Here is a 72,089-nt window from a genome sequence, read left to right on the forward strand (position 1 = left end):
GACCAGCCCGGACCATCATGGGCCTCGGGACAGTCGGTTCCCCTTGCACAGGCACAGCCCAACACTGACCCTCCACCCTCTGGTAACACCAGCACAGCACCCACCCAGCGGCCCAAACCTCCGTACCCAGGACAGGTCAATCAGCTGTGTGTCCACCACTACAGGGAACCCAGGATAACCCACCACCCCAACAACAACAGGGACCTGGGGGCAGTGGTAGTGGGCAAACGGTCCAGGGGACGGAGGCACAGGAACACAGGGGAACTGGGAGGGCTGGTGTGCGACAGGGGGCGGACAGGCCAAGGGAACCCACTCTCCACGAGGCCCTATCCTCCATCATGGGAGCATACCACCACTCCCAGGAGATGATGGCGACGGTCCTGGTCAAGTTTCAGGACACCCAGCACCTGCAGGAGGAACAGTATTTGGGCTTCAGGGAGGAGCTCAGGACCATCAGCTCCGCCTTGGGCACCATCGTAGGGGTGCTGAAGGACATACAGCAGACTTTGAGGGACACCGTGGCACTCCAAGGGGCCCCTGACACTAGCATGGACGATGAACTGCCCACCACCTCCGCCGGCGCTAGAGGACAGGACGCCCCGCCACAGGACCACCACACCAGCACCCCACCCCCTGCAGACAGACAACCACCACGCAAGCGGTCCCTGAGATCCAGGAACAGGACAGAGCAAGATGGCAAGACCCCCGCCAGAAAATGACACCACCCTGATTGTCCCCCCACCGTCCCACTTTGTTACCCTGTCCATACTTTAACTGCCCCAGCTCCACTTCCTATGCCCAGATGGGCAGTGCACCTGGGAGATTAATAGACTGGACTCTGCCATGGACATTCCTCCACCATCACCCATCACCATTTTACAACCCCCCTCCATTTTTGAGCACTTAAATAAACACCCTTGAACCACAAAACATTCTGGAGTCAGTCTATGATTTAGTAAAATGTATGATCAATGACAATGTCAAAATGCTTTTTCTATTGTTAAGGCAACATACCAATGTCACACATCACAAGTCCTTGAAGGATGCATGCAGATGACACACGTTGTTAACCACACCTGTGAAACCGTAATGGAAAGGAACAACTCAGTTACCAAATAATCCCATTCAATTACACACTGGATAGAGTAAGACGTGTGACAGTGAATGTCATGTTAAAAAAGAAAATGTTCTCACCTGTGTGCCACTGGAAATATTGTTGTATGACTGACTCCCTGTCTTCTTCCTCAGCTTCCTCCTCATCACTGTCCACAGGCTCCACAGCTGGCACAACACCGTCATCTGGACCATCCTCCTGCAGAAAAGGCACCTGGCGTCGCAAAGCAAGATTGTGAAGCATCGAGCAGGCGATGATGGTCTGGCACACCTTCTTTGGTGAGTAGAATAGGGAACCACCTGTCATATGGAGGCACCTGAACCTGGCCTTCAGGAGGCCGAAGGTGCATTCGATCACCCTCCTAGCCCGCCCATGGGCCTCATTGTAGCGTTCCTCTGCCCTGGTCCTGGGATTCTTCACTGGGGTCAATAGCCAGGAAAGGTTGGGGTAACCAGAGTCCCCTAATAGCCACACACGGTGCCTCTGGAGTTGACCCATCACATCAGGGATGCTGCTATTCCGCAGGATGTAGGCGTCATGCACTGAGCTAGGGAACATTGCATTTACCTGCAAGATGTACTGGTCTGCCAAACAGACCATCTGTACATTCATGGAATGATAACTCTTCCGGTTCCTGTACACCTGTTCACTCCTGTGGGGGGGGACCAAAGCCACATGGGTCCCATCAATAGCACCTATGACGTTGGGGATATGTCCAAGGGCATAGAAGTCACCTTTCACTGTAGCCAAATCTTCCACCTCAGGGAATATGATGTATCTCCTTAAGTGTTTCAGCAGGGCAGACAACACTCTGGACAGCACGTTGGAAAACATAGGCTGGGACATCCCTGATGCCATGGCCACAGTTGTTTGAAAAGACCCACTTGCAAGGAAATGGAGCTCTGACAGCACCTGCACGTCAGGGGGGATTCCAGTGGGATGGCGGATTGGTGACATCAGGTCTGGATCCAACTGGGTACATAGTTCCTGGATAGTGGCACGGTCAAACCTGTAGGTCACAATTAAATGTCGCTCCTCCATTGTCAACAGGTCCACCAGCGGTCGGTACACCGGAGGATTCCGCCATCTTCTCAATTGTCCCAGCTGACGGCGTCTAGGAAGGACAACAGCGAGGATCGAGTCAACTTTTTTCCAGGTATGTACCCACACTTACACAGAACACGACACCAAACACAAAACCCTTCCTGTATGTGTGTTGAGTGTAGGCCTAGCTATGTGTGACGCAGAAGTAAATGGAGCCATGTGGGCCCCTGAAATGGCGGCTGCCTGACCTCTAAACTGGGACAATGGGATTGTGGGATAACTGCGTTGGCGTTGCACACCGTCGCGGTAGGCGGTCGTAGACCGCGGCGCAATGCTGCATTGGTTTCCATTGGACCCTATGGGTCCCAGGAGCCAATAAGGAAGTGCGCCGGCGGTGATGATACGCACCGCCGCGGACGTCACCGCTGCAAACTTCACCGCCATTTTCTATCTGTTCAATCACTAGATACCTGATCTTCTACAGGAGAGGACCTACACTGCAAGTGCTGCTGTGACCTCGGTCTGGAAGCGACGATGGCTGCTGCGTCTGGGGAAAGTGCCCCTGCCTTCACTGCTCAGGAGTTGGAGAAACTGGTAGACGGGGTCCTCCCCCAGTACACGCTACTCTACGGTCCTCCAGACCAACAGGTAAGTACACTGGGAGCACGTTGTATGGGCTAGGCCTGGGTGGAGACGGCTGGGTGGAAGAGGGAAGGGTGCAGAGTTCAGGGAACATTAATGCATGTGAATGAATGTGCCACATGGCTAGGGTAGGGAGGGGGGCCACGCACATTGACGGTGCGGTTGTTAATGACTTCTCTTCTTCCCTTGTGCATGTCATGTAGGTCAGCGCCCACCAGAAGAAGGACATCTGGCGTGCCATCGCCAAGGTCGTCCGGACCCTGGGGGTCCACCAGAGACGGGGCACCCACTGCCGTAAACGATGGGAGGACATTCGCCGCTGGAGCAAGAAGACGGCGGAGGCTCAGCTGGGGATGGCCTCCCAACGTGGGAGGGGTGCCCGTCGCCCCATGACCCCCCTGATGTTCCGGATCCTGGCGGTGGCCTACCCTGAGTTGGATGGGCGCTTGAGGGCATCACAGCAGACACAAGGGGGTGAGTACAAAATCATTCTGCGGACTTGGCGCGCAGTGGAGGGGTCTGGGTGGGGGAGAAGTCCTGTGGGTGTACCTAGGCCAGGCAGACATAGGTAGACTAGGCCCCTCCGTAATGCAGGCCATGTGGCTCCCTACCCCGCCGCAGTAGAGTGCCAAGTACAGGTATAGATGCCCCTGTGGCATCCATGTGTCAGGAGACCACCGCCGAAGTCAGTGCCCAGGAGAACGTCATGCCACACACCAATGCCCAGTCCAGAGAACGTCATGCCACACACCAATGCCCAGTCCAGAACCGGCATGGCAAAGCACCGCTGAACAGTCCAGACACCGCCATGGCAAAGCACCACTGAACAGTCGAGACACCGCCATGGCAAAGCACCGCTGAAGAGTCCAGACACCGCCATGGCAAAGCACCGCTGAACAGTCCAGAACCGTCATGGCAAAGCACCGCTGAACAGTCCAGACAGCGCCATGGCAAAGCACCGCTGAACAGTCCAGACACCGCCATGGCAAAGCACCGCTGAACAGTCCAGAACCGCCATGGCAAAGCACTGCTGAACAGTCCAGAACCGCCATGGCAAAGCACTGCTGAAGAGTCCATACACCGCCATGGCAAAGCACCGCTGAACAGTCCAGACAGCGCCATGGCAAAGCACCGCTGAAGAGTCCAGACACCGCCATGGCAAAGCACCGCTGAACAGTCCAGAACCGCCATGGCAAAGCACCGCTGAACAGTCCAGAACCGCCATGGCAAAGCACCGCTGAAGAGTCCAGACACCGCCATGGCAAAGCACCACTGAAGAGTCCAGACACCGCCATGGCAAAGCACTGCTGAAGAGTCCAGACACCGCCATGGCAAAGCACTGCTGAAGAGTCCAGACACCGCCATGGCAAAGCACCGCTGAACAGTCCAGACACCGCCATGGAATAGCACCACTGAAGAGTCCAGACACCGCCATGGCAAAGCACAGCTGAAGAGTCCAGACACCGCCATGGCAAAGCACCGCTGAACAGTCCAGACCCGCCATGGCAAAGCACAGCTGAACAGGGCATGCACCGGGGAAGTATGAAATGTCCGCCACATCAAGCATCGTTATCCCATGTGCGGGTGGGCCAGGGATGGTACAGGAACTTCCACGGGGAGACTAATCCAGTCTGGGCACCAGTCCCCCTCCTGAACCAGTGGAGGCTGTCATCTACTTTGGAAACTGTGGCTTTGCACTCCCCAGGATGGAACAGTGGGCAAGCCACCCACTGTAGAGACTTGAGAGACTGTGGCTTTGCACTCCCCAGGATGGAACAGTGGGCAAGCCACCCACTGTAGAGACTTGAGAGACTGTGGCTTTGCACTCCCCAGGATGGAACAGTGGGCAAGCCACCCACTGTAGAGACTTGAGAGACTGTGGCTTTGCACTCCCCAGGATGGAACAGTGGGCAAGCCACCCACTGTAGAGACTTGAGAGACTGTGGCTTTGCACTCCCCAGGATGGAACAGTGGGCAAGCCACCCACTGTAGAGACTTGAGAGACTGTGGCTTAGCACTCCCCAGGATGGAACAGTGGGCAAGCCACCCACTGTAGAGACTTGAGAGACTGTGGCTTTGCACTCCCCAGGATGGAACAGTGGGCATGGAGCCCCGTCGTGGATCTGGCTTTGCACTCCTCCGGCTGAGGTGCCCCCCTTCCCTTCACCCTGAGGTGCCTGTAGTATTTCTATCTGATGCCCCAGCAGTGTTCTCTCTGTGTGTGGACAGGTATCTTTTGTGGGCCTCGCCCATGCATTTTTGGACTAGTGGTGCACGGACATTTATATGTGCATATCTGCACTACTTCTCTAAATGTATATATTTTTATATGGTTAGCTAATATATCTGTATATTTTTGAGACATGTATATTGATACATTACAAGGTTTGGACTGATTGTGTTTTGTCTTTGCTTTCTTCCGGGGGGGTTGTGGGTTGTTGATGTTATCTTTGTAAGTGCTTTGGTGTGTGTGTTGTAATATGCGAGGGTGGGGTGGGGGTGGGGGTGTTTCGTGTGTGGCCCCCTAACTTTTGCCTCCCCCCTCCCCTATGTCATAGGTGCAGTACTCATCGTTGTCGTCGCCGGCGCAGGCGTTGGTCTTCGTAGATGAGTAGGAATACAAGGGCCGGTAGGATTTGGAGTTCAGGCTCCATGGAGTCCTCCTTCCTCGTGGGAAAGTTCAGGTGAGCGTTTTCCCATTGCAGAAACTGTTTCCGCCGTGTTTTTATCCACCGAGAATCCGCCCCGGAAAAGGTGGCGGATAGGCGAGTTGTGATACTATGGGCGGTACATTGTCTTCCGCCTGTCTGTTGGCGGTGACCACCGCGCTGCTTGTCTGTACCGCTGTGGCGGTCAGAGTGTTAAAGTGGCTGTCTATGTTGCCGGTTTCCGCCACGGTCATAATTCCACATTTTTTACTGCCAGACTGTTTGCAGTCTTACCGTCGCTTTAACACCGTCCGCCAGGGTTGTAATGACCCCCTTAGTCATTAAAATTTACCTGGATAATGGGAGTCCTGTTCGTGAGGAAGAGATAAATTGCATATCATTGGCATAGGAGAGGATGTCGACATCCTGAAAGTGGATGATCCTGGCTAGAGGGATTATGCATGCATTCAAGAGGGTTTAAGGAAAATCCCTGTAGCATTCTGTTGATGAGGTCAGGGGCTTCCAAGGTATACAGTGCCAGGCTGATTGACTGGGTCCTTCCGGTCAGGAGTGCGTGTTCTTGAATTCCAATGACGTGTATGCATTGAATGAGGATGGTGTAGGAGCATCCTGGGAGGTGAGAGCTACCATTTCTCCTTTGTCCAGAGTCAGGCAGATATTTTCTATGGCAGTGGTGTTGTTGTGTAGTTTGGGGAGGTGTCTGTTGATGATTTTCTCCATGACCTTGGCCAGGAATGGTAACAGGGAAATCGGCCTACAGTTTGCGAGCGTTTAAGGGTCCATAGAGGTTTTCTACAGGAATGGGAGGACAGTTGTGTATTTCCAAGCACCTGGGAAAGTTGAAGAAGAAGTGGAGGCAATCAGAATGGGTGTGAGCATAGTGCTAATGGGCTGCAGACTTCTGGAGTTGGTGTGGTGGGGCAGGGGTCCAATGGGGCCCTGCATGGATGGACTTCATAGTGGTGGTAGTTTGTTCTAGGGTGCTGATGGGCCATGTGGTTAGCATTGGTTCTTTGGATAAGATCAGAAAGCATTTGGTGACATCTGATGGGTCTGAATGCAGGATGAAGTTGCTGTAAATGGCGGTGATTTTGTTGCTGAAGAATTGAGAGACATTGTTGCAGAGGTCATACAATAGGGTGGTCGAATTGGAAGAGGGTGATGGTGAAGTGAAATCTTTCACAAGGGCAAAGATTTATTTGCTTCTGTTGGTTCTGTTATCTATGTGGTATGCCAGAGCAGCAGATTTGGTGGTCCGAATTATTTGGTGGTAGCATCTTAGGGTAGATTTGAACATGCTCCTGTCTGCATTGCCCTGGCTCATTCTTCATTTGTGCTCCAGTTGTTTGCTGTGGTGTTTCATTAGTTCGAGTTCCTCAGTGTACCAACTGGCCTGACGTCTGAATCTTTTATCTTTTTATATTAATGTGTGTGAGGGGATGAGTGAGTTGGCCCAGGAAGTAATCCAATTGTTGAAATTATTGTTGGCTTTTAGGAGGTTGATGCTGTATTTGGTTGGTGGGTGTTGACAGTGATGTTCCAATGCTTATCAGTAATGCTGTTCCAGTTTTAGCAGGCTGGTCTGGTGGTGGCTCATGTGCGTTGGACTTGAACTTGACAAGGGTGTGGTCTGTCCAGGGGACTTGTGAGATTCCACCTCCAGGCTTGTACAGTTTATTTTGACTGGCAATATTTTAGCTGGGGAAGGGGGGTAGGTTCTGGTGATGTCAGGTGCCAATGCAGGGTTGAGCCACGTTTCCATGAGGAAAAGCAGGTCAGGGGCATTGTTTTGCAGCTGGTCCTAGATCTCTGTGGTGTGTCTGGTGAAAGAGCCATTGTTGAGAAGTATGCATGCAAGTGTATTGTGTGGGCAGTTGCAGAACTGTATGAGTATGAAAGAGTGGGGTATTTGGTGCTGTTAGTGTGGTGAGTGTTGGGTGGGGGTAAGTGCATGAAAACTTGCAGGAAGCACAGGAGAATGTTCCCTCAGTGTTATGTGGTGCAGTGAGACAGCAGAGTGTAGAGCAGTGGCCGGGGGTGAAGGAGCAGTGGGTTGCAGCATGATAGTGTGTAGAGAACCAGGGTTCTAAGTGCTGGGTGCAGTCCAGTTGTGAACGAGAACAGACAGGCTTGTCTTTGGCACTCTAGAGGTATGGCCGCAGCACATCCACACTGTGGCAACCATTAAGTAGGTCCTTAGAGGGAGATGAGTGATGTCACTTCCTATGCAGAGGGGTGATTGCAAATCCGGTGATGTCATTTCCTGTGTATATGGAAGATCAGAATGACTCTTGATTGTCTTCTTCTGTTAAAGACAGTTGTAGCTGGAAACCAGTGATGTCACTATGGGTGCTTATGGATGATGAGAAAATCAGTGACTTCACTTCCAGTGCAGATGGATGATGAGAAGTCCAGTGGTCACTTCTTGTGCAGACGGATGATTGGAACTCCAACATTGTCACTTCATGAGACAATTCATAAACCCTTGCAGGCAGATGGTTTATGAGATGCCAATTGTGTCCCACTGAAACCTGATGTAATGGTCAGAAATGTTTTCTTGGATGTGATGTGAATCATGAAAAGAAGAAGGAGGTAATTGATGGAGACCTTACTGAGTTTGAAAGTCAATGTGCATTACAAGTCAGTGTAATCCTATGTGTTCTCCTTAGTCTGACCCTTCTCTTTGTATGTAATCTTTTTCTCATGTTGAGGTGTTGCCTGAGCAGCTATGTTAGGTGGAACTTCTTGATCTAAAACGGTGATCTCCTTTACACCATATGCATCTCTATAGGCCATGGTGTGTACAAATACCCATGTGTTGAAATGGTGAGTGGAGATAATGATGGCATCACTTGTGTCCATATTGTTTGCAGGTGTGGTTCCTCGGATGTTTTCAATTCTAGTAGCCTATTATGCAATAATCATGCTGCTTTGGAAGTCTTCATTTAGCTGGCACATACACCCTTGGATTGTGCTCTTCCTTGCTTGCAATGTTCCTTTGTTTTGTATTATTCTATATATGTTTGCTTTGTTCTGAATAAAAGATACATTTTGACCCATTTCTCTCTGTAGGGTTTTCATTTTTGTTTCTTTCAAACTTTCATATTGGTTGTTTGCTTTATGGTGTATCTGTACGTTAGATGTGCCTTTGGAAACATTTAGATTGTTTAAGCATCTTAAAGTGCTTCAGTGATCAGGGTAATTTTGTTCTCTTAAATCTGTGACCACTACCTTAAGTGAGTGCGGTCATGAAGATGTTTAGAATTATAGAATCTGGTTTCATATTGGCCTGCTTGCTTAATGTGTAGATTATTTTTCTTTGCAAGAATACTGACTCCATTAATGTAATTTTTTTTAATGTTGCTTAGGTTCACTTTTAGGTTCCTATGATATCACAATTGTATTTAACATACAATCACATGGCCTAAGTCTACACAGAAAGCTTTCTGTAAAGCGATACTCAATATCATGTCAATGTTATTTTAAGCAACCATCTTTCTTTGCTGATAGAGGGTCAATGTTTCAATGCAGGTCAATGCAGTTCCATTCACAAAGGATTTCTCTTATGTCTTTTACTACACCTTAACCTCACGTTTAAACATCAATTTCTATGAGACACCTTTCTACCCCTGTACATTTTATGTAATAGATTCCATTCTCCAGAGCACATTTAACACATTTTAGTATGCACATGGGTGCACCAAAGTGTAAATAATATCATAGATACCTGTATTATTATTATTTTAAGACACACAGAGCATTATTGTTTTGAAGTGTTTAAAGCTTGTGTATGTAGGTGTTCGGCAGGTGCCTCATTCACAAACACACGTTTTAGTTGAGACATTTAAGTAGCTAACGGATAGAACCACTGAAATGCCAGTGCAAGATGAGTACATTTTCAGCAAGTTCTTGCTTATTACATCTACAGATTGTAGGGTGTTAGACACAAATGCCTAACATACGCATTTTATTTCAATTTGGATACTTAGGGCCTGATTACGAGTTTGGCGGTCAGAATGCCAGATCGCCATGTTGGCGGTCCTAAAAAGACTGCTGCTCCGGCGATCCCAAGACTGCCGTATTATGAGTTATACAGGCAGAACCGCCATTCACCAAGCAAACAAGGCAGACCTCCAGCAGTGAAGCGGCTTCCAACTAGGCTGTCCAACCTCCAGCAGTGTCAGATCGGCAACCAACCACTGAGCCTATTACAAGCACACAGTCGCCGTAGCAGTCTCTTCGCTGTGGTCAGCCAATGACAGTCGAAAGCTACGGTTCGCGTTCACCAAAGTAACAGACAAGTGCACATTGGATGAATTCAAGAACAACACAACTGACACACATTGTCCAAGTGACCTGCAAATCACACTATAAAACATACCCTTCCACAGACCAAAATCATTTGTATTTCCACTGCAAGACAGACCACACAACTTGTAGTCTATTTTTTGCAATAAAATAGCTTTTTTTCCACCATCATATTTCACCCTCACACACACCACACCATATATTTTTCGCCAAATTCACTTGTCTTGTTTAGTTAGTCACTGTCACTCCCTTTATTTTTCAATCATGACACGGTCCAAAAATCCACGTTTTTCAGAGGATGAGTTGAGGGTCATGGTGGATGAGATCATTTAAGTAGAGCCACAATTGTTTGGAGCCCAAGTCCAGCACAAACCTCTCAGAAGAAAAATGGAAATGTAGATAGTTGACAGAGTGAATGCTGTAGGCTCCACCCTGCACACAAAAGAGGACATCAGGAAGAGGTGGAATGACTTTAGGGGCAAGGTGAGTTCCCTGGTCCCCAGGCACCAGCTGCAGGCCAAGAAGACTGGAGGTGGCCCTCCCATTGCCCCAATAATACTCTTTCCCTGGGAGGCTAAGGCCTTGGCCATCCAGCATCCTGAGGGCTTGGCAGGAATACCTGGGGGAGCGGAGTCTGGAAAGTCGCAACACAAAAACTGTCACAAAACTGCAATGTCATGCATGCTCACAGCTCAGCTTTTGCCACTGCCTTGCTCATGTACTTCACCAACATTCAATACCCAGAATATCTGAGTATTAACACTGTTAATCTGTACTGTTGGACCCAACATCACAGTTACCAAGGCCCATCACATGCCATATGTCAAAATGGTGCCTGTAGGTCTTACAATATCAACAAATCATCCCAGGTATGTCTCAACATGTACATGTATATCCCAACTTAAATGGAGCCTGCATTCAGATATGTAAGACCCACAATCTATCTTGAGTGTGTAGTAGAGAGTGTTACCTGACTGTAACTCCCAGGAGGCCATGTTTCTCCAACTCCAGCCACCAGCACAGTGGTTGCATGCCAAAAAAATCCTGGTCCTCAACTCTCAGTTGTAATGTACCCTCCTGGGAGGTTATCATTTGTATAGTGTGTGTGGTAGAGGGAGAGGCATGATTGCAACTCCCAGGAGGCACTGTTTCACTAACTCCACACCAGCCCGATGTTCACTTGTCCAAATACTCCTGCTCCTCAACTCTCAATTGTAATGCACTCTCCTGGGAGGAGACCATGTGTACATATGTAGTGTGTGTAGTAGAGGGGGTGACCTGATGACCTAGCTGCAACTCTCTAACTCCAAACACCAGCCCAGATTTTACTTGTCCAAATACTCCTGTATGTAACCTTTCAATTGGAAGTGTTCTCACCTGGGGGATACCATTTGTACAACTCCCAAGAGGCCTTGTGTCTATAAATCTAAACACCAGCCCAGTGTTCACTTATCCAAATACTCCTGTTTGTAATTTCTCAATTAAAGCATACTCACCTGGGAGGATATCATTTGTATAATGTGTGTAGTAGAGGGAGTGACATGACTACGACTCCCAGGAGGCCCTGTTTATGCAATTCCAAACACCAGCCCAGTGTACACATGTCCAAATACTACTGTTTGTAATCTCTCACTTGGGATGCTCTCAACTGGGAGGATACCATTTGTATATTTTGTGTGGTAGAGGGAGTGACATGACTGCAACTCCCAGGAGGCACTATTTCACTATTTCACTAACTAAAACACCTGTCCAGTGTTTACTTGTCCAAATACTCCTGTTTGCAATCTCTCAATTGAACTGCTTCTCCCCTTCCCCGCCAAAGTCACTGAGAAGATAGTGAACGCCCAACTGTCTCACTTCTTAGAGGAAAACAACACACTTGACGCCTCCCAGTCTGGATTCCGCAAGAACCACAGCACTGAAACTGCCCTCATAGCCTGCACAGATTACATCAGAACCAGAGTGGAAAAGGGCAAGGCCGTCGCTCTCATCCTCCTGGACCTCTCCATAGTGTTCAACACTGTATGCCACCAAACCCTCCGCGCACGCTTTTTTGACGCAGGAATCCAACACAAGGTCCTGGACTGGTTCACCTCCTTCCTCGCCGAAAGAACCTAAAGAGTTCACCTCCCTCCCTTCCGGTCTCCAGACACCAAGATCATCTGAGGGGTCCCCCAAGGATCCTTCCTCAGCCCCACCCTCTTCAACATATACATGGCCCCCTCGCCAACATCCTCCGCCCCCACGGAATCACCATCATGTCTTACACAGACGACACCCAGCTCATCATCTCCCTCACCAGAAACACTTCCAACGCCAAGACAAACCTGCACACCGGACTCTTCGACATCGCCAAATGGATGACAGCAAGCCACCTCAAACTTAACTCCAACAAAACAGAAATCATCATATTCGGCCCCAACAAGACAGCACGGGATGACTCCTGGTGGCCCACTGCCCTCAGACCACCCCCAATACCCATCACCCATGCACGCAACCTCGGCATCGTCTTAGACTCATCTCTCTCCATGGCACAGCAAATCAACACCATATCGTCCTCCTGCTTCAACACCTTTCGCATGCTACGGAAGACTTTCAAATGGATTCCCTTAGAAACAAGAAAAACGGTCACCCATGCCCTCATCAGCAGCAGACTGAACTACGGCAATGCCCTCTATGCTGGTACCACAGCCAAGCTTCAGAAAAACTCCAGCACATCCAGAACGCAGCCGCACGTCTCATCCTCAACCTCCCCCACCACAAACACATCTCCGCTCACCTCAGGTCCCTACACTGGCTGCCCATCAGCAAAAGAATCATCTTCAAAGTCCTTATCCACGCTTATAAATCCCTCCACAACACTGGATTAGCCTACCTTAACGAACGAGTAAACTTCCACACACCTACTCGACTTCTCCGCTCCACTGACCTCACCCTCGCCACAGTCCCCTGCATCCAACACACCATCTCCGGCGGCAGATCCTTCTCCCACCTCGCCGCCAAGTCCTGGAACTCCCTCCCCACCAACCTATGCAAGACCCAGGACCTCCTACCTTTCAGAAAGCACCTCAAGACATGGCTTTTTGAGCAGTAAACGGCAACCCCCCTCCTCCTCAGCTCCTTGAGACCCTAACAGGTGAGTAGTGTGCTTTATACATTTATTGATTGATTGATTGATTGATTGGGAGGAAACTATGGTGATCATTACAACCCTGGCGGTCGGTGTTAAAGCGGCCAACAGGCCGGCGGTTAAAAAAATTGAATCACGACCGTGGCGGAAACCGACAACATAGACAGCCACTTTAACACTCCGACCGCCAAGGTCGGTGCAAACAAAGACTGCGGCGGTAACTGCCAACAGACAGGCGGAAGACAAGGTTCCGCCCACTGTATTACAACAGTCCAATCCGCCACCTTTTCCGGGGCGGATTCACTGCGAACAAAAACACGGCGGAAACGGGACTTGGAAGGGAAAACGCTCACCTCTACACACCCCACGAGGAACCAGGACGCCATGGAACCCAAGCTCCAGATACTCCCAGCCTTTATCTTCCTGCTTCTCTACCAGGAACAACAAAGACGGCGGCAAAGACCACAGTGAGTACTGCACCTACGATGCAGGGGAGTGGGCAGGGAAAAAAGAGTGGCACACACATGCAACACGCAACACTCCCACCCCCACCCTCACCCACTACTACACACACACAAGTACATGTTGATACATTACATTAACAACCCCCAACCCCCCCTGGAAGAATGCAAGGACAAAAGGAAGTGAGTTTGTAATCAATTCAAATACAGTAATCAAAAATATATACATATATATATATTTACACTAGAAACAAATATATACACCAAGAACACAAGTCCAAGGTTTTTCACAATCATAGTCCGTGGACCACTGGGTCCAAAATGCATGGGGGAGGCCCACACTCAATACCCGATCAAAACGGAGAGAACTCTGCTGGGCATCAGATAGAAATACAACAGGCACCTCAGGGGGAAGGGAAGGGGGGCACCTCAGCCGGATGAGTGCACAACGCCAGATCCACGAGGGGGCTCCATGCCCACTGCTGTATCCTGGGGAGTGCAAAAACACAGTCTCTCAAGTCTCTCCAGTGGGTGGGTTGCCCACTGCTGTATCCTGGGGAGTGCAAAGCCACAATCTCTCGTCTCTCCAGTGGGTGGGTTGCCCACTGCTGTATCCTGGGGAGTGCAAAGCCACAGTCTCTCAAGTCTCTCCAGTGGGTGGGTTGCCCATTGCTGTATCCTGGGGAGTGCAAAGCCACAGTCTCTCAAGTCTCTCCAGTGGGTGGTTTGCCCACTGCTTTATCCTGGGGAGTGCAAAGCCACAGTCTCTCAAGTCTCTCCAGTGGGTGGTTTGCCCACTGCATTATCCTGGGGAGTGCAAAGCCACAGTCTCTGAAGTCTCTCCAGTGGGTGGTTTGCCCTCTGCTGTATCCTGGGAGTGCAAAGCCACAGTCTCTCAAGTGGATGTCAATCTCCACTGGTTCTGGAGGGGGCCTTGTGCCCAGAGTGCTTCATCCTGCCAAGGACTGAGGTAGAGGATGTGATACTCCACTGGTTCGAGAGGGGGCTTTGCACCCAGAGTGCTTCATCCTGCCAAGGACAGAGGTAGTGGATGTAAATCTCCACTGGTTCTGGAGGGGGCTTTGTACCCAGAGTGCTTCATGCTGCCAAGGACAGAGGTAGTGGATGTAAATCTCCACTGGTTTTGGAGGGGGCTTTGTGTCCAGAGTGCTTCATCCTGCTTGTGGCGGCCTTAGTAGCGTCGGAAGCTGTGGCGCTCACTGGCATGCGGTGCTTGTTGCGGTGGTGTCCTATTCAGGCTGGTGGCGGCGGTGTCCTGTTCAGCGGTGCTGGTGGCGGCGGTGTCCTTGGCAGCAGTACTTGTTGCGGTGGTGTCCTGTTCAGCAGTGCTGGTTACGGCGGTGTCCTTGGCAGCGGTGCTTGTTGCAGCGGTGTCCTGTTCAGCGGTGCTGGTGGCGGTGGTGCCCTGTTCAGCAGTGCTGGTGGCGGTCTTGTCCGCCGTGCAGGTTTTCGCAGACTTGCTTGTTTTACTGTGCCTCTTCACCACCTTGGATGGTGGCGCAGCTGTCTTCACACTCCCAACTGTACCCCTGGGAGAGGCTTTGGTGGAAGATGTTTTGCCTCTCTCCCACCGGGCACTGGCCAACTTTTTGTGCTTTTGAGGTGGGGGACTGTCCGTGGTCTGGCTCCTTGGCACACTGGCTGCCCTGCTGCCTGGCGCACTCCAGAAGTCGGTTACTACTGGCACCACTGTTCCCGCAGATGTTGTGACTGAGGTGCTGGGTTGGGACCTGGAAAGGCGGGCTCTAGGAGACTGAAGGGGTGGGGGAGGTGAGGGGAATAGGTCAAGGTTGGACAGGAAAAGTTTTTTTGACACACTGGGACGGGTAGATGGAGGGGGTTTGGGAGTGGAGGAAGAGGTAGTGGTTGTAGGAGGTGCACGTTTGGTGACTTTGGGTGAAGGTGCATGGGTTGTGAGGTGGATGGCTGTTGGGTGGGCGTGTGGCTGCGTTTGTGTACCTTGGGAGGTGGGCTCACAGACACACTGGGAGAGGACACAGGGGATGTGTGAATGGTAGTGGGGGTGGTGAGTGCACGTGAGCGGGGTGTGGTGGTGGGTGTGGTGGTGATGGAGGTAGTGGCTGACGATGTAGTGCATGCAGGTGTGAGTGGAGACGAGACTGGGAGGGAGGAGGGAGACGAAGAGGAGGGGGACACAGTGGAGGCAGTGGCTGTTGGTATGTCTGCATGTGTATGATGCTTGCGTGAGTGCCTGTGGGATGTGTGGTGCTTCTGTTTGCCTGAGCTTCCCTTGTGTGTTGACGTGTGTGCATGCTGGTCTGATGGTGTGCTTGGGATAGGCTGAGGTGCAGGGGTTTGGGTCTGGGTGGAGGAAGTTGGAGGGGGGAGGCTAGAGACAGGGACAATGGCTGCCATCAGTGCTGAGGCCAGAGTCTGAAAAGCTTGCTGTTGGGCTGCCTGACCAGAATGAATGCCCTCCAGGTATGCATTGGTCTGTTGCAACTGCCTCTCTACACCCTGGATGGCATTCAAAATGGTAGACTGCCCAACAGTGAGGGACCTGAGGAGGTCAATGGCTTCCTCACTGAGGGCAGCAGGGGTGACTGGGGCAGGGGGCTGAGGTCCCTGGGGCGAAGGAGATGCCCACCCTCCTGGGTGAGTGGCCACAGGGCACACGCTAAGGGGCTGCTGGGAAGGCGGTGCTGGTAGGGGGTGGCGGCTGTACCTGTAGATGCGGGGGGCACTGAGGTCCCACCACCGCAAGGGAGCTCCCATCAGAGGAGGAGTCGGTGTCGCTGGTCTCAGCTCCTGTCCCCGCCGTGGAGCTCCCCTCGCCCTCTGTCCCACTGGTGGCTTCTGACTCCATTGTGTCGCCATCCAGGGCCATGTGGGATGCAGCTCCCTCCTGCTCCGGTGGCACTGCTCCTCCGCCTGATGATGCTAATGCACACAAGAACAGGGAGACCACAAAAAGGGGGGAAAAGACAGAAGAAAGACATGTTGAGTGCATCCAAAACCGCTACCGTTGGTGGACACTTCAGACACAGAAGCCCCCTGCACTACGCCGTGCACTTAGAGTTCCCTAATTAATCACAGGGACATGGGTTACAAGGCCTATGCCCGATTGCTGCACACATGGAAGTCTGATTAGGTGTAGTTGGCTCTGAACACAGGTAGGGTGGGGTGCCACAGGGCCTGCCTAAAGAAGGGACCTTGCCTACTAAACTCGCCCTGGCCTAGGGGAACCCACAGCCCACCTCCCCCACCCAGACACCTACAATGCGCGCTGAATCAGCAGAATGAGAGTGTACTCACCCCCTTGTGGCTGCTGTGATGCCCTCAAGCGCCCATCCAACTCCGGATAAACCACTGCCAGGATCCGGGACATCAGTGGGGTCATGGTGCGACGGGCACCCCTCCCACGTTGGGAGGCCATGCCCAGCTGGGCCTCCGCCGTCTTCTTGCTCCAGCGGCGAATGTCCTCCCATCTTTTCCAGCAGTGGGTGCTCCGTCTGTGGTGGACCCCCAGCGTCCGGACTTCCTTGGCGATGGCACGCCAAATATCCTTCTTCTGGTGGGCGCTGACCTACAGGAATAGTACAGGGGAAAAGGAGAAGATATAACCATCCACACTGTCACAGTCATTGGCCTGCATCCCTACCCTTACCATGACGCACATGCACTCACCGTCGTATCATGCACGCCTCATTCTCCACCTGTATCTTTCATCAACACCACTCCAAACAGGCATTGCCCATACAGCATGCTCACAGTGTACTCAACTGTTTGTCTGGAGGACTGTAGAGTAACGTGTACTGGGGGAGGACCCCATCCACTAGTTTGTCCAACTCCTCCGTGCTGAAGGCAGGGGCCCTTTCCCCTGACACACGAGCCATTGTCTCTTCCAGACTGAGGTCACAGCAGCACTTGCAGTGTAGGTCCTCTCCTGTCGAAGATCAGGTATCAAGTGATTGAACAGAGAGAAAATGGCGGTGACGTCCCTGGCGGTGTGTACGGTCACCGCCGGCATACATCGTCATTGGCTCCTGAGACCCACAGGGTCCAATGTTAACCAATGCAGGATTGCACCGCGGTCTTCGCCCGCCTACCGTGACGGTGTACAATGCCAGCGCAGTTACCTCATATCCCCTTGTCCCACATTACAGGTCAGGCAGCCGCCAGTTCAGGGGGCCACATGGCATTAATTTTGACTGCGTCACACATATCTAGTCCTTGCTTAAACACTAATACAGCCATATGTCGATTTTCAAGCATTTTTCGATAAAGTTGTGTTTACCTACCTCAGTGTTGGTTGACTCTCTGCTCGCTGTTCTCCTCCATAGAGCACGTCTGCTGGGGCAGGTGAGGAGATGGCGGCATCCTCCGGTAATTATCACCTACAGACTTGATCGTACCACAATCCTGGAACTGTGTGCCCAGTTGGAGCCAGACCTGATGTCTGCTATCCGCCATCCCACAGGAACCCCCCCTCTAGTGCAGGTGCTGTCAGTACTCCATTTCCTAGCAAGTGGGTCTTTTCAAACAACAGTGGCCATAGCATCAGGGATGTCCCAGCCTATGTTCTCCAACGTGTTGTCCAGAGTGTTGTCTGCCCTGCTGAAACACATGCGGAGCTACATCGTTTTCCCTCAGCTGGAGGATTTGTCTACAGTGAAAGGTGACTTCTATGCCCTGGGACATATCCCCAACATCATAGGTGCCGTTGATGGGACACATGTGGCCTTGATACCCCATGTAGGAGTGCTCAGGTGTACAGAAACCGGAAGAGTTACCATTCTATGAATGTGCAGATGGTGTGTTTGGCTGACCAGTACATCTCCCATGTAAATGCCAAATTTCCTGGCTCAGTGCATGACGCTTACATTCTGCGGAATAGCAGCATCCCTTATGTGATGGGGCAACTCCAGAGGCACCATGAGTGGCTATTAGGTGAGGACATGGACCAAATACAGTGTGACTAGGATGTCCCTAAGAGTTAGAGTGTGTCTAACAGTTGTCCCTCGCCATTTGCAGGTGACTCTGGTTACTCCAACCTGTTCATGGCTACTGACCCCAGTGAGGAATCCCAGGACAAGTGCAGAGGAACGCTACAATGAGGCCCATGGGCGGACTAGGATGATTATAGAGAGGACCTTCGGCCTCCTGAAGGCCAGGTTCCAGTGCCTCCATATGACAGGTGGTCCCTATTCTACTCACCAAAGAAGGTGTGCCAGATCGTCGTGGCCTGCTGTATGCTTCACAACTTGGCTTTGCGACGACAGGTGCCTTTTCTGCAGGAGGATGGTCCAGATGGAGGTGTTGTGGCAGCTGTGGAGCCTGTGGACCCTCCTGTCCGGTGACGTTGTGTAGGGGTCCTGCAGGGGTGTAAAGGCATGATTATTGCATCTGTGTGTGCCATGGTGTGCAATGGGTGGGTGACCCTGTACCCCAGTGCTTCCATTCTTGTGTGGGACCTTCTGTGATAATGGTTTAGGGGGATGTATGGGTATGTGCAGTGGCCATGCTTTGGTGATGGGTGTCCATGCTTTGGTGTTAGATGCAGGGCTTGGTTTTGGGATGTGTGGTTTGTGATAGTGGGACATGTGTGAGGAGTTGGAGTGATGGGGGTGAGGGCGAGGGTGGGGGTATGTGATAGCATGCAGGTAGGGTGGGGGATAAAGTAGTTAAAGGTTTGACTTACCAGAGTCCATTCCTCCAGATACTCCTGCGAGGCCCTCAGGATGCAGTATAGCCAAGACCTGCTCCTCCCATGTTGTGAGCTCTGGGGGAGGAGGTGGGGGGCTGCCGCCATTCCTCTGAACCGCAATCTGGTGTCTTGAGACCACGGAGCACACCTTTCCCCGTAGGTCGTTCCACCTCTTCCTGATGTCATCCCTAGTTCCTGGGTGCTGTCCCACTGCGTTGATCCTGTCCACGATTTTGCGCCATAGCTCCATCTTCCTAGCTATGGTGGTGTGCTGCACCTGTGATCCGAATTGCTGTGGCTCTACCCCGATGATTTCCTCCACCATGACCCTGAACTCCTCCTCAGAAAACCTGAGGTGTCTTTGCGGTGCCATGGGGTGGTGTGGGTGATGTGTGGGGTGGTTTGTGTTGTGATGTGTGGGGTGTTATTTAGAGGTGTGTTGTGTGAGGTGCGTGGATGTTGTGTGAGTGATGGTGTTGAGTGCCTGTGGATGCTATTGTTCTTTCTGGTGGTGTTTCTCTCTGGTCTTCTGTCGCAATTGTTGTCGTACGAGTTTTGGGTGATGTGGGTATGTATTTTATAGTGTATTGGGTGTGTGGGAGTGGTGTGTGTATGTGTATCAGGTGTGTGTATTTCGATTTGTCCAATGTGGTAGTGTTTTGTAAAAGTGTGTGTATTTTGAGTGCGGCCGTGAGTACTGCCAATGGAATACCGCGTTTGAAAGACCGCCGCGTGGATTCGTGGGTCGTGACAGTGTGGGCGTATTCCTGTTGGCGTGACGGTGGAGGTTTTGTTTTGGTGTGGCGGACTTGTGTGGGTGTCTAGATTTTGGCGGATTCCGAGCTGTGGGTCATAATGGCTGTGGCGGAATTCCGCGGCCGCGGCGGTGTGTTGGCGGTCTTCTGCACAGCGGTAAGCGGCTTTTACCGCCAATGTTGTAATGACCCCCTATGTGTATAGTGTGTGTAGTAGAGAGAGTGGCATGACTGCAACTCCCAGGAGGCCCCGTTTCTGTAGCTCCAACCACCTTGTTGGCCAAATACACCTATTTGTAATCTCTTTAATGCTCTTCTTTCACCTGGAAGATTACCATTTGTGAAGTGTTGAGAAGTAGTGGGGGTGACCTGACTGCAAAGCCCAATTGGTCCTGTTTCTCTAACTCCAACCTCAAGCCCAGTGTTCACTTGCCCAAATACCCCTGTCTGTCAACTTTCAATTTAAGTATACTCACCTAGGAGTGATCAAGATACAGATCATGCTTATCTCAGAGATATGTCAGTCTTTCTAGCTCCATCTTGACTAGCTTACCCAAAATGGAACTATTGAGGACCGCAATGACACCTTAGCCAGTGAGTACAACAAGTATTCCTAAGCGCTCAAAATGCATCACCAGATTGGTATCGGCAGCAGGCACATTGACTCAGGGCTGTGCACATGATGACTCCAGTCACATATACCACAAATTCCTGGGTTTTCCTGTCTCTAACTCAACTAGGCCTCCAAAAGGTCAAAGCATATCTTGCCTCTCTACTGTGTTGCCTGCACTGGTGGTAAAATGTAATTTTCAGGCCATCTTCCAAAGCGCAACTGATCTGCACATCTCATCAGCTGCTTGAGTCAAATTGGGTTTGCATGCTTTTCACATGTCATGTCAAATCACCCTTTACCATGGTTACTTGGCACAATTGGATTACCTACACCTTAACTTTGTCCAAGGTCTCTGCTTACTGTAATACAAAACCTTCGGAGGTAGATTTCACAAACCGACCAGTAACAATGTATGTATTTCAGCAACAGGTGAACGACTACGACTTCTACGACTGGGCAGACAGTGGACACGGAACATACTACCATTACCCCATTCGATGAAGCCCTCAGTGACAATGACACTTCTAGATTTCTGGACATGGAGAACGGTTGTGGCCCATCTGGGAAATCTGGTCAGGTGGCAACTTAGAGTCTCACTGTGGCCACAACGTCAACTCCCAGCCCTCATCCATCAACATAATAGGAAAGCATTCGCCCCCCCAACCTGTGCCCCTAGCACAGTGGCCACCATCTTGTGCCCCCAAGTCCTGGATCCTGAGTTGCAGTGCAACACTTCAGACAATGAGGGTCCAGGAACAAGTTGGAGAGGGCACCCTGTGTCAAGGACACAGGCCCTAGTGGGTAGGGTGTGTGGGAGGGATGCTGTGGGCAGCGGGGTGCAGCCACTGCGGCTGCTTTTGGCAAGGACACCATCAGCTGCGTCTTGGGGGTCTATCAGGAGTCCCAAGGTGTGACCGCCCAGGTCTTGGCCGAACTCTTGGAAATCAGGCAGCTACACAGTGACATGCATAAGGTTATGCGTGAACAGATGGAAGCCCACAATTCCAACATGGCCTTTCAAACAGGGGTTTTGAGGGACATATATACAACCTTGAGCAGGGCTTTTCCTTTGGCTCATCAACAGCAAGCCAATCAACATCGGTGCCAGCCACAGGAAGTGAGGCTCTGCCAGAGGAAGAACCAGCCAACGACACCCTTGCCTCTGTAGCAGCTGATCACCCCCCCCCAAGAGGGAATGTTGAGCAAAGAATCCAGGAGGTGTAGATGTCAAGACACCCACCAATGCCAGCAAGTGACCTCTTCCTTAATGTCCTCCTTTGTTTGCCACATATTCACTCTGTGGACTCATCCTGAACCACATTCCATTTCCAATGATAGGATTGTTTCAGACTTTGAACTTCCAGTGGTGTGGAATCTATTCCAATGAGTGTTTTCACCATGACTGATCCCTTCACATATTTGTTTTGCTTGATTCATGACACATATATTTTCCGTTATTTATAGCTTCACACTAAAATCACCCATCAATGATTCATTGTCTGCTGATTTTGGTTTCATATTGAGCCATGTAGATATGTCAGACGATGTGAACCATTCAATGATGTGAGGTACTTGTTCAAGATGAGGAATGTTGCATGTACACAGTTTCCAGCTCAGGATTACAACCATCCCACGCAAACACATACAAACAAGTGTTTGGTCAAACTGAAAAATGTATTACAGTGTTCAGCACATAGGTTGTCAATATATCTGAACTATTGGAAACATAAAAGATTGTTTTACACTGAGTAAATGAACATATTTACAGGAACAGACCTCCCGACCATGGAAGGAAGGTATTTGCAGACATTGTCCTGTAGAATAGGCAAACATTGAAGTAGTTGATGGCATCTGCTTGAGTATTATCACATGCCACACCAAAGTAATCACACATCACATTATTCACGATTCAGAAAGATGGCAGTACAACCATTACTGATCATGGGGCCATTATAATCCAAAGCTCATGCATCAGGTGGTATGACACAAACATATGTCAGTGTTTTGGCACAGGCCTAAAATAATGAAACACATCTATAGGTATACACTGGTCATACAAAAACAGTGTTTAGCCAATGTGAAGGGAAAATGACTTAGTCATAAGCTGTGACTACATATTTTATGTCCACATGATGACACACATGATGCCTCAGGCCCATCACTGGGCACAAACCAAGTCCAATGGGCACTTCTGAACTTTCATCCAAACATTGTGAAAGCCGTCCTGGCATAGGTCTCATACACCCAAACGATATGACCTACATTACCTGAAACAATCCATGTCCACTTCGTATGTCAGATCAGCATCACATACCTGCCAATGCCACAACTCTGAAATGCCCACATGAAGATGTCATGGTGAAGGTACCTGTACAAAGATTAAAATAAGGAGTAAAGACTTGAAGCCATGCATATGACACAAGTCACATAACAAGCATCTGGAAAAAAAGCACATTGCTATAATTCTGACACAAAAAAGCAACATCAATAAGGTCGGGATGTGTCAAAAGCTATCTTAATAATCAGCCTTTTGTACAGTCACAGTAATGACATCACAAGACATATTTACACTCATGAGAAGTAGCTGTGAATGAGATCTTCTCGCAAGTCAGCTCCTTCCTCTTCACCACTGCAATCTTCAGTTGGCATTTAGGGATTCTCACCCAGTGGCACTGCTGGCTCCCACTCCTCTGGGATGTGCAGGATATTCCTCCGCAGGGCGATGTTGTGGAGCATGCAGCATGCCACTGTGATCTGACACACTTTCCTGGGTGAGGAGAGGAGGACTCCACCAGTCCTGTGCAGATTCCAAAATCTGGTCTTTAGGAGCCCAAAAGCCCGCTCCACTGCCCGCCGTGTTCTCCCATGGGCCTCATTAAAGCAGACTTCCCCTGACATCAATAACCAAGAATGGTTTGGATATGCTGAGGCTCCTGTTAAGGAATGAAACATAAGTACAACAATGAGTCACTAACATTATGATTGTAGCACCTGACATTGCACACACACAATCAGGACACACGTGACTTACCAACTAGTCATGACCCCTCTGGTTGCAGTTGTGATATCAACTGGGATTTGGTGCTGTTCCTCATTGTACAGGAATCATGGGCTGATCCAGAAAAACGGGCACACACATTTGAGATGTAGAGATCAGCCAGACAACTTGCACATTGATGGAATGTAAGTTTTTTTCTGTTGCAATGGACTTGGTCAGTGGCCTGCGGTGGTCTGTGGTGCGCTAAGCCAACATGTGTGCCATCAATGACCCCTATCACATATGGCAGGTGGGAAAAACTATAGAAGCCATTCTTCACATTGGCTAAATCCTCACGTCAAGGGAACCTGGCATAGCTGTCAATGTGCTTCAACAATGCTGATAGGGAATCTCTCAATAGCATACTGAACATAGGTTGGGACAAACCAGCAGATAGGGTCAATGTATGTTGGAAGAACCTTGTGGGATGGAAGTGCAATGCTGACATGACTTGTACAATGGGTGGTATGCAGCATGGTTTACTGCGAGCTGGAATCAAATCTGACTCCAACTGATGGCATAAATCCACTATCTTTGCCTATTCAGATGGTATAGCTGGATGATGTGGCCCTCCTCCATGGTCTGAAGGTCTGACAATGGACCGTGGACAGAAAGTTGTCACATCCCCATCTCCCAGGTTACCTATGTGTGAAAAGACATGATTTGGAACATTAACTACTGTGTCCACAGCAACATAGATGATGCATGCCAACAAAATCATGTGACAAAACATTTCTGACTGGATAGACATGACACCCAGTACACATCACAGCTGGCAACTACACAAGGGTCAACTGCGACCCCCATGGTTGTGAACATGTGTCCACAACATGCATTCGTGCAACACTCAACTATCTGCTACACAATTGCCCCTAGAAATGTAACTGTATTTTACAACCACCAAAAATATTGTTGGCTGTGGTGGACAGTGCAATGCCATCATATGCCAACCGTGCCCTGCAACACCTTACACTGGTGGTTGTGTAATAGGACCTACAGAACAAGACAGAATAAGGAAGTTTGTGATGATCCTACACATTTGATGTAGGTGTGATGCATTTTACAGGGCCATATAGAGTATTTCAAACCACCAAAATGGCGGATGTCTAACCTACATTAGGAACCGCCCACGGCTGCCGGCGAAATTCGTCTGCGCAGTAGGCGGTTCCAACCCAAGCTGACACAGCCATAAGCTAATGTTGTTGTCTGTGGTGGTCGCAGCCCAATGGCTGTGTCCATAAGTGGTAATAACGGCCTACATGGTGTACATGTCCGCCGTGTTGTGTAAAATCAGTTACTTGACTCCTGACACTGCTTGCAGCAAAACCTCCACTACTTCAGCGGTTGTGTGCTGCCTCTGGGAGCAATCATGCCGCATCCAGCAGGTGAAAGGGCCCCCACCTTCTCTCCAGAAAGCTGGAGAGGCTTGTGAGCAAGGTCCTTCTCCTGTACAGACAGCTCTAAGGCTTACCAGATAAGCAGGTAAGTACCTAATGTGCACAAATGACTCCGTTCAACATCATCCTTTTCATATTACAGGCTACAATGTGCCCCTGTGTGCCAGTTAGACTTCTTGTGTGCCTGTTGTTGAATTTTGTGTGGCATCAATGGGATGTACCCGGTGCCGGTATTGATGGCCAGTACTATATGTTGTGTTTAGTCACATTTCATTGCGTGACAATTTTTAGGGGTCCTAGATCCTCCTTGTGTTGGATGCACATAACTAGGCAAGGGGACTTTTCTGCCATATAATTACATTATTTTTTAGACAACATGTATATGTATGACACAAGCAGTGTATGCATCTTGTATGTGTCATTTGAGGATCTTGTAAGCAATATGTATAGTGTCACAAATCTTTCCCCCCACATCTAACCTTGCCAAACTGTTGTCTGGAAGGCATATCATGACTCACTCTGCATTCAAGTTGCCACACAAGCCACATTGATGATGGCCACATGATGTACTGTCATGCATGGAAGTGATTTAAATGTGAGTGTCATGTAGGTTCTGTATGCTGAGCCTGCGGAGACCAGGGCCTGTCAAATGTATCTCCCAGTATGGGACCTAGTCCAGGCTGTGGAAGAGTCACTGTGGCTATGCAACTGTGGCACTACGCCCACTCCCTGTGGTCCTGCAGATCCTATCAGGTGGCCATCTGTAGTGACAAAAACTTGCCCTTAATGCCTTAGTCCTTTGACTACATTAGGAATGGGTACTGAGGTAAATCTCAGAACTAATCCAAATGTGTGACTTTTACTCATTACAGGTCTCTTACTCCCATAACTGTCCTGTATAGGCTTATTACACAAATGCCAGACCCACAGTGCGGACACTGTGTAGATTCCTGGGAGGCCATGACATGTGACTTAGTAGCTTGGCTACATAGCAGAAATTGTACAATACATACCTTTGAATGTTGGATGCAATCTCTGACAGTCAGAAACATGTGTCCAAAGGAGTGTACTGTGCTATAGGTACATACCACAGAAACCCACCATGAAGTGGCACGAGTCTGCATTAGTAGGCCACATGTCCACACATACACAGGGAAGACACTTTCTGTACCCACCATGCCAGCCCTTTCATTGTCCCTCAAGTGTATGGGTAAAGTCTGTGCTATGGTAATTTCCTGTAGGGACTGTATGTAGTGAGTCAATCTTGCAGAGTGTAGGTGTATTGGCCCAGTCAATCCTAAGGAGTTTACCCTTCAGAACTACATTGGTATATAGTGTTTCATTGTGGCTCACATCATAGTACATGTTGCTGGAGCATGGGCTACCTCATGTTGGTAGGCTTGCTTAGTCATTGTATGGAATGAGCAGGGTAGTGGGTTAGTCTACAGATGAATCCAAACGTTTGTAGTAATGTCCCTGTACTTATTGGCATGTGTGCTTTACACTTGTGCTGTGTTGACAAGTTTACAATTTTGTGCTTGGTGTTTATGACATGTGTGTGATGCAACAACTTGTGTTTGTAATCGTTTGGTTTGTCTCTTGCATCCATAGAGGTCAACACCCATCAGCAGAAGGAGATTTGGAGAGCCATCGCACAGAAGCTCCAAAGTCGGAGCCCACTGACGCAAGAGGTGGGAGGACCTGAGACGCTGGGCCTGGAAGATCGTGACAGCCCAGCTGGGGCTCTCCTCCCAACATGGCCGGGGCGCACATCAGACCATATCCCCCCTAATGTCCTGCATTCTGGCAGTAGCATACCCGGAACTTGATGGGAATTTGAGGGGAACACAGCAGCCACAAGGAGGTGAGTACAGAGCATATTCCTACCTATCACATAAGCAAGTTGATGTGTTAAGTTCTGACATCTCCCCCTGATGATTGGGGATGGGTTATGTGTGACACACTAGACGAGTAACTGTTTGTATAGATATGTAATGTGGTGCACATGGATGTGCCTAGCCTATTAACCCAGTGACCTTGGACACAACTGATTACTATCCACAAAACATTTGGGGCCAGATGTACCAAAGGATTTTACCCATTCTGTGTTTATGGGAAAAAGCTTTCGTACATATGGCCCTTGCTCCCCAGGGACAACACATGGCTCTGTACAATGATCAATCAAGTAATGTTTGTTGTTGTAGTGGGTCTAATTTCTACGCTACAGACCACTACTCCTCAGTGTTCCAGGCCAAAGAAAAGCACGTCATGGATCACTGTCCTCAGCAATGTGCATCGTCAAGTGTAGTAGATTGGCATATGCCCCCAGAGGCTAAGGGCCATATTTATACTTTTTGACGCACCACTGCGCCAACACAGTTGTGCGTCAAAAATTTTACCGCCGGCTAACGCCATTCCAAAGCGCCATGCGGGCGCCTTATTTATGGAATGACGTTAGCCGGCGCAGCTGACTGGTGTGCGTCAAAAAAAATGACCCACATCAGGCAGCGCCGGCGTAGGGGAAAATGGAGCTTGGGCATCAAAAAATGGGGCAAGTCAGGTCTGAGGCAAAATATTGGCCTCAACCCAATTTGCGCCATTTTTTTTTACTCCCAACCCCCATTGAAATTACTCCTGTCTTAGCACAGACAGGAGTCATGCCCCCTTGCCCAATGGCCATGCCCAGGGGACTTATGTCCCCTGGGCATGGTCATTGGGCATAGTGGCATGTAGGGGGGCACAAATCAGGCCCCCCTATGCCAAAAAAAAAAAGAAAAAAACTACTTACCTGAACTTACCTTAAGTTCCCTGGGATGGGTCCCTCCATCCTTGGGTGTCCTCCTGGGGTGGGCAAGGGTGGCAGGGGGTGTCCCTGGGGGCATGGGAGGGCACCTCTGGGCTCCTTCCGAGCCCACAGGTTCCTTAACGCCTGCCCTGACCAGGCGTTAAAAAATTACGCAAAAGCAGCTGGACGTCATTTTTTTTGACCCGCCCACTCCCGTGCGTCTTTTTTGCACGGGAGTTTAAATAAGGCGCACATGCCTTGGAGTCATTTTTTAGACGGGAACGCCTACCTTGCATATCATTAACGCAAGGTAGGTGTCCACGCTAAAAATGTAAAATGACGCAAACTCCAAGATCTTTGGTGCTAGACGGGTCTAACGTCAAAGTATAAATACGGAGTTAGCTTTGCGTCGGATTTGCGTAAAAAAAAACGACGCAATTCCGGCGCAAACAGAGTATAAATATGCCCCTAATTGTCTTCAGTGTGTGATGACTGCTGGTGCCTCACTACTGTCTGTCATGTGAAGGTGGTCATCATACATGTGACAGAGCATACATTGTTCTTTGGGTGCAACTACAGATCAAAACTTTCCCTTGGTAAGTGGGGAATGTTTATTGACATGATTTCTGTGCCATCACTGTTGCCAACATTCCTTTTGCAAACATGCTTCCCTTTCTCTTTAGACAAGATGTGTACACTGCTGTTTCTTGCATGGTCTACCTGTGCTCATGGGATGATTTCTGTATTCCTTCACACATACGTGCATGCCAACCTGTATTTGGATTTGAACATATGCAATGGGGCTACATTTTATGTGGTGCCACAGACAGGAGTGTTTCACCATCAATTGTTGCCTCACACATACCCTCACCCATCATTGCATGTCAGTTGGCGTGTTTAGCAGCAGTAGCAATGAGGGAGATGACAGGTAGGACTAGAGTTTTTACACACAATGTGCATTTTCATGCTATTGATGTGGCATCATGTGGAAATGTGAACTGCACATGTGTAATGGGGAAGGTTCTTTACCTGACTGTTGGCATGCATCATGGAGTGACTTGCAGTTATGTTGGAATCATATGCGGTTGGGCTTAACCATTCATCCACGGACATCTGGGTTTGCAGGACCATAATGGAGAAAGTGATGTAGCTTCCCATTGGGCAACATGTCCAGGGCCTTCTACAAATACTTGCAAACCTCTAGGCCTCTCCAACATACAAAGGACTAATGGCTTCTACTGATGCAAACAGAGTATGTCATTGTAGGAGGTACCAGACGGTAGTGGTGATTTCCCTGGAGCTTGCTGATTCATTGTTTTGTGGATGTTAGAGACTTTTCTCCCTGTCAATTTGCAAATTTTTTCAACAGTGTACATTTTCATGCCAAATGTGTAGTATATCTGAGCAAGATTAGTGCTACCTCCTTGACTCCGTTAGGACAAATTACACATGGTGAAGTGTGCATTGTTGACATATTTCCATAGTGACATGAGTATTTTAATTTCACATTCTTCAGACCACTGTACTGCTCTCTGCAACATGGCAGGAATTTGGGGCATCATTTCTTATTGTTGTGTTATTGTGTATGTGGCAAGTAGATGTATGCATGGCCTTGTGTGGGATCTGTGGGAATGAAGTTGGCATTGGCCTCCCATTGTATGACAACAGGTGACTGAGGTATGCTCCATGAAGCAAAGCATTGGAGGTGATGTGGTCTCCTCCTTGTTCAATGGTTACTGTGTTACACACTTTCACCCAAGCAAATGTAGTTGTCTGAGATACTGATTTTCATGTGGGCAACTGTTGACAGTTCAAGTGGTATGCATGCATATGGTATGGTACATGTAGAAGCCACTTATATGTAGTTTGTTGCTGGGACCTACTTGCCTTCATGGCAATGTTTGCTAATCACAGCTGTTGTTCAAGTGTGATCAGGAACATGTAGTGATCCTTTTCCTCTTTGTGTTTGCAGCATCAGCCCAGGCAAGTAAAGAAGACAGGGCACAACCAGGTGGGGAAGCATCTGGCCATGGTACCTCCAGTCATGACACCACCGACTCAGAGGGATCAAGTGGCACAGAGGGTGAGTGCCATGGAGAAGGCAGGATCAACCTCGTCATCATTGGATTCTATCTCCAGTGGCAAATCTCTTGTAGTGGCGGACCCATCAGGACCTGCTCCGGTACCATCCTTGTCCTCACGCTCCCAGTTCAATCACCACCTCCCTGTTTCTCTCCACCCAGCTGGCCGTGCCTGGTCACCTAAGAGGGTGGGCATCTCCTTTGTCCCAGGCACCTCAGCCCCAGCCCCTGAAACCCCTGCTCCCCTGAGTGAGGAGGCTATTGACCTCCTGACCTCCAGGTGTTAGGCAGCCAACTTCAGCAGACCAATGCATTCCTGGAAGCCATTTATAGTGACATGCCTGGCCTACAGAGATCCTTTCATGTTCTGGTCACCCCACTGATGGCAGCCACCCATCCCCCACATTACTCCCCCCTCCACCTCCCTTTCCCAATCCTTATTCCCGATTCCCTACCTGTCCCAAGCACACAGACACATCCACAGGCACCCACCTCAACACACACAAGCAGTACACATTGACACAAACACCACAAGACACACCAGCACCCAGGCACTCAACATTCACCCACAGACACCACATCAGCCACCACTTCAACAGACACCCCCACCACTCCGACCAACCTACACACCACATCCAGCACACCCACAGACATCACCACAACACCCAGTGACACATCCACCACATCCTCGATACACCCAGACAGAATCTCACAACCCACAGGCCTGCACACCTCAGACACCATACCTCAGACACTAGCACAACACTCACAGACAAATACACCACATCAACCATGCCGCAAACACCACCCCAACACATGCAGACACATCCACCACGTCCATCATATCCACACACACCACCCCAACACACACAGACACATCCACCACTTCCACATCACCCTGCACCTCTACCTCCCAGCCCCCCAAGACACACAAACACCTACACTCACACATGCAACAGACACCACCCAAACAGAAGCATACCTCACACGCACACACACAAGGCATCTACACCCACACACAAGACAACCACTCCCTCAAACTCCAAATCCCCAAACCCTTCTGATGACCCTAACTGTTTTCCCAAACAGAGTTTCCATTTCAAACTTGCCCTTTCTCCTGTTCCCTCAATCCCACCTTCTGAACCTGAGGCCCCCACCCACATCCCAACCCATCCCTTCCATTTCCAAGTCCTCCCTTGTCACACCCGTCCCCCTGCAAGCACCCACACCCCTCACCCCCAAAAAGAAGCCCACCCCTCCAAAGACAAAAACCTCCCCCCAAACCCACCCATCCCAAATCTGACCCCACCCCATCCAAGGATGATCCCCGAGGTACCTGTCTGCCCACTTGATGCCCCTTCCTGTAGAGGTTCCCTGGCAATGACTGGAGTCAAGTTTGGGCAGAGAAATGTGCATGGACCTATATGGACTGGCCAATGGCCTTTGCTCTTAAGCATTTGGATCCAATAAACCGAAGTTGTTTTTTTTTTTGGGTTCACATTTGTCCTGCAATTACCTTTCTTTTGTTCCTGTGTAATTTGTGTTATATGCCTACAGTTCTGTGTGTTTTACCCTGATTGTTGATCTATTTGCTGTTGTTTGCAAAATCTGATATTGTGGTAGATGTTCACAATATGGATATTTGTTTGTTAATGCAATTGGGGTGTCATTGCTTTGTGTTATGTTTGGTATGGTAAGTTTTTCATCTTGTGATGTCCAATGTCAGCATGTATGGGGTTAGATTTTTCCCTCTTATATGTATTGTAGATTTGTCTCATGTGTGAAAGCTTTAGTTTTGTGTATCCACACATGGAGGATGTTCAATTGTGCTAGCTTCCTTTGTTTTTGACTGAGCATGTGTCCATTTTGATTTGTGTATGTTGCAGCTACTTCATCTAGATGTATGACCATGCTGTTCCTGTTAAATGTGCTTTCTTCACTTGCATGTTCACATTATGCAAATAGGCATGTCACTTGGCTCTACTATTGTTTGTCCCTGAGATACATAAAGGGCCAGTTCCTGGGCAAATGTTGCTTTAGGGGCATGTGAAAAGTGAACTGTGTCCCAAAGCAGTATCCTTCCATGATTGCTCCTGATGATGTCATTCCTATTGTGCAGGTATTGTTTACATTGTGTGCTTTGGATATTTGCCTCTCAAACTATTGTGCATCCCATTGACCTTCCACTGTGTTGCAATGTGGGTGATGTGTGGGTCCATTCCAGGGATGTTTCGAGGAAGGGGTATTTGTGTTCCATGTCACATCCATATGTATGTGTCTTCAATCTGACAATAGTCCAAGGCATGTGTGAAATGTGAGGGTGTCAGTTAAACTGGTAGATGTGATGTTTCTGTGATGTTGCTGTTGTGTGACACAATGCTCTGTATACTTCACTGTCCCTATGCCTGATATGGGCAAACATGTGTAATTGTGGAGTGTGGCAGTGCAGTGTCAGTGACCTGCCCAAAGGAGGTGTTAGCTGTAAATGTGTCATTTGTTGTGAATGCCTCCGACCTGGGACACAATGACATGTATACTTGGTGCCTGTACCATAAACTCCATATCATGTGAAAGACGGCGCAACAATCTGTTGGTAGGTGTGTGTATATACCGTTGGTTGCATCCACGGCGGCGTGGATTTTGGGCTCTATTGATGGGCAGAGGCAGGACATGTGTGATGGGCTCCATATCAGAGCAGGACATGTTACACTGCCTGCAGGTGAATAGTTAGCTTTATGCTCTACATTTCCACCAGCTAGGACGTGGTGGTTGGACCCCCACGGTCACGTTGGTAGTGTGCAACATCATAATGTGTCTGGCAGAAACACTGGCTCTGCCAGCTTGTTTGTCCTGTCTTGCCACTGAGGTGGTCTGCGCTGACTGGCAGTGCTGACAGGACCACGGCATCATAGTACAGTGTTCCGACCACCAAGCCGATGGTGGTAGGCCGCCACTATGGCAGAGCACGGACCGCCAAACTGGTAATCAGGTCCTTGGATTTGTGGAAATTTTAAAAACTTCATTCTTTGGTGTTTCTGTGGTTAATCCAAATATTAGGAATTTGACTTAACTAAACTTTTTGATGTAGCCCCACAGAGTTATACCTTTTTTGATATTCAGCACTCTTGTCAATTGTTTATCAAGTCCACCTCACACACCTACTATTAGTGCACCAAATGGCTGGTGTGTTTAAACTGGGCATCAAAAATCCTGAAATGCCACCAAATAGTGGACCTGGAATCTGAATAATGTCTCTAGTAGGAAAAGCATTATCACGTGACAAAAAACAGGAGGAAAAATCATCAAGGTACCTGAAGTCAAAATATATCCTGTTAAAGGTTTCCCTCGTTTACGAACATCTACAATATTTGTAGATTTCAGTGCGCACACCTTTGGGCATATGTGAATCCCAGGAATCTCGACTTAAATCTTTTGATTGCTCTCGTGAATTCACACTAAGTAGCAGGCAAGTTATTTTCACTTTGTATGCCTGATTGCAAAAATGTAGTAAAAATGTGGGTCGCTGTAAAGTCCCTTGCTGCCAGGATGCTTGAAGAAAACAATGGCACATTTTTTAAACTACATTTAGCAGTTGCAACAGTATAGAGGTTTGTGAGGGTGATCTTGTTCAGCCCCTGAAATAATCCCATTTGGTCCTCATTTGAAAAGTGCGACTGTTCTTTACAAAAATTTCCATTTACTGGAAAAAAAGATTCACGGTTTTCTGCTCATGATTAAAACAGTATTTTACTCGCAATGAGATACAAGACGTGCATTACACATGAACTGCTGTTTCAGTTTAGGACGTACCACTGTTGTCTTTGTTTCCTTTCTGTGGATTTGTTTTCTAAACTAATGTGCAAAATAGCTCACAGAGAACACCGTGGGAAGGTTGGGCTTTTATTGAATCAATTGCAATAGTGTTTGATTGGCGTGTGCCTACCAATTTAGGTCAAAATGCTTTTTGCCCCAAGATGGTTTTTGTATAATTGCGAACTCACAATAAATGCGACAATTGTAATCATGTTGAATAAAAAAGAACTTGTGAAAAAGGAAATCATTGTTGCTTTCATAGTGTTACAAAAACCTATTTTTGCAAGAACATACATTTCCATTAACATTTGTATTTTGTCGTCACTTCCTAAACTACTGGTAATTTGTGCGATTATTCATATATAAATGCACTCTCCAAAATACAGTTAACTGCAGTAAAAGTGCCATATGATTACAAAGCCATACATTACATAAAATTTTAGGGGTACTTAAATCATAATTACATAAAGGAGTAAATCGTGTAAAGGACATACCTCGCAGAATCCACAAAGTAGTGGATAGCTTCAGGCTCTAATCTGCCACTAACATTAGAAGGGTAGTGAAGGTGAGATGTCTTGCCCTTTAACCAACTCATGACATCATCACAGTAAGTGATATCACATGGCATTTGCCTTCTTGACATCACAAAATGTCAGATTATCCATGCTTTCACCCTGGTGAAATCTGAATTAGAATACAAGTAATCTGCAATAGGAGTAACAGTAATAAATACCTTTAAAATCTTCAAGGTGGGCATGAAAGGCACAAGGAGAAACATAGATCACAGTTTCAAATCCTGCGTTCTGTGAAAGGATGCAACCCTAATATTTGCAATCCCACAGAATGCTGCTTTCTGCATCACAGTTATGTTTATAGCCTGAGTCGTTGTTTCTGTGGTCCTGATATTTTTGATAGATTCTCTTCCATGTTAAAGATCCATGACACCTTCTTCTTATCTCATGCGATCAACTTCCAAGTATATAACTAGAACTGTGTTCCATGTAGAGCATATAAGCTCCAGCATATTATCATGGCTAAGAACAGTGAAGCCCTTAGTTGGGAGTGGTTGCAAGGGGGTGGTTGATGACGTATTCTGGGAGGTGATGGTGGTGTGGCGGATTTTACTGTACTGCCTCTATCTGCCACATCTTCTAGATGTCAGATACATGCGATATGTGTCAGAGAAGTTCGAATGAGGTTCTGTGGCCGTAAACTCATTTTCTCCTCAGCCTCACACATGTAACAATCATCATTACCTGAAAGACCTGTGGCCTGCCGACGTTTAACTTTGCACAAGGCCCACTAGTCGTTCCTACAATTTCATGCAAGATGATTCTTTGCAAACTCAATTCAAGTAATCTCCCATGTCATCGCGTGCAACAATAATAAATAGCTCAGCAATGTTTGCATGATTTTGGAATGCTGACATAAACAGTTTTTGTAAAGGCTTGTATGGCTATACACATTAGTGTCCCAGCATGAGTGTTTGGAATGTATTAAATGTAATGTGGTATTATATAGAATGCAATCACCTTGTGACTAACGTACACACATAATAATTGCCTGTGATGGACTTTATGTACCATATGCTGGATAGATGTAAGAGGAGTTAACGCACATTGTCAAGCTCTGGCCAACGCTGGAGACTCCATTTCTGGTAACTGGACAAGTCTCTGGTTCATGTGTACACTCTACACTAGTCTCTGCCTGTGTAAGGGTAGGCCTGGGTGGAGTTCACAGAGTTGAGCTACACAAAGTGCCCAAAAAACTCTGCTGTGCTATGTGGAGTTCCGCAAGTGTCAGAGTGTGTTAGGTTCAGCCATTCACGCTGATTTTTAGCACCAGGTGTTTGTCCTGCGTTGTAAAATCAGTGCAAATGGCTCCCTGTGCAGCGCAAGAGGGAGCTGCTTCATTTCTGCCGCTTGAGTTGATTTTGTACTCGACCAGTAGCTTCCGCAATGTGAATAAAAGGTTTCTCAGTGCAATCGGCGCAACCATCTGCGACCACTCGTGTTGAGAAATCTCACCAGGAGGTGGTCTTGGGTAAGATTTTCCTTGCTTGCGCTCGCCAACACACTGTTGACAAGCGTGAGCGAGAAAAAAAACTCCACTCCATAACACAGAGTGTTTCGGAACACCACCCTTTAAGTGGAACGCAGAGTGGGAAAAACTCTGCAAACTCCGCGAGCAGAGTTCACCACCCACCCCTAGTAAGGGCCCTTCCCTGATGGGATCCGCCTCTGTGCCGTTAGCGTCTTGTGTGATCCTGACATTCTTTAACTAAGTGGAGTCATGATTGTCGTACCATCGCTTTGGAATCCCAGCTTATGTGTGGTTGGTCGTTCTCACTCCTTGACTTTCGTCCAAATTCTGAGTTCTCTACACACCCCGCTCAATTTTCCCAAACTGTTTGCCCCAGTCCCCTGTTGACTCCTTCGCGATTAGATCAGGTTCTTCTTCACTAAACATTCTTTTCTTTTGCTTGCTTGTGTTGTGGCTTAACTCCTGCTGTCTTCTATGCTCCATGGCCTGAACTACGTGTACCCCACCGAAAAAAGCTTTTTGAGATTTGCCACTGATCTTTCACTGCAATTTTCCAAGATGCCATCAATAACCTCAGCAGTTAGCACTAGTGTGACATGCAGATTACCAAAGTTTGCAAGTGACATAGTCAATTTCCCATGTACACAATTTTGTAGCTCCATGTACGGAAGCGATTTCCACACATTTGGCAAAAACTTCTGTATGTTACAGCTGTCATGTTTTTGCAGTTGACTGTTTCTCAAATTCTCAGTGCTAATGTGTGACTGCTTTGACGCATACGGCTGATTGCCCAAAGAAGGCTTCAGGTCCATTTGGCCCAAAAGAATCAACACTCTAGAAGTGAGTAGTGCAAAGCTGTAGGAGGCGGCCGTGTCGTAGAACTCAGAAATAAGACATTAAAAGTAAAATGTTAATGTTTACAAAAGCATATAGCAGCGTTACATTAAAATCATTATTTTAAATGTAATGTGACACCTGTGACGTAAAGGATAAAGACATATTAAAGTCGCAGACATCCTTCAAAGTTGTTCAAAAATCAAAGGCACGTTTTGTTTTGTGCTGATCTCAACATCGTGTCATTGTGAATCATTAAACTGATGATAAATATGTGTAGTGCGTAATATTACATATTGTGTTGTTTATGAGCCCAGTATATACCATATGGCACTCTTCCCAAATCTAGAGTAAGATAAACGTTTCTCTCTTTAAGCTGAGCTTGAGATTTAGCATACATACATTCCAGTTACGTGCACAAAAACACATTTTATGGAAGCAGATTAGACATCCTGGTGCAGTTACAAATATGAACAATGCAAGAGTATTTTCTACCTTCATAAGTCTGAGGGCACAGGTAGGGGCTTGGATTTTCCAGAAGGGTTGCATTGCAAACTATTGCACTTTTGGTGTCATTGAGAAGCATTTTATAGGTAGTTCTCCACCTTTCAAAAGTATGCAGAATTACTCTGAAAGGGCCAATCCTGGATCAATGGAGGGAAAAGGGAGCAAGGTACCCTGCATTTCAAACGGACAGGACGGGAAGGTTTTCTTTACAAGGAAAAATAATTTCTGTTTGAAGAAAAATCATAATATGTCATTTCCACATAATGTACTTGTATGTGTTTATCCCTCTTTTGGAAATCTGGCATGAGCTAATGAAATGCATTGTAATAGGCCTAAAAACTAAATGTGACTATTGTTGATTTCCTGAAGTATACCTCAGAGTCTTCGTGAACTTCCTAAAATCGGTAAATCTATTCGACAAAGTAGCAACAATACTAGAGCAGTTTTGTGTCTATTGCAACCTGGCCTTGTGAATCTAGAACACAATTAGCCTCTTTCTTTCTGCTGGAGGGGAGCAGGATGCTTTGCTGATAGCGCTAATCCAGCAAAGCACCGCAATAGCATCATAAATTCTGAGGCTATTGTGCTAATTTACGCCATGGTGCACTGTATTGTTAATACAGGGCTACCATAGTGACATAAGGGGACTAAGGGAGGTGCAAGACAAGTGGCACATCAGGGCTGATGCATCACCTTAATGTAGATCTGTCCCTAAGAGGCCAAAAAACAGGTGCAGGCTCTGCACTGAAGCAACACAGCTCTTCATGACATGGCCCGAGATATTACCTGGGGTGAACTGGGATCACGTTTTCTGCTCTGCCTCCAGCAAAGCACTAGCGACGCCCATAGATTATTATGGGCCTGTCACTTTAACACCTGCAATGTGCAGTCTTGTAGTTTTCACTGCACCATTTGTTGCAGCTTCCCTGCAGGGGAACACCCCTCTTGCATACATTATGCCTGGAGCAGGCAGAATGTGGCACTAGGGGTTACAAAGTGGTGCAATGCTAGCCTTGTGCCACTTTGTAAATATGGTGCGTCAGAAATGCCTACCTAATGCCTCTTAGCATGAAAACAAATTACACTAATGTGGTCAAGGAGGCGCAAGGGCCATGTAAATCTGGCATAAGACATAGGTGGTCATTATGATGTTGGCGGTGAATGTTAACGTATCGGTAACACAGCCAACAGGCTGGCGGTAATTACTGCCAAATTAAGACCATGGCGGTGAGAACTCCATAGACAGCCAATGTACCACACCAACCCCCAGGGCGTTAAAACCATGCAACACGGCGGTAGCCATCAACAACCAGCCAGAAGATAATGTACCGCCCACCATATCATGACACACCAAACCGCCATGATTTCTGGGGCAGTACCAACGCCATCAAAAGCCTAGTGGAAACACTGCACATAAGACCAAAGACTCACCAACAGAGACACAGAGAAGATCAACGCCACCATGGAACCGGAATTTCAAGTCTTCCTGATGCTCTTCTACACCATGCTCCACCTGGAACACCAACGCCGACGAAGACGTCGACGGTGTGTACAGCCGCCTAGCACACAAGGGAGGAAGGGAGAAAAAGGAAAGTGACACACACACGTGAGACACACACCAGACACACACACACCATACACACAACCAGCCGCAGACGTAAACCAATGGCACAGGACACACGCCATAATAATACAAGGACTACAGGTCGGCAGTACTGAGATTGTAATTGCATGACAACAGCCACCATATGAACCAATTTTAGAACAAAGATAAATGAACAATTGTCCAGAAAGGGCCAATGCCCAGTCCAATGTACATAAGCCCCACATGGCCAAAGGCCACAGTCCAAGCCCCAGCTTGATCCTGACTAACTCCGCACAAAACTGTGCAGGTGCAACATCTCTGAAGTGGACAGGCACCTCAGGGGGAAAAGGGGTGGGGGTACCTCCGCTGAAGTCTGGAACTTGCCCACTGCTTCTGGAAGGGGCTCCATGCCCATTTCCCAATGCTGGGGAGTGCAAGGTCACAGTCTCTGAGGTGGGGAACTTGCCCACTGCTTCTGGCGGGGGCTCCATGCCCATTTCTCATAGCTGGGGAGTGCAAGGTCACAGTCTCTGAGGTCAGGAACTTGCCCACTGGTTCTGGAGGGGGCTCCATGCCAATTTACCAATGCTAGGGAGTGCAAAGTCACAGTCTCTGTGGTGGGGAACATGCCCACTGGTTCTGGAGGGGAATCCATGCCCATTTCTCTTAGATGGGGAGTACAAGGTCACAGTCTCAGAGGTGGGAAACTTGCCCACTGGTTCTGGAGGGGGCTCATGCCCATTTCCCAATGCTGGGGAGTGCAAGATCACAGTCTATGAGGTGGGGAACTTGCCCACTGGTTCTGGAGGGGGCTGCATGCCCATTTCTCTTAGCTGGGGAGTGCAAGGTCACAGTCTCTGAGGTGGGGAACTTGGCCACTACTTCTGGATTATACATACAATCCAGCCGGTCACAAATATAGCCCACCAATCCAGTTTCCAACTCCACTGGCACACACATCGCCCAGCACACACCATGTACACTACCACCAGACATCCCCCCCACGAATGGCACGATGCCTGCACCCACATCTCCTTGCAACCTTCCCACATGCATTGTGCCCAAGGTGTACTCACCTGTTGGTCTGGAGGCCCATACAGCTGTCCATACTGGGGCAGGACCCCATCCATCAAGCGCTCCAACTCCATCAAAGTGAAGGCAGGGTCCCTTTCCCCAGTCACACGGGCCATGGTAGGTTCCAGACACAGGTCACAGTAGCAGATGCAGTGTAGGTGTTGTCCTGTGGAAAGTCAGGAATCAAGTGAGGATTTAGACAAAAAATGGCGGTCACGTGCACGGCAATGTACACTGTCACTTCCGCCACTGATCCCCATTGGCCACTGTATTCCATAGAGCCCCATATTAGCCAATGAGGAATTGCACGGCGGTGAAAAAACGCCTTCCGCCACGATGCCCAAGGTCGGCGGAGTTACCTCACTTCCACCTGTCCCTAGATAGAGGACAGGTGGTCACCATTTCGTGGGGGTGGACTGCATCCAGATCTTCCATAACTGCGTCATTGCTGAAAGTTGCACATACATTGTCATTCCCACTGTCCCATCACATTAATGCTCTATGTACACTGAGGTGGTGGTTCCATTGTTCAAATTGTGACAGCCTACTCACTCTCGTGTCCCTTAGATACCTACCACTGCGGATGAATAGGCGATGTGTACAGACCCCTTGTGGACTTGGCTACACTGGAGGACAAGCACATAATACTCACCTATAGACTGGACAGGGCCACAATCACAGAGCAGTGTGCCCAAATGGAGCCTGACCTGATATCAGCTATCTGTCGTCCCACTGGGATCCCCCCTCTTGTGCAGGTTCTAAGTGACAGTGGGCTTGGCAGCAGGAATGTCACAACCAATGTTCTCAATCGTGCGGGCAAGGGTATTGTCTGCCTTGGTAAAACATATGCAGCTACATTGCTTTCCCCCAGGTGGAAGATTTGGCCACTGTGAAGGTAGGATTCTATGCAATTGGACATATATCCAATATTATTGGGGCGATTGACGGTACACATTTTGCGTTCTTCCCCCCGACAGAATGAACAGGTGTTCAGGAATCAGAAGAGTTTCCACTCACTGAATGTGCAAATGGTGTGCCTGGTGGACCAGTACATCTCCCACGTTACTGCCAAGTATCCTGGGTCGGTGCATGACGCCTTCGTTCTGAGGAATAGCAGCACCCCAAATGTGATGGCCCAACTACAGAGGAACGGGGGTGGCTAATAGGTGAGCCAGAGTCTCCACCCGCTGTGTGTCAGTGTATACCTTCAGGTGTTATCCCCATAGCTTTGTGTAAGGCTAATGTTTGTCCCTCAATACTTGCAGGGGACTCAAGCTACCCAAACCTATTGTGGCTCCTGACCCCTGTTAGGCATGCCAGGAAAGGGGCTGAGAACCGTTATAATGATGCACATGGGCGAACCATCAGAATAATCGAAAGGACCTTCAGCCTCCTGAAGGCCAGGTTGCCTGCATCTGACAGGTTGATCCCTGTGCTACTCACCCGAGAAGGTCTGTCAGATAGTAGTGGCATGCTGCATGTTGCACAGCCTGGCCCTCAGATGACATGTGCCTGATCTGCAGGAGGAGGAGACTGGAGTTGACCCTGTGGCAGCAGTGGACCCTGAGGACAGTGAGGATGAGGAGGCAGAGGATGAGGATGTGGATAACAGAACATCAGTTATATGTCAATACTTCCATTGATACACAGGTAAGACAGTGGAACTGACCATCACACTGACTATTGATTTATATGTGTTTCTGTAGCATGAAGGCATTCACTTCCTTTGCATCTCAACTTACTGTCACTATGGTTTGTCTTTTACATGTTGGGAATATGACAACAGTGTCCTGATGTGTTTACTGCAGACAGCTACAGGTGATTAATTGTATGCTAACACACTGTTCAGATCATTTGCACTAGATGTGACTGTTCCCATAAATGCACATTTTCAACACTTAAAACAGTGTCACTCAAGTTGTGTTCAAGGGTATTTATTGTAGTGCAAATAATTGACGGAAAAGTGCAATGATATGTGGTGACGGTAGGAAAGTCCAGGGTATTGTTCCAGTCTGTTTGTAGCACAGGTCCAGTGTCCAAAGGGCCAAAGGAAGGGGAGCAGAGGCAGTTCAAAGTGGATAAGGTGACAGGGTGGGACACAAGGGGGACAACCAGGAGAGTCTCATATCCTGGCAGTGGTCTTGGTCTTGGCAAGTGTCTCTGGCTTCTGTCTGGCTCGCAGGGAATGTTTGCAGGGTGGTTCACCTTCTGCAGGGGGAGGGGTGCTGTGGCCTGTGGGTCCTGTGGCAGGGCCTCCTGCCCACTAGCAGCAGTGGAAGTGGAGGGCTGGTCAATAGACTGGCTAGGGGTAGGTGCCCGCTGGTGTGCTATCGATTCCCTCAGTATACCAGCACCCCTGCTATGGAGATCCTTGTGGTGTTGAGAGCCTGCAAGTCCTCCCGGATCTCCTGATGGTGTTCCACCTGCAGCCGCTTGTTCTCCTGCATGTTGGTAAGGATCTGGCCCATCGTGTCTTGGGATTGTTGGTAGGCCGCAGGATCTTGGTGAGTGCCTCCTGGAGAGTCGGTTCCCTGGGCCTGTCCACCTCCTGCTGCACAGCAGTCCTCCCAGTGTCCCTGTTGCCCTGTGCCTCTGTCCCCTGAACGGTGTGCCCACTGCCACTGACCCCAGGTCCCTGATTGTCTTGGGGGCGAAGTGTAGACTGGGGCCCCTGTACAGGTGGGCACACTGCTGATTGATGTGACCTGGGGACAGAGGTGTGGGGACACTGGGTGGGTGCTGTGGTGTTGGAAACTGATGGGGGAGAGTCCGTGGTTGACTGGGTGTGGGCTGGGATGACCGACTGACCAGTGGTCCCTGATGGGCCAGGTAGTTCATCTAGACTGTCATCACTAGGGGCATCTTCTATTGGGGGACTGGTTTGTCATGGCACCTCCTCTCTGTTGACATTGGCTGGGGCACCTGTGGGGATGTAAGTAATGTATTATGCTTCATGTCTATGACATATTGTACATCCCTACCTTCCCCTCTATCATTGCTGTTGCCCTGCCACCTTTGTTTGTGTATGGTGATGTATTGTTAGTTCCCCTATGCTAAGCATGCTTCTGGGAGGGCTGTCCATGCATTGGTATAGCATGAAGGGCTTGGCATTGGGGTTAGTCATATGTCTAGGTGCAGTATGTGGGATGGAGAGGAGTGATGGGAGTGAGGGGGTGAGATGGCATGCAGGTATGGGGGGGTGATAAGTAGTGAATGTTGATTCACCAGTGTCCAGTCCTCCAGCAACTCCATTGAGTCCCTCAGGATGCAGTATTGCCAAGACTTGCTCCTTCCATGCTGTGTGCTGTGGGGGAGGTGGCGGGGGGCCACCGCCAGTCCTCTGTATGGCAAGCTGGTGCCCTGCTGCCACAGAACGTACCTTGCCCCATGGGTCGTTCCACCTGTTCCTGATGTCGTCCCTTGTTCTTGAGTGCTGTCCAACGGTGTTCACCCTGTCCACGATTCTCCGCCATAGCTCCATCTTACTTGCAATGGATAATTGCTGTACCTGTGCTCCAAACAGCTGTGGCTCTACCCTGACTATTTCTCCACCATGACCCACAACTCTTCATCTGTGAAACGGGGGTGCCTTTGTGGGGACATGGGTGTTGTGTAGTGTGTGTAGGTGTGTTGGTGTTGGTTTCTGTGGATGTGTGTCTGAAGTGGGGTGCATGAGGGATGTATGGGTGTATGTGGTGTGTGTATCTAGTTTCACAATTGTCTTGGTGTCAGTCTTGTGGCAATAATTTGTATTTGTAAAGGGTGGTGGGTAAAGTGGGTGTGTGCTTTATAGTGCTGTGGGTGTGTGGGTGTGTTGAATGTATTAGTGTCAGGTATGTGTTTTTGGTATTGGCCAATGTTGTGTAGTTTAGTATTTGGGTGTCCATTCTGAGCGTGCCGTGTGTACCGCCAATGGTTTGCCGCCATTGAATGTCTGCCGTGGTGATTCGTGGGTCATGAGGTGGTGGGCATTGTTTTGTTGCCGTAACGGTATGGGTGTTGGTACTGCCACTTTAGGACTGACCTTTGGGCTGGCGGATTGGTGTATGTGGCAGTATTCTGTCAGACTGGTGTGTGTGTCATAATTTGGCGAACAGATGTTCGCCTCCGCAGCGGTATGTTGGCGACTGTCACCACGGCGGTAAGCAGCATTTACCACCAATATGATGATGAGGGCCATAATTTTTCTGAGTTAATGCTTGAGCTGTAGACAGAGCAAGTTGGAAATAAAGAAAGGGCTTTTTTGCTCACTGTTACTGACTTTCACTGTCTGCATTTCACACATTAACTTGAAGACATCCTGAGTTATATGTATGTATATATGTACGAACTTTCGACAGCTCAAAAATAAAAAAAACAAGAAAAAAAACAGGTGAAAAACCAGAATAGGATTGAACCTGCATGAACCTGGGACTGGGTACAGTTGTAAAACACCATCTGCATTATACAGTAGACTTACAGTCATGCACAGAATAGAGGCAAATGCTTATGCCTCCTTCCTGTTATATAAAGCGAGTGTATGGAAAAAGGTACTGCCACTTTCTGCAAATGCTAGCTAGACCATACAACCAGCACACACAGGCCAAGGAAAATGCTGATAAAGTTAGTTATTTCAGTATCTTTATCAGTATCCAAATGAAGATACATTACTTACAACTATAGCTAACACATTTGTAGAGATTTGCTAAACAAAGGCAGTCATAAGTGAGAGATTGCTGTTTGCATTTCAATCATCTTCAAATTCCTGCACGTTACTCAGAACTAATTAACAGTACAAATTACCACAAGGTGTGTGAGACTTTATAAGTAGAAAAGTGCCTTGGCGAAACAAAAAGCCTATTTGTCAAAAACTAGCACACCGAACAGTGAGGTATTAATAGCTTTATTCCAACCCGTGTTTCCCTCTCTGCCAATCACGCCCCTTCATATCATGCAAACTGCATAATGGGTGAAAAATGGATGCCTCGCCTGGCGAAGTGCCAGGGTGCTTAGGCAGGAAGCTCCTCTTCAAAACAACATCAATCAGCTCGCTACAGCGAACGTCACGAGGGCCCACCAAATCCGTGGCAGGAGAGCTGCTGCACCTAACTCCTCGTTGCACCTGAGAAAGAAATGAGCGAAAACAAAGGATATGATGGCCTTCATTTAAAGTAGTTTACATATTGCACCAGAAAAATGAACAAAAGATGTGGGTCCACACGAAAGGACAGAGTTCTATGCTGCTGGCAAGTCTTTATGATGGAAACTTCAAGGACGAATTCATACTTTATTAGCTCGTTAAGGCGGTTATAGCTTTTAGGTCTCCCCTAGAGACAACATCTGTAAAAACTGTCTGTTATCAAAGACCTTTTGTGGGTGATGTTCAATACTTCAAGTCCCAATTGGTCCCAGATTTTGCATCTTGACCTGGTCGAATCTTGAACTGTGATGCATTGCTGTTTATAACCAAGGCATACATACTGCATTGTCATGATAAGTGATGCACCACTTTCAATAAAGATTTTAAACAAAAAAAAGAGGCCTTGACATCAGCCCACTGATTATAATTAGTTGGCTTTATTGTCAGTCTCATTTGCTTGTTTGGTGTTGAATGGCCTTCCTTCCTCTTCCTGTATTTGTCATAGCTTAGATCTTAGCTTCTTCACCATAGTTTTGATTGGATGACTTTCATCCTTCCACAGCTTATATTATGGGAACTACTTTTCTCTTGCAGCACTCCAAAGGAATGCCTGTGCTTTCGTGCTTTCTCCCCCATGTTCTGCTTCCCCCTCAGCAACTCATTGAGCTATGCTGATGGCTAACTGTCAAACGTGCAGCCGCATTGTCTCTTCTGTTGCACTGTTTGCCCATCAAAGCACTCTTCCCAACTCCAGTTTTTCTCTGAACTGCTGGTGTGCCCCTGGGTTGTGTTTTATAGAAGGTGTGTTTCTCTTCCACATTCTCGGGGAGCACCTTTACTGAAAGTGCCGAGAAGCAACGGTTCATTGCAATTTGTTGAATCCACATTGCAGTGGGCAAGAACACGCAGAGGAAAAACCTGTCCATGTATTTATTTTGCGTTAGTATGAGTATGCCTTTCCCATAAGAAGTGTACCTAAAAGCAAATCCAACTTCTGAAGATCTCGTTTAGATTGAAAGCACATAGGTGTCAGGGCACATTTGTTGCAGCTCTGTGAATGCAGCGCTTCCTTGTGGTGGCTCCAATTTGAGCTGTTTGTCATCTTTGCGCGATGTCCATGTTTGCTGACCGTTTGCTCGGTCATTTTCTCCTACTGACACGAACGCTATCCGTTTAATCACTGTATGCACTTGTCCCATTTTTCATTGTTTTTATTTACGATATCGTTCAGTGAATGTTTTTTCGCCACATTTTGGGCTTCAGACTAGTCGATTTTTATAATATTGAGCAACCCGTTTCAAAAGAAAGAAGTAGCTGTTCACACGCATCCATCAATCTTGTAATGTTTAAATGAAAATGCTAATTGGCATGGCCTTTATAGACAAAATAATGGGCAGTCGGCGGGGATCTTATTTTAACCTAGTTTCCTCTTCAAGTCTTCCTGTCGCTACTAGATAAAGCACACCAATTAAAGGGCACACTTCAGAAACTCCCCTTGTGTTTTTATAACGCTGTGTAAGTCAACCGTATGCGTTTTCAGCAAACCGAACTTTTTACAAAACTATAAAATAATTTCCCCGTATGTACACAAGTGTATAAAATGCTACTTACTTGAAAATTATAAGGATAAATAAAAATGAAATCAAGATCTCAGTCAGAGGGTAAGCATCCATGACTATATGTTATTAGCACAGGAAGTCCCTAGTGCATCCAATGTGTTGGACGGTGGGTCATTAGTTGTGTGACCTGCACTAGTAATGGGTCCACTCTCGACCACCACTGGGAACGAAACGCCCGATTGTAGCGCTTGACTCTTATAGGGTAGTGCTGCAGAGCAGTCCAAGGTTTACTAAAGGAAGGTGGTGTGGGCTAATAGTCACCAAGCACACAAGAATAACACTCAATAAATGATTGTCCAGTCTGGGCTTTTTCTTTTGATAAAGTAAAAGTATAATTATTACACACACACTACTCAATAATTTACAAATATACACAAGCTGAAGAAATTACTTTTAGATGACATTGCATAAACATTCTTGTCTCTCCCAAAGGGAGATATAAAACAACAACCCACCTGGCAGAACCTTTGCTTATATTCCAATGCAATATTTGTCTGTAACTTGGAGTGAGAGACCCTAATACTGACAATGAAATGCATCTACTTTGATCACCAGTGGCTGTCAGTCTCATTACTCAAATAAGCATCAACAAGGAACATGTCTGGGCAGGTTTGAGTGGTTTTCCTTGTTAAGATTACCCTTTGCATGATCTAGGCAGACTACCCACACCTCCAAAGGGTGTGGGCCAAGGTTAATCATATTCCACATTGAAACATTCAACATAAAAATGATGCACAGTTGACACAGTCCCTAAAAGACATCACTTAGTTGTTAATCATTATGTAATGCCATCTTTCATCCCCAGAGGGTACTTTTTCATATGACTCTACACAGGTCATATCATTGGCCACAATGCTGCAGCCATACATTTTGAATCACATTTAGCATAAAATGCTACAATTTTAACAATAGTCCCTAAAGGACTACATTTCTGTAAAATTGCTTGTAATTACAGCCTTTCACTCCTAGAGCGTGCTCACCATTGTAACAATCCGTTGTGGTCATCATTCTGGCCACAAGGATTGCAGCCATGATCTTCACCAATAGAGGACACCGTTACATCGCCATAAAACAAAAGTCCCAGCTGAGACTGGCTTGAAAACACATTGAAACCCTTGAGGGTATATCCTTTCCAAACCCCCTGAAACTGTGGGAGGGAACTGTTGATAACATCTTGGGGGGAGGCTGCACTCCTCTTGCAGCTCCCACCACACCTGATGATCATTTTTATGGTGACCCTACTCTTCTAGGGGTCACCGCCATACCAAACAAGTAGTTTTTGCCCAAGGACTTTGGCCAGGCCCCGCAGGGCATTATGGGGCATTCCCTCTGGAGCGTGCAAAACAAATGAGCAGCTCGCCTGCTGCTTCTGGGAGAGCCGCTGTAGCGATTTCCTTTGGTTTGTGTTTTTCTTTGTTGGGGGGGGGGTGTCTGGTCCCACCCAGACATCCCGCGGCCTTCAGCAACATTGGAGAGCAGCTCGGGGGAGCCCATCCCCGGCAGCTCTGGGGGGCTCTCTGCCTGACCAGCACCTTCCTTTGCTGCTGCGGGAGCTAGCTCTTCATTTGGAGTGTGGACGTGTGTGGTGCTGCAATCCCCCTCCTTCTCTGGTTATCGCAGGACCCAGGATGGGGTCCAGGGCCCCCATCTTCACCTTTCTGGGGGTCAAGATGGAATTTACCGACTTTACTTCTCTGAGGGTTCCTGGGATTTGGTCCGGGGCCCCTCTTGTCATCAATGGTCTCCTCCGACTTTGCTTTTTTGTGGGGTCCTGGGATGGGGTCAGGGGCCCCTCTCTTCATCTTTGCGGTGGGTGCAATGGCATCCCCTCACTTTGATTCCTTGTGGGGCCCTGAGATGGGGTCCTGGGCCCCTCCCATCACCTTCAAGTCATGTCAGCATTTTTGCCAGGAAAGTGCAGCAGCATTCCTTAGCTGCACTCTACTTTGGGGTAGGCCCTGACCCATCCCAGGGGCAGGAATCTGGCACGGCAGCTGAGTCACATGCGTTTTGCCACCCATTAGGGGTCAAAGGTCGCCAAACTTTGGAGGAAGCTACCTCGGGCAGGGGGGGTATTCTCAATGATCTTTGGCTCATTTCACTCCTGGTGATGAGCCCTTGCCACCTGGAGCTCTTTCTATAGACCTTCTGGCCTAGAAGGTTCCCCACTGTATAGCAAGCCAGTCCCACTGACTCCATGCAGCCTTTCATCTGGGTGCCTTCCTTTCTCCTGGGCAGTGCCCTCTCCCTGTGCCAGAGCCCAGTCTTTCCCCCAACTGGTTCTCAGGGGGAGTAAGGGGACCAGCTTACCTGGTCCTAGGGTCTGCCCCACTGGGTCTGGAGTCATTCAGGGGCAGAGTCCTTGCCCCAGTGGGCAGTCAGGGGGTTCTTCTTTCCAGTTGTCAGTGACACCTGTATTCATTCATGGTGTTCTGCAGAGAAGCACAGCCGAGAGAGAGCCTCACCTTGTGCAAGACCTTTTAAGTGGGATAAAAGTGTCCAGCGGGGCTGCATCACTGGCCTATCCTGATGTGCCACATCACTTCTCCGCCCCTGTCCCAACCTTCTTGCACAATCTTCTGGGATAGCTCAAGATGGCATCATCCAGGAGTCAATTGCCACATGTGCGCTGAGAAACCAAGTCCCTCCTCCATGACATTCCTACCAGGGCCTCTCCCCCAATTCCTCCACGGAGACCCTCTTAGCTGAAGGGCTTGGGACAGGCCCAGTTCATGGCACAGCATGACAGCTGGCTGACTGATGCAAGGCCCTGCTCCTGCAGCCAGACAGAGCAATAATTGGCCTTAATACTGAGCCGAGTCAGAGAAAATGACATTCCTGGATGACCTAATAAACTGTGCAAATATGCTTTTGTAACCTACCGCATTAGTCTTTTAATATGGGTTACAGTGTAAACTAGTGCAACTCTGGAGTCTGTGGGCCCTAGGGAAATGAGGCCTCCTCACAGTAAAGGGTAAAAAACCAGGTGATCCGAAAGCAAAACAACAGGGCACACCAGATAGTCAGAACCATCCTCTCACACAATGCATAACATAATAGGACGTGCCAAGCCTTGTGGCATTGTACTGCCCCAGACTGCATCAGGAGATATCAAAATATAGCATAGCATAGTAACAGTGCATAAAGTCATATTACTAGTATTGTAGCTATTTTTGCAGATTATCCTGCTGAACAAATGAGTAGAAACAGCCATTAACTAGAGAGCACACCACTGATCACACTCACTACTTTGTGTACTATTGCTGTTGATCAAGAGTGCACTATTTTCTTTCAGTTGGTAGATGTTTGTAGGTCTGGCAACAATTCCTCAAATAATAAAATAAAAAGATTTACAGGGAAATACTGGACTTTAGGTCAACACACTTCAGTCATTGGCTTTCGTGTGTTTTTATTTATGCTTTGCCATTGTCCAGTCTAGGTCAGTTTGGTATTGGTCAAAAGTAGAAAAAAGGCCTCTTGTATTTTGTCTTTGTAGTCAGACAGGAGTTTAGTCAACTGGGCCCTGGAGTCCACTTCTTGTTCCTGGGTACAAAAGGGAGCAGATTCCTCAGGGCTCCTCTCAGGTCACACACACCAAGTCCATAAAGGCTTCTGAGAAGGGTGCCTTGGGGAGCCACATTTATGGTTAGCAACATCTAATGGATGGGGGTGTTACTCTGGACTTTTCTCTAACCAGTGGTGTAACAGTCTCTAGGATGAATCCTACCCACTTCTGCAACAGTTCCAGTTTACCGTTCTGCAAACAATCACACTGTGCACCTTGCTCCTCAAATCCAAAATGGGGAAACCTTTCCTCTCTTGTGCATAGCTCTTGTGTCCACCCAGAGGTGTAACAAGGGAAATAGTCGATCTCCTTCTCTGTGGGAACTCAAAACCGGTCTGCTGTTGGCTCCCTCCTACTTAGTTTGGTGCCTGGCTAGGAGGGCAAAGTGTTGCATTCTCCAAATCCCACCTTACATGTACTTGTGAAAACACATGCCTCTTTACACGTGAATGAAATTCCTAGATCCTACCTAGCTGGTCTTCCTGCCAACCTCCCCATACCAAGACCATTATTTCTGTTTGGGAGCAGTTTTAACACCCCTTAAGGCCAAGGATTGGTAGACCAGCTGTCAGAAGGCTAATGCTAATTAGTTAACTGGAGGTTCAGGCAGGCGAAGGGAAACTTTCTAAAAGTAATATTTCCTAAATATTTAATAAACATCTGACCTTACCAATAAGAGGGATTTTTGCTAAATATTGAAAATAGTCTTTGAATGGCTTTTGTTGACATTTTCTGACAAATGTTACAGATTTATCAACAGGTTTCTAGAATGCTGCCGTCCACCTACATATCACATGGTAGGCCTGAACTGATGTTTACAGGCCCACTCAGAGAATGGCACAATACATGATGCAGTCCACAGGTGGCATTTTGCTTCTACACCCCTGGTACATTTCCTACTTATAGGCAAGTTAAATATGTTAATCAGGAAATAAGCCAAATAACCCATGTTTGAAGTGGGAGCACAGCTGCTTTGTTCATCTTTATCGGGGCAAAGTGTACAGATTAAATAAAAACAGCAAAAACAAGGCCAGAAAAATCTGAAAAATCAGAGGTGACCACATAGAAAAGGTGGATTTTCTACATCCTCTGTCTAAAGCATCATTTTGATATTTACAATGCAAACCTCATCTACGGACATGTGCTCTTAGTACTTGTTTTAGAGACTACAGCTTAACTCTGCTAATTCTGTTAATGCAATCTATCCAGCACCATGAAGTTAACCCCAGCTTACATATTGCAATAGGCCAATAAGTTGCTTCATTATTGTATTGTATCATAATTGCATTTTTATAGTATTTACTATCCTTGATGAGGAGAGATGAAGAGATAGTCTTCTGATGAGAGAAGTGTACTAAACTCATAAAGTCACCCAGCTATTATGAAGCACTTACTGTAACAAAAAGTCAGACCTATTAGGTTTACAGATTCTTCTTTTTTTATTTTTATTTTTTTGTGGCAGGCCTGGTAGCTGCATTTTGATACAGGGCCACTCTTTTCTCAATAATACTCTTTCACACACTTTTCATTTTTTTAATTTACTGCTCCAAAATGGGTGTGACCCATCTTACAGCAGTAAATGAAAAGAAAAGAAAAGAAAAATACACCCAGCCTCATGATACTTGCATGATGCTTACATGTGCATGCATAGTAATTCATGTATGTGTATATATCATAACATGCGGCATGAACAGCAATGTATTTAAAAATTAGGACATGTAATCTTTAGTTTAACATGTCCTGGTAGTGAAGAACTCTTAACTTTGTTTTTCACAATTGCAAGAACTTTCTCTCCCATAGAATAACACTGGAGTTGCCTTATTACATTTAATACGCTGGAATGTTCAAATGGGGGCAGGTAACTAGTTCATGTTTGGTATCTCTCGAATTGCATTAAAACTGTTTTTTAAGGTGAGGTTGGATTTTGAATTACAACTTTGAAGTTGCCACTTTAAGAAAGTTGCCATTTTCCTGCCATATCTATTTAGTGCCTAGAGCCTGTCTTCTGGTCACATGAATGCCAGTTGGGCTTTGTGTATACCTCCTAGACAACCACACCTAATAGAGAGCTTAGGTGTGCATAAATGGGCCATCACTGGCAGGATGGGAGGGTGGAGCTGGATATAGCCCTACTTATATTTGAGGATACAAATGGCTGTGTGGACCGTTGTAGTTAGTCTGGAGCCAGGACAATGAAGGCAGGAAGCTTGCAGACAAAAGGAAATCATCTAGTCACGTCTCCTACTTCAAAGGAAGACTTAGGTATAAATATTGGACCTCAGACATCAACTCTTCAGTACACTTCTGGGTCGGTGGACACTCTGCCAGGAGAATGGACTGCTGTACTGCTGAAAGGAATACCACTCTGCTCGACTGCTACCCTGAAGGCCTGTTGCCCAGCCGTATTGAATTGCTGCCGGCTGCCCTCTTACCTGGCATATAAGAGCTGGAGCTGCATCTGTTTAACCCAGGACCAGAGAGTGACTACCAGGGCTAGTTGGCTGGCCTCCTGACTAGAGCCCCAGGGACAGAAGGCTCCAACATCCTTGAGCCCAGGACCTGGACTCTGCCATCTGTGAGTTCAAGTGGTGCCGCCCCCTGTCCTGGCCCATTGGATGTGGACCTGAAGATGCTCTGCAAGCCCATCTGTGTATCCACCAGAACTGACTCATTTCCTCTGCTGCATGCAATCTCAAACAGGAATCAATGCATCACCTCAGCTGTGAGGTTCCTCTATGTTCAAGGACTCTGCATCAACCTTGCCGGCCTGCATTGGAACCACCACCTTTCCAAGCTTCCCCTATGCAGGGACTAAATTGCAAATTTTTCATTGACGGCAGCCTTGATGAAGATGCAGTTCTCACATTCCAGCCACATAGCTTGTCAGAACTAATGCATCGCCTCAGCTGCGCAATGCATCCTCAATGCTAGGCTTCACATCAGACGCCCTCATCAATATGTTCCTCAAAGACAACGCAGGACCTTGCATTGCAGCTGCACAGCTTCTCAGATCCTACGCATCACCTTGGCTGCACAAAACATCTTCGACAAGGGACCTGCAATGCTCCTCAACTAGGACCTGGTGCGGCGCAACCCGATATTCATAGTTTGTACTTTGTGCTTTTTGGTACTATTTTCACTGACATCTTTAAAACTGCATATCTCTGGTTCTACGGATTGGATTTTTATCATTTTGGTCATTTTATATTTTATAAATTACTTTATTTTTTAAATCTGATGAGGGATCCTTTTTGTGGTGTGTTGTCACTGTGTTAATGTTGGAAATGTTGCACAAGTGATTTACACATTGCCTCTAAGCTAAGCCTCACTGCTCTGTGCCAGGCAACTAGGGGGTTGAGCACAGGTTAATTTAGGGTTGCATGTGACTGAAGCCTGACAAGGATTGTGGTTTCTGCTTGAGTAAAGTTTTACCCCCTCAAACAGTAACCCAATTTCGTACACCAGGAGTGAGCAAAATGGCAATAAGGCAGACAATTGAGCAGTCCAGCGTTTAGTTTTGGAAAGCAGGTGAATGCCAGGAAACTGAATGAGTTTCTGGAGATTTACAATTTTTGATGGGGTACATTCCTACATTAGATATGGTTGAAGATTTCCTCATATCAACAGCAAGAGTACATCTGTACTCTGGATAGGAACGACAATTAAAATGTTTACAAGTACAATTTTTCTATTGTGACATATGTTAATTTGAAAAATGTAAAATATTTACAGGTATTGTCAGGTGAATGTCATTGCTTGAAGAGAATTCACAAATTTACAAGACACCTTGTGCAATCATCTACTAATTGCAAATACATTTATTTGAAAAAGCCATAAATCTGTTCCAAACATACATTTTCCACTTTTCATAAGAATTGGGTCATTGAACTTAAATGTTGTGTTTCTGAGGGTATGTTCTTTAATTCAATTGTATCTCATATATGATGAAAACTGATGCTTAGGTAATTTCATCTTGAATTATAACACATTGTCCGAGGCTTCAAAAAGCGCAAATAAATCCATCATTATTTGTAGAGCACGGCTAATCACCCTAAGGGCTATCCAGGTGCTGGGGGGTGCTGGCTGTCTTTCGTTGGAAAAAAGCCATGTCTTGAGCTTCTTCCTGAAATCAGGGAGGGAGCGAGTAGTTTGCAGGTGGAAGGGGAGGTCGTTCCAGGTCTTGGCAGTGAGGTATGAGAAGGAGTGGCCTCTGCTACAGCAGACTCATAGATATGTGCAGGGACGAATGAGGCTGACTGCAGTCATCTGGTAGGTTGGTGTAAAGTCAGACGGTGGTTGATGTGTTTGGGTCTGATGTTGTTGAGGGCTTTGATGGCAAGGGTCAGGACCTTGAATTTGTATCTCTTTTCTATGGGCATCCTTTGTAGACTTCTGAGGTGTGGGTGATGCTGGTGCATCTGGGGAGATCCAGGATGAGTCTTGCTGCAGAGATCTGTATAGTCTGCTGGCAGCTGAGAAGTTGGGTGGTGACTTCCAAATAGGGTGTATTTCTTTAGTCCAGTCTGCTGGAAATGAGGGCCTTTGTTACTGTTCTTCTGGCGTCTACAGGGATCCATCTGGAAATCTTTTGCAGCATGCAGAGGATGAAGAAGCCGGAAGTGGCAGCTGTGTTTATCTGATGTTTGAAGGTGAGTTTGTTGATGATGATGCCGAGGTTGCGGGCGTGGTCAGTCAGGGTTGGCTTGCTGAAGGTCAACTGTCCACCAGCTGTCATCTCAGGGGATGTGTTGTGTCAGAAAATGATTATTTCTGTCTTGCCTGTGTTCAGTTTTAGGCAGTTGGATCTCATCCAATCTGCAACATTGGCAAATGGAGTGGATTGCTTGTCATCTCCAAAATACCTAAAACCCAGGGTCTACGGACCATATCAATGGTTAAGCCAAATCCTGTTCAGAAGAAACAAGGATTTCTGTTTTCTCATAATGACTTATATTGTTTATTTTATTTTTGGTAGCACTACCCTAATCCGATAATTTGTAACATGACCATTTCCCTTCTACTTGAACATTAGGATTACCTTATCAATGATTCTCAGCATGATATATTAATTTTCCCATAGGCATCTCCAGGCTCCAATCACATTTACAAGTGAGTTTATACTCTCTACTTAGGATGTCATAACAGTCATGTAATGTTTTCAGTAGAAGTGTAACCAGTGGTAGACCACAGATTGCTTGAAACCCCATGTGAAATCTTGATCATGACTCATTGACGGGTGGTTGAATGAACACATTAAAATAATGGATTATTTGACTCCCTTGCCCTTCATTGTTTCTAATCATGGTCCAAAGTCTGAAATTTTGCAAGTCGGAATTTGGGTTATAAACTATCATTGAGAAAAATGCTGAAAGTTGTTTTTGGTTGCCAGATGACTTCTATAAGATGAAGAAGCCCTAAAACAGTCACAATATTGTTGCTCTACAGTCTTTTATTTTTCCTGGATGAAGAAATACAATCAAGTGCTTTCAGTGGCATCTTTGAAATTTTGAAGTAATTGAGGTAATGAGGATCTATATGAGTCGCCCTATTTGTGGGATCCTGTGGCTGACTCCTCATCATGGGATACCTTACTTGCTAACATCAGAGTGATTGGTTATCATTTGTCTTTCAAGAAGGTCATCATTAAGTCACCTAAGGCCACCTAAGAGTCACCTTTCTGTCCTACTTGCCTTTCTTTTACCACTAACAATGAATTAATGGAAATTGCACCATATTTATGTAGTAAATGTCAATATATGAATTTCCATTCAATACATAGATATATCAACTAAAAAAAGAATGAGACCATTATGGTGTTACAGAACATCATAATGGACATTCTGCAAAGATTCAGATTTTTAAAGATTGATATAAAAATGTGACCAAAACTATGAACCCCATCATGGAAAAGGAAATCATAGCTTGGTGCTAAATAAATATTACAAAGCTTATTTATTTTCTCATTTGTTTAATTATGTGATTAAAAAAAGTATTTGATACAGCACAGCTAGCCTAATTTTTTCCTCTTCAGAAACATACTATGTTTCATGTGTACACATAATATATATGAAACCTTGTCAATCATGAGGCTAAAACCTTAGGATTAATTATATAAATGGATGGCACTCCTAATAAAATTCATAGGTGGTTTCTGGATAAGTAATTCAAGTAAATATTTTTAAGTTAGTGTATGAGTAAGTGTGCATTGGCCAGCTCTTAGGGCAAGGTACATACACACACACAAACACACACACATATGTATGCATAAACCATTACCTATTATTCCCAGAACTCATACTGAACTACATGGTTTATGGGCTTCGAGTAATAGTTCTGCTTTCATCAATGTGGTTGATTCATATGCAGTGTAGTTCCCTCAGCAGAGTTACAACTTGACCTTTGCCACCTCCAAATCCAAGATTCTAGCTTGGGTTTGTCCAGGCAGAGGATGAAAAGGTGAACAAGAAGGAGATAATTTCATGGGTGTTTGGACAAAACAATGTAAATAAATATTGAGTCAAGAATATCAGGACTTCAAATATATCGTGGACAGGAATATGGAAGGATAAAAATATTGTTTTTAGTGGGGGGTTTTAAATATTGTTGTAAAAAATATTGACACAATAAATATTGTTGCATACAAGATTGTTTTTACTGTTAGTCTGTATTATATTGTCTTTGATTCTATGTGTTTTTATTTTTTTATTTTGAATTCATTTTAGATTTTATTTTATTGATCAAGTTGTTTACATTTGTACTTTAAGTTGTATTATTATTTGTCATTAATTTTTTTTTTTTAAATCAGTAGAGGGAGGTTGGGTTATTGGGTTATCAGAGGACAAGGGGTGAGATTTCTAAAAAATGTGTCTTTAATTTTTAATTTAAGGTTAATAATTCTAAAGATATGCAAATTAATTGTTTTTGTAACATTACATTTTTTTTTTAAATGTAATGTTAACCTTTTAGCTGCTGCACCTCCCCCCTCAGTACTGAGCCCTTTTTTGGCTATTTGGGGTAGTTCGCACTTAGGCCTTCATAACGTTTTGTCCACATAAGCTATCCACACCAAGTTTGTGTCCTTTTTTCCCAACATCCGAGGGATTCTAAAGGTACCCAGAGTTTGTGGGTTCCCCTGGAGGAGACCAAGAAATTAGCAAAAATACGGCGAAACTTTAGTTTTTTTCCAAAAAATAGGAAAAGAAGGGCTGCCGAAGAAGGCTTGTGGTTTTTTCCCTGAAAATGGCATCAACAAAGGGTTTACTGTGCTAAAATCACCATCTTCCCAGCTTTCAGGAACAGGCAGATTGAATCGGAAAAGCACATTTTTCAACACAATTTTGGCATTTTACTGGGACATACCCCATTTTTACTATTTGTTGTGCTTTCAGCCTCCTTCCAGTTAGTGACAGGAATGGATGTGAACCGAATGCTGGAACCGAGAAAGCTAAACATTTCTGAAAAGTAGATAAAATTCTGAATTCAGTAAAGGGTCATTTGTGTAGAGCCTACAAGGTTTTCAGAAAATAACAGCTGAATTACAAAAATATTGAAATTGAGCTGAAATAAACAGCCATTTTTCTCCACATTTTACTCTGTAACTTTTTCCTGCAATGTCAGATTTTTTAAAGAAATATACCGTTACGTCTGCTGGACTCTTCTGGTTGTGGGGATATATAGGGCTTGTAGGTTCATCAAGATCCCTAGGTACCCAGAGCCATAACACCATTAATATACTGAAATATAAAGAGTGAAAAATAGGTATCAAGAAAACCTTTGTATTTCCGAAATGGGCATAAGATAAGCTATTGAGAAGCAGTGGTTATTTGCACATCTCTGAATTCTAGGGTGCCCATACTAGCATGTGAATTGCATGGCATTTCTCAAATAGACGTCTTTTTTACACACTGTCTTATATTTGGAAGGAAAAAATGTAGCAAAGGGCAATAACACTTGTTTTGCTATTCTGTGTTCCCCCAAGCCTCCCGATAAAAATGGTACCTGACTTGCGTGGGTAGGCCTAATGCTTGTGACAGGAAACGCAACATGGACACACCAGATTTTTACTTTGAAATCTGACGTATTTTTTGCAAAGTGCCTCGCTGTAGATTTTGGCCTCTAGCTCAGCCGGCACCTAGGGAAACCTACTAAACCTGCACATTTTTGAAAACTAGACACCTAGGGGAATCCAGGATGGGGTGACTTGTGGGGCTCTCACCAGGTTCTGTTACCCAGAATCATTTGCAAACCTCAAAATATGGCCCAAAAAACACTTTTTCCTCACATTTCGGTGACAGAAAGTTCTGAAATCTGAGAGGAGCCACAGATTTCCTTCCACTCAGCGTTCTTCAAAGTCTCCCGATAAAATTGGTACCTCACTTGTGTAGGTAGGCCTAGCGCCCCCGACAGGAAATGCCCCAAAACACAACGTGGACACATCACATTTTCCCAAACAAAACAAAGCTGTTTTTTGGAAAGTGCCTAGTTGTGGATTTTTTGGTATCTAGCTCAGCCGGCACCTAAAGAAACCTACCAAACCTGTGCATTTTTTAAAACTAGACACCTAGGGGAATCCACGATGGGGTGACTTATGGGACTCTCACCAGGTTCTGTTACCCAGAATCCTTTGTAAACCTCAAAATGTGGCAGAAAAAACACTTTTTCCTCATACTTTGGTAACAGAAAGTTCTGTAATCTGAGAGGAACCACAATTTTCCTTCCACCCAGAGTTCCCCCAAGTCTCCTGAAAAAAATGGCATCTCCCTTGTGTGGCTAGGCCTAGTGCCCACAATAAGAAATGCCCCAAAACACAACGTGGACACATCACATTTTCCCAAAGAAAAACAGACCTGTTGTTTGCAAAGTGCCTTGCTGTGGATTTTGGCCTGTAGCTCAGCTGGTACCTAGGGAAACCTACCAAACCTGTGCATTTTTGAAAACTAGACACCTAGGGGAATCCAGGATGGGGTGACTTGTGGGGCTCTCACCAGGTTCTGTTACCCAGAATCCTTTGCAAATCTCAAAATTTGGCCAAAAAAAAACTTTTTCCTCACATTTCGGTGACAGAAAGTTCTGGAATCTGAGAGGAGCCACAGATTTCCTTCTACCCAGCATTCCCCTAAGTCTCCTGATAAAAATGATACCTCACTTGTTTAGGTAGGCCTAGTGCCCACAAAAGGAATAGATCACACAACGGTCAATGTTGGGCTTTACATGAGGCAACTGTTGACCCTGGGGTGATCCATACCTGACTCAGGCAGTAGGTACAGGCACTCAAGTGGGGTAGTCTTTTTTTCAGGACAGGTGAGGAATCACTGGCTGGTAGGAATTTTGGGGATCCAGCATATTACTGTAGTTTGCGTGACAGAAATGCAAGAAAAAATAGAGTTTTATTCAACATTTCAACTTTGCAGGGTATTCTGGGTAAGAATACTTTGGGGAATCCACACAAGTCACACCTCCGTGGACCTACCCGGATGTCTAGTTTCCAGAAATGTCTGGGTTTAGTATTTTTCCCTATATGGCTGCCGAGCCCAGGACCAAAAACACAGGTGCCTGCCTTACAACCAGGTTGTTTTGTGATATATAATTTTGATGTCTCCACAATACGATTTGGGTGGTGGAATTTGGGGTGAACTAAATTGGGGAACTCCCAAGAGAGCACTCTCTCTCTATGCTTGCTGCCGTTTTCACCTGCGCTCTGATTTGGGTTAACCCGCTATTGTACTGTTGCACATACTGTGCTTGCGAAGGGACAGCAGGACTGTCCTCATCACTTCCCTCAGAATTACTGGAAGAGGAGTTATCGAACGGGACTCCTCCAACTGAAAAATCACTCCCAGAGTCTGCACTATTGTCCTATCTCTCAGATGCTTTCTCAGTATCTGCAGTCTCAGTCTCTGATCCTATGTCAGAGCTGTCCTCTATAACCCGAGTGAGGGCGTGAGCAGCAGTCATCCAATAAGATGCCATCTCTGCTACTGGCTAAACTGTTGCTCTAAAACACTAAACTACGTAGACAGTCACAAAATTGCTGGTGTGTGTGTGATACATGCAACAGTAGAGGTCACCTCTACTTATAGCGCAGGTAATGGCTGACTTTACTAATATACACAGCTATTTACATAAAATACAGATTTGCTCTTTGCAGTAGGCATATAAACGTTCTGTGCTTCTTTATGGCACCAAAATTGCCACTAGACAAAAGTCTGATCCTTTTGTAGCAGAAACATAATCACAAGGCTTACTTGACTTTTTTATTGCTGCCTAAAAGCTACAGTTGAAGCGCGTCAGTTGAAGTATGTGCATTGCTTTGAAGACGAAAGCTGCAACTGCAAGACAACTGGTGGCAAATCACTTTATCACTTACATCACTTTTATATGTGTGTCTGGTTTTCCTGGGGGCCGATCACAGCCCCAGGGAAACCACACATGACAAAAGTGATATCTCTCTCTCTCTCTCTCTATATATATATATATATATATAGATATAGATATAGATATAGATATGGATATAGATATCTATGTAGATAGATATATTTATCTACATAGATATCTATATCTATATCTATATCTATATATATATATATACATATGTATATATATATATATATAGATCTATCTATCTATCTATCTATCTATCTATCTATCTATCTATATATATATATATATATATATATAGAGAGAGAGAGCTTAATTTATCAGCGCTATGTCACAAAGGGGCGGGTGGGGGAGACACAGAAGGTCTTCCATACCTCCTGATGATTTTTTAACCCCCTTCCTGGTGTTGGCCACTGGTCATGACCCGCACCAGGGAGGTAGTGTGGGTGTCGGCCAGTGGCAGACGCCCGCATTAAACGGGTTAAATAAGATATATTTTAATTTTTTTTAAAAAAATGTTTTAATATTTAAATTATTTGTTTATAAAGTAGTATGTTTGGATTTATTTTGATGTTTAAATTGAAAAAAAATTAAATGGAATGGAATTGTTATTATCATATGAAAAAAACGTTAAAAAGAAGATATTTTAAAAAACATTAAATGTAAAAATATAAGAAATATTAGGTAAGTATTTGTTAAACGAACCAAATGTAATTGTCGTTTTTAAAGTTTATGACTGGTAGGAAAAAATATTAAAATATTTTGAAACTAAATAAACATTTTTATTACTAATTAAACTATACATTTTCATTTTTAAAGTTGAATGTTTCATATAAATGTTAGTAGTCTAAATTAGTACATTTACATATAACATTTTTAATTTTTTTTTAATTTACTAGAGTGTGAGAATATGCAGATAATAATCTAGATAAAACATTTAAATTTGAACTGGATTTATAAAATGTGAATTTTTTAGTTTTTATCACCTTACCCAACTAGATTTGGGACCTTATTACGAGTCTGGCAGTCCAAGAACTGCCAGATTCGTAGTGGGAGCCGGAGAGCCACACTCCAGGTGGTCCGATCGACACATAACGACCCTGGTGTTTGGACCGCCAGGGGCCACCATGACTGCTGGAAACAAGGTCCCCAATGGGCTGACAATGGTCAGAATTGTGGTCACCCACGGCGGTCCTGAACTCAGTGCCTCTGTGCTGATCACAACTCCTGTTTCTGCCATCCTTTCCATGCTAGGGACCCCATCATGGAAAGGAACCCCTGCCCAGCACTCTCAGAATGCACACTGCCTGCTTTGCAGTCAGTATGCATTCCGAGGGTACTGTTATGTTACAGTATAGGCCTCAGCTCCCTTAAGGGAGACGAGGACAATACCGTAGCACTGTTCCTACTAGGAGGACCGGCAGGAATGTCATAGTACAATGTTCCTACCGGTCAGCCCGGGGGGAACATCGTAATACGGTGGGGGAGAGGGAACTGGGGTTGACAGCCAGCTCATCCCCGCAAGATTGATGGTCAGCTCGTCCGACCGCCAAACTCATAATAAGCTCCTTAGATTGGATTGGGAATAGTAAATGTCACCCCTTTAGTGTACAACACCTTCCCCAAATTGGTTTAGACTGGAGTAGGTAGAGCAAATTCTACCCCTTTTGTGTCCAACACCTTCCCCTATTTAGTTAACATGGAGTGAGAATAGTAAATGTCAACCCTTTAGTGCCCAACACTTTCCCCAAGTTGATTTAGATTAGAGTGGGAATAGCAAATGTCACCTCTTTAGTGTCCAGCACTTTCCCCAAGTTGTTTTAGATTGAAGTGAGAATAGTAAATGTCCTCCCTTTAGTGCCTACTGCCTTTCTCCAAGTTGGTTTAGATCAGAATGGGAATAAGAAATGTCACCTCTTTAGTGTCCAGGACCTTCACCGAATTGGTTTAGATTGGAGTGGGAATAGAAAATAATACCACTTTAGTGTCCAACACCTTCCACAATTTGGTTTAGATTGGAGTGGGAATAGTAAATGTCACCCCTTTACAGTCCAACACCTTTCCCAAGTGGGTTAAGATTGGAGTGGAAATAGTAAATGTCACACCTTTAATGTCCAACATCTTGACCCAAGTTGGTTTAGATTGGAATGTGAATAGTAAATATCACCCCTTTACTATCAAACACCTGTCTCAATTTGGTTTGGATTGGAGTGGGACATTGTAAATGTCATCCAACTAGTGTTACACAGATCCCATAGGTGGTTTCAGGATTTTCCCCAAATTTAGTATTATAAAAATATGTCACACATATTTTTAAAATCTTATTTTTATTGTTTATTTGTTGTTGTTGTAGTTTAACATTTTTACAAATATATTTTTATGGAAAAATAGAAGTATTTATAAAGTCAAGTAAATAAAATATTTTTTGTGTTCTATTATGAAAAAAGAGATGCAAACCAGATTTTATACATATTTGCATAATGTAAATTTTTAAATGTTATTTTTCATTGATAATTTATAAACACTTTTAGAGTCTTTTGATTATTTTTGATCATTATTGGAATCTTTTCTTTATTAGTATATATTAAATAATTCTATACGTGTGATACTATTACTACATTTATATTGTACAATTTTTTGAAAATGTTTTGCACATTGTTTGACACGTTCAACATTTTTATTATTTGTTCTATAATTGTTTCCGTTTATTAAACAATTTTACTATATTTCCTATTGATTTCTATTAGAAGGTAGTCTTATTTTTAGTTCCATTTACTGGCCATTTATTGTACCCTTGCCCTCTATTTTGTATTCTAATGGCGTTATTGTGGTTTTATTTTCCAGGAACCAAATCACATTTAGGTACTACTGTTTGTTGCAACAGGTAAGTCCTTTTTAAGGATTTTGTAAGGATCTTCAGGATAGTGTATATTGTTGTTTAAGAGTTTTTTGTATATTTGGATGTGTTTTGTTAATGTTTTGCGCTATTCTATCATGTTGCTTTTTAAATTTTTTATATTAATGTATAAATCTGATATGTTAATTCATGTCGTTACTTATGTTTTAATGAATACATATTATGTATGTTCAACATGTATATGTATGTATATTTGTGACTGTAACGTATTGTGCGAGTGAGCCTTTGACATTTCTTTTACAGGGTTTTTGTCTGCAAATGACTTGTATGGGAATTTGGAGTTTACAATATTTTTTAATAGGATATCAGTTTTAGTTTATTATAAGTCAATTGTTTTTACTTAGATATCCTTTTTTCTGGGTTTCCTGGAGTGTTTTTTAAATTTGTTTAATGGAACCTACAGACTTTGAATTGCTTCAAGGGATTTCAATTTGATTGTTTATATTTTTGCATTTTTTGGGGCTTTTTTGGATTTGTTTTCTTTTTTTTTTTTTAGGATCACTATTTTTTGTTAAATGAAGATGGAGAAAGATTTGCAGCTACAAAACAGTAAGGGCCTGATGACAAGTTTGGCAGTCTTGGTACTTCTGTGGCGGCGGTGGTGGATACACCACCGCAGTGTTGCTAGTCCAACCACCGTTTTACGATGCATGTGGTTACATAGATAAAAAGACCACGCAGTCCCACCCTCTAGCAAATCTAAACCACGGTGGCGGGGGGATAGGCCAATGCATCTGTCAGAAGGTGGACCACCAGTGTTACTGCTGGACCAATTGTGAAGTGCCTTGCCACCAACCTGACTGTTGTAGTCCAACCATCAGATCTGAAATGGCGGAAAAGGAGGGATATAAGGCAGAAACACAGATGTACTCAGCTTCACATATCCTGTGCCTCCATGGAGCTGATTGATCATACACATACTTCTGCTGCTTGTGCTGCTTTATAATGACCAAAACTAACACTGCTATGGACACAACAAAAGATAAGCCAACCACTTACCCGTTACCATCACCTCCACAGCAAATAGATTCCCTGTTATGGACCTGGCAAGTGGTTTGTGGTCCCTGGGCCAAACATATTTTGTGGGCCCCTCTTCAGAGTTGGTCTCAATGTAAGACCCAATCACAGCTCTATGATGCCCTCTTTGGCCAGGTCACCGCACAGACACACTCTACAAAAGTCGATATGTGTGCACATCCTATAATCAGGGATAGTGATGTGTGTATTAAATTGTGTCTCCCAACAGCACCTCCTCAACAATATCATACCTATTAATCTAAGTGACACCCTCATATTGCTTGCATGCTAGGTTGTGTTGTGGTATAAAAGATACATTTGTATGGATGTGTCATGGAACTGAAAAACACATGTTCTCTGATGAATCTCTGTAATGGACTCCCACATTCCACCCACATTTCAAGGTAATGCTAGGTACATGAGATGCAAAATAATCATGTGAGAAACACTCAAAGCTCATAATGTTAAAACTCTCTGCAGAATAGGCATGTCTCAACCAGGGAGACTGCTGGAAGATTGGTGCCCTGGGCCACAATTCACTTTGCACACGCCTCAAAACCTCTTTTTGCACAGGACCTGTGGCTCAAAGCATATCAGGTACAACCAATACTATAACCAAGTGCCATGCATATGTTAGAAATGTCTAAGCGCAAGTAATGAAAGCAGACACAGCAGTAACAGCATTGGTCACACATTTAGATAAAGTAGGTGTAAGGTACTCACATGAAAATGGACACAGCCATTGAAATATCTGCAAAGGTATGACAATTGAACACCCTCCATGTGTGGATAAACAAATCTCTAGCTTATACACATTAAACAATTGTCCACCCTACATCATAGAGAGAAATGCAACCCAAATGATGTTTTCAATTCCGAAGCCAAGGTGAAATACTTACCATATGAAATACCACTCAATCCAATGTCTGCCCCAATTGGATTTCATCCCACATATCCATCCATTGAACATTTCCCCTTGTCCTGTGTAAATTCTGCACTGGTTCCGAGGTCAGATCATACTAACCACTTCAAATGGATCAGCAATCAGAGATGAAATAAACACATATGTAGTCACACATCACAAAGTATTCAATACCATAAAATAGTTAGAAAAGTAATGGCAGGAATAATGTGTTCTAAACAAAGAAAATCTTTAATTTTGCAAAAACAATTAGATGAAGTAAAATAAAGGCTAACACATAATACATGTCATGTTATGTACAACATTACACATTAATAATCTAATGTCTCTGATACTTTGGTTATTGCATGGTAGGAGGCAGATAGACAACGTAATTGCAAAAGCTGAGAAGAGAGCATACAGCACATTGAACTGTTGTGACAGTTATTGAGGTGTAACTTATAGACTCCGCTCCCTCAGCTATCCTTGTCAAGCCCTCAGGAAGCAAGGTGGCCATGACCTTCTCCTCCCAGGGAAAAAGTTGTAATGGGGTGCTGGGAAGACCATCACCAGTCCTTGGAGCCTCCAGGTGTTGCTTGGAGGCCTGAAAATGCACCTTCCCCTCAGATCATTCCACTTCTTCCTAATTTCCTCCTTTGCGTGCACAGTGATTCCCACAGCATTCACTCTGTTGACTATCCGTTGCCACATTTCCATTTTCCTGCTGAGAGGAGTATGATGGACTTGGGCTCCAAACAATTGTGGCTCTACTCTTATGATTTCATTCACCATGACTCTCAACTCAGCCTCAGAAAAACTTGAAATTTTAGATCGTAACATGACCGTAAATTAAAGTGAGTGACAAGGCCTAAAAATACAAGACAAGTGATATAAAGATAAAAAGCAGAAGGGTGCAGAAAATGGTAAATGTGATAGGAAAAAAGGGCTGCCTTATCCCACAAAAAATAAAACAATTATTTGTGGTCTCTGTCTTGCCTTGTTGCAGTGGGGAAGCAAAGGAGATTGGTGTGGGATGTTTTTTTTTTATAGTGTGATTTGCAGGTGTGTAACTTGGCCAATGGATGTCAGCTGTGCTGTTTCTGAATCCATTCAATAGGGACTGTTCTGGTGCTTTGCTGAGAGAGTACTGCATTGGCCTACCGCTGTCAGGTGACCGCTGCAAGGCGACCACCAGTACAGATGTGTTTTCATAATCGGTTAGATGCAGCCAAGCCCGTGACAGAATAGGCCTGCTGCACTGCTGCCGGGGAACACTCTGTCGATGCGGTCTGTGGTTCGGATGCATACATCATAATACAGCAGACGGAAACCCCAGCCTCGATGGTCTCCTTGCAACCACCAAACTTCTAATCAGGCCCTGAGTTTTATTTTTTATATTTATTGTCGGTGGGAAATGTGATATTATTATGCTTATATTATGTTTATGTTATTATTATGTGGAATTGTCTGGATTATGTGTTGTATTTATTTGATGTGATCGATTGAATTTGTAAATTGGTTAGCTAATTATTCTTTCAATTTTTAAAATATTTAACATGTATATTTTTATTATATCAGTGTGTATTAACTTTGTGATATTGTATAATTGTTTCACTGATGTAATAAAATATTCATATTATTTAAAAATATTTGTTTTGCTGGTTTAAAGTATGCTGTAGTTGTTGAGGTTCTTGGTGGGGTAATATGTATTTTAGAGGATGGATTTGGCTGTAATTTGTATCTAGTCTACTCATTTGTTATTTATGAAGAGCTTGACTTTAAATTGTAGCATTTCATACATTCTTTCAGTTTATTTGCTAGGTTTTGACGCAATTTGGGTTACAGATTGTTCTATTCTTAGTTCATGGTAGCTTTGCTCTTTTTTAATGCATTAGTAAATTTATATAATGTAGGTTGAGGTCTGCCTAGTGTGGATTTGATCCTTCCACTGCTTTGTTTGTGTTGGCTTCCTGTGAATGGATGCTGTTATAGACATTCAACCATGGTATCTGGAGTTTGGGTTGGCGTATGTGTCCTGACTGATGAAGTCTGCAAGCCCAAGTGGTTCTGAAATATCCTTCATGGGACTACAAGTCTTCATTTTGTTGGAAGAAACGTTTTCTATTAGTAAGTTATAGTGAATGCCTACTGTGTGAGACAGGGACGTAGGCTAGTGTTTTATTTGGAGCTGATGCATCAGATTCTTGTAAATGAGGTGTTGCCACATACTCTGATTAAAGTGATAGTAACAGCCTTATAGGGGTGTTTGAGGGAATATTTTTAGAACTGTTTGGGGTAGTAGTTGTTTGTTTGTTGTTTTATGTAATTTAGGAATTCATAGTAAGTGCTGCTTTCTTTATTTGGTAGTAAAGCATATATGAAAGGGATTTGAGGGTGTTGATATTCACCACGTACGGTGTACACCTGAATAGTTTGGAATACATTTTGTAGGTCCTGTCCATCATCCAGGTTTGACATTGGGTACGTTTTATTAAGTTGTTTGCAGTAGAGAAGATTATGATTCATTTTCCATTATTTAGGTTGCCATGTAAAAGGAAGGGATCCACATTATGTGTAATTGTTAAATGGTCAAGTGTGTGCTTGTCTTGGCATTTTCTAGGGGCACGTGAGGTATTGCGCATGGCTTCTTTAGTGTGTGCAATTAGGTGTTTTAAAGTGGGGATAGGTGATAGTTGCCCTGTTATGTGTTCAGAGATCTTGGGTAATATGTTTTTAAGGATTTTGCTTGTGGGTTCCTGGGAGCTAGTGCTTGCCTTATGTAATAAGGAGGAATGAAGAGATGGAAGTCTTCCAAGTTTTATTCTTAAGTAGAGACTCTCAAATGTGGTGCTCCTTCCACCAGTCAGCAAGCAACTCTCCGTGGATAGAACATTCACACAAAACCCAATAGTCTTAGAATACCTATGTACAGAGACAATACCGTTGGTTTGGGAATTATACATTGTGTTACATGAATGCTTTACCCTGCATTCAATAATTCTTTCATAGCTCCTAAAGTTAATTGAGTGCCATTGTCTATGATAAGAACAGTAGGGAAATCCTCATCCCCAAAAACATCCTGAGGCACATTTATAGTTGTTCTCATTGAAATTTCAGAAAGAAATTTCACTACCAACCACTTCAAATGTACATTCACCATGACAATGGCAAATCTCCTTTCAAGATTTAAACTTGACATGGGACCAATATAGACCATACAAGCACTGTGCCAAACCTCCCCAAAATCAAGAAAACTGCCTAAATCTATTCAAGGACCACCTCTCACCCTTTTCTCACAATCCACATGATATCTTTCCACCCAAGGTACAACATCACTGTCCCTTCCTGGCCACCAAAAATCCATTCTCCCCTTCCAACAACTCATCTGTGACTTTACCGTATGGTCCCAATGCATAGGGCAACATACTTTCTATCCTTCTTTCTTTCCTGACCATCTCCGAGACTGCTTTTAACACCTCATCATTACTCATTGCATAGATCTATTCCATGTCATTCTCAGCACCTTGGCTCCATTGAATGACATCTTTCACACTTGCCACTGCCCCTTCCTTTTCACTACAAGTCACTCTTTTCTCATCAGCACACTTCCATTCCAAAGACATACATGATAAGCAATCCACCTGAATATTCCTCCACCCTGGTATGTATTCAATGTTGTAAATATGCTCTTGCAAAAGTGAGGCCAGCCGGCCAAGGCTTGTCAAACCTTTTCCAGCTCTGTCTGGAGGTAATATTTTCATGAGAGGCAGGTGATCTGTACAAAGTACAAGCTGACATCCCCACACATACATCTTGAAATATTCCACCCCCCCAATGCTGCAGTTTCACCTTTCAATCAATAACAAAATAATGACTCTCTGTCACTGTTGGGAATGTAAATAAAAAGTAGGTTACAATTTCTCTATCATATCCTGAAAGATTCCTCTATTTTTGTGTTCGAATGTTCATATTTAATATTAATGTTTTTGGTGTATTTAATGTATTTTTGGGGGTGAATGTTTAATTTGTGGTCGATGTTATATATTTTAATTTATTATAGATGTGTATTATAGGTTTTGGGATTATTTGAAGTATTATGAAATTGTTTTGGTGTATTATTTACAGATTTATTAGTTATGTTGATTATAATTTTGTAGTCAGTATTGTTGGAATCCATATTTTTGACATGCTTTATGTTTATTTATACGTGACAATATTTGTGTTTCTGATATTTTTGTTATCTATATGAAAATTGATGTTTTTGAAAATATTTTTGTGCTCAATATTTGTGATGTTTCTAGTTATGTATCTAGAGTTGATAATTTTGTTCTTGCTACGTCATTTCCAATATTGCATTTTGCATTTTGATATTTGTTGGATTGATACTATACCACTGATCCATTTCATGCTTCTTTGATCTCTCACTAGGGACAACCTCTTCTTCTGCCACAGGAAGCCTACTTTTAGGCTTTCCTTGGCTATTTTCTTGTCTTCAACTTTTCACTCGCTTGCCATTCCTATTAAATGCATGTTTTCTGAATCTAATTGCCAGAATTGTCATTTAATTGGACCTAACGCTAAATGATTCAAACACAGCACTATAACTAACCTCAAAGGCTTTCTCCTCCAGGACCAAAAAACATGGTGAAGACCATACATGACAAGTAGTGTTGGTAAGGGAGGAAGAGTTCACTTCCTCACAACAACATTGGCCTGATCAGCAATTCTCAACACCACATTTCTATCCTTTAAGTGCATACTGTCCTACTGTATTACATTCAGAAGTAGTCTACCTCCCATAATTACAACCTTTCTTTTGTAGATGAGTCCTTAAACTCATTCTCCACCTACAGAACAAGGACAACAAAATCATTATCATAAGAAAATATGGATTAATAAGCCAAAACAGCAAACTAGCAACTGATATCCTTAGCAACATGTAGGCCATTAGCTTCTAACAGATAGTGGGCAGCCACCAAACAGTAAAACATACACTGTGCCTTCTTTTCAGGTATAAATTTGACCCTTTACCATAGCTGTACAACCGCAAGTATTTTCCCCAAAAGACTACTCAACAATTGCTACCCAATCTTTACTTATCATCTGCTCTAGAATCTCCTAAACCCAAAAAACCCAAGTTGAATCTTGATTTCATCTAGAAGAGGTTGACTTGGGAATGTGCTAAAATGAAACTTGGCACCTGGACTTAGAAATAAATATGGGGCAGGTGACTGACTAAAGAAGATAAATGTTATTGTAAGAGACATGCGTGAGACTATCACAGAGTCATTAAAAGAGCTATCCTAGCATATCCCAAAAACTTTGCAAAGACCTTCTCATATTCTTCAAATTCCAAATTGGCAAAATCTGATTTAATCATGAATATCCCAAAAGTAACTCATTATCACCCCACAACCTTCCCTTAACTGCAATCCACATTTGCCTTTTTCAAACTCCATAAACTACCAATGTGACTTCAAACCTGTGTTCTATTCTCAAACAGCTCTTTTGCCCTCTTGAGATCCACATAATAGGTACGTATGCCTCCCTCATTTCAGGAACAGTTCTTGGTGCTTTCATACACACCAACATCAGCCCATTTTGCTCACTGAAAAATACTAGCCAATTGCAAGCTTATGACCAACCAGTTGTTCCTTAATTAAATCATAAAAAAAGGGAAATGAGGAAGCAACTTCAAGAGTACATGGAACTTAATAACACAATCCATAACTACCAATTTAGATGTTGACATGCACAAACCCAAACCTTCTTAAGCTAATATGAGAGAAGAGCTTCTGCCATCCCCCTTGTGAGGAAAATAACATTAAACTGAAACTCCTTGACCTGTATGTAATGATGACACCATTAAAGCTTTCTTCTGGAAATCATGAACATGTGGCAGGCAGCTTAGGTAGTACAACATGAACTTCTAAACACACCAATGATGCAAGTAAATGCTTCTACTTTGAAAGCAGCCCAGAGACCCAGCACAATTTTACCTGGTTCTTGGACAACGTATTCAATGAAAAATGAAATTCCTATGCATGAATTGTATTGTGGAGATCTCAAGTATCATTTGCTATCATTTTCCACATCCCTAACACTTGGAACATCTCCTTACAACTCACCCAAATCAAAGTACCTGGTATTTCTTTTCACTTCCTTCTTCCTTTGCTGTCATACCTTTCTGAGGCAAGGGAGGAGCAGAGTTCTCATAACCAGAACATTGTGTCACTCCTTCAAAGGATTGAATTGATGAGAACCCTCAAACTGTTATTTCATGACCTTTGCAATATCATCTTTTCTGGTTCCCCAATTAGCTCATCACCAGGTAACACACACTTTAGAACCAGTTTCCCAGAAAGTACCTTAACTTGTTCTTGAAGCATTCCACTGGCTACATGTAGTTGACAGGATTCCTTTTAAGGTACTGTGCACCATCCATTAAGATTAGTCAGACAAATGTCCCACATTCTTGAAGAGCACAACACCTGATTATATTTCACTCCCTTCCAATAAGTGACGTTTATTCGATGTTGTTAAACCATATCAACCAACAATCTTTCCAGGAAGTGAGAATCCACACAGAATGCTGGGAACAGATAGACCAGGAATGTGGAATGCTCCTAATGTAACACCGGAGATCTGACCCCAGTCAAAACAGGTTCAGGTAACTCTGAACTTCTCAGACTTGCATGCAACTGAACTCAACACACAGCAGAGTTCATAATAGAATAATATTGGACATGACCACTGATGTTATCTGATTGGACTCAAAATTTCCCCTCTCACCCATTAAAGTTTATTCCCCTATCTAACAGTGCTCTGGGGTACCCTAAAGACAACACAGAATGTTTAAATTCCTTACGTGTGGCCAGTAATTTAACTAATGCTTAGCGTAATCATTGACCAGAGAATGCTCTTCAAGACCAGATGTCCATAACCTTATTCCTCTCAAGGAGGAATTAACGGATGTGGCAAAATGTTTCACAA

Source organism: Pleurodeles waltl, chromosome 3_1 (assembly GCF_031143425.1).
Source record: "Pleurodeles waltl isolate 20211129_DDA chromosome 3_1, aPleWal1.hap1.20221129, whole genome shotgun sequence".
Classification (NCBI taxonomy): Eukaryota; Metazoa; Chordata; class Amphibia; order Caudata; family Salamandridae; genus Pleurodeles; species Pleurodeles waltl.